At 43.3% G+C, this 71,809-nt stretch overlaps 1 protein-coding gene and 1 long non-coding RNA gene across 4 annotated transcripts in view; both read left to right on the top strand.

Moving 5' to 3' along the window:
* Window positions 1-10,140, top strand: part of LOC122542997 — a 21,257-nt gene extending 11,117 nt beyond the window's left edge. Inside the window, exons 2-3 of the long non-coding RNA XR_006309896.1 lie at window positions 865-986; window positions 10,016-10,140. This is a non-coding gene — a long non-coding RNA (uncharacterized LOC122542997). The remainder of the gene's footprint in view (window positions 1-864; window positions 987-10,015) is intronic.
* A 16,274-nt stretch (window positions 10,141-26,414) lies between these two features.
* LOC122542996 (transcription factor 7-like 2) lies at window positions 26,415-70,876 on the top strand. 3 transcript variants are annotated; one of them, XM_043681146.1, is made up of 12 exons: window positions 26,415-27,284; window positions 27,443-27,503; window positions 27,640-27,770; window positions 41,087-41,164; window positions 42,191-42,323; window positions 42,411-42,513; window positions 50,689-50,775; window positions 52,452-52,574; window positions 52,925-53,084; window positions 62,673-62,780; window positions 63,236-63,290; window positions 68,846-68,868. In XM_043681146.1, exons 1-12 carry the CDS (start codon window positions 26,877-26,879, stop codon window positions 68,851-68,853), a joined length of 1,455 nt encoding a protein of 484 aa, XP_043537081.1. In that variant the 5' UTR covers window positions 26,415-26,876; the 3' UTR covers window positions 68,854-68,868. The 3 variants fall into 3 exon arrangements, with proteins under 3 accessions (XP_043537081.1, XP_043537080.1, XP_043537078.1); XM_043681143.1 differs by lacking the exon at window positions 68,846-68,868 and adding an exon at window positions 69,099-70,876 and having other exon boundaries at window positions 26,419-27,284; XM_043681145.1 differs by lacking the exons at window positions 50,689-50,775; window positions 68,846-68,868 and adding an exon at window positions 69,099-70,876.
* Window positions 70,877-71,809: the final 933 nt, after the last annotated feature.

Raw genomic sequence — 71,809 nt, 5'->3', positions numbered from 1 at the left:
AAAGACTTCCTCATTATTCAATTTATTCTGAGACACATCAAAATCCAAGTCGTCTTGTAACTAACACCTGTTTTTCTGGTTCCCTTTCCCTGTCATAGTAATGTTTCAACATGTTCACATGACATACACAATAAGGTTTTTCCTATCGAGCATCTTTACCAGATAATTCATCTGACCTAACAGATAGGGACCACTGAACCTTGCTTTGAAGGGATCTCCTAACATTGGTAACAACACCAATACTTTATCCCCCATGGGCAGACATACAAATTTGATTTCTTATCTGCCTCTTGCTTCATTCGGTTCTGTGCCACCTTCCAATGTTGTCTTGTTAATTCACTGACTCTGGTTAATCTCTCTCTCAGCTCAGATAAATAATCCAACTGTGAGATCTCTGACTTTGGACCTATCAATTTTTTAAAAATTAATTTTTAAGGCCCTCTGAGTTTATGTCCGAATATCAATTCAAATGGAGTAAATTGAGTTGATTCATTTGGAGTGTCTCTAATAGTAAATTATATAAATGGGATACATTTATCCCAATCATTTGGGTAATCCTGGCAATAAGCCTGCAACAAAGTCTTCAGGGTCTGATGCCACCTTTCCAATGCTCAAAGGGATCAGGATAGTACCCACTTGCTTGAAAGAGTTCGATGCCTAAACTATCTATGAGCTCCTGAAATAATTTGGCAGTAAAATTGGACCCTTGGTTGAATCTCCCTGGGTAATTCATAACGGTTAAAGAAAGCAACAACCCCTCCACAACCTTTTTTGACTTGACAATTCATAATGGAATTGCCTCCAGAAACCTGGTAGACACATGCATTACGGTTAACAAATACTGGTTCCCACCTTTGGTTTTAGGGAGGGGACCTACAACAATCAATTATACCTGTGTGAAAGGTTCTGAAAATGCAGGAATTGGCATCAAGGGTGCTGGATTTATCACTGCCTGTGGCTTTCCTACCATCTGACAAACATGACAGGTATGGCAAAATTCAACCACCTTTTTATGTAATACAGGCTAATAAAAATGCATCTGTATCTTAACCTGACTATTCCTCAATTCTACATGTCCGTCTACAGGTAAGTGTTTGTCTGCCACCTGCAATAATTCTTGTCTGTATTCTACCGGCAATTTAAGATTTTATCCTTCAGGTAATAGCATTTTGGAATACCCTCTGATTCCTGTCTGAATAGATTTTATGATATATATCCTTTATCGTCTCATCTTTTTGTTGTAATTCCATTAATCTTTCAAAACTAAACACCTCTGCATGATACTCTACCTGTTTTGGTTTTTCCTTTACCAGCTCATCAAATAGCATCTGTTAACTGGACCTCAACTCTTTCATCTTTCTCTTTTGTTTTCCCTTCTTGTTTTAACTTTTGGCTGTGGAATCTTGTCACCACACAGTCTGGAAAACTTCAAGGGTGTGTTTTCTTTTAACTCCTCAGTTCCCTGATTTTCTTTTCGCTTTTCCACTACAATGGGCATCACACCCACTGTGATCCAGCTATATCATTTCCAAGAGTAAACCGGATTCATAGAATAGCCAATTTTTCCACTCCCACTGTGACTTCCCCAGTCTTAATTGGACTTTCTAGATTTAGCTTACACAGGGGAACACTACTCCTCTCTCCATTTATTCCACAGATTACCACTTCCTCAGGCAATATTTCAGGAGTGCAAATATATTAGAGACAGACTAGCACCCGTACCTCTCAATATTTAAATTTCATTACCTACGTCCCCCTGTACTACCTGAGTAAATCGTACCCACACAGGTGAAGTCTTTGAAAAGATCAGGCCCTATCTTACTATCCAGTCTAGAACTAAGCTGTGCACTCTCATGCAGTTCCTCGACTTTTCTTGCAATTTCCTTTACTATCTCAACTAATCCCATTGGTTTAGCCTCTTCTACCACATCCCTTTTCCTAGTGCCTTTCGTAAACCACCAGCACTGTGATTTTGTGTGTCCCACTCTATGACAGTGAAAACATTTGAGGTCTTTCACCTCTTTTCCACCCTCTTGGGTTCCTTTTTTCACCTGTAGTAGGTGTTCCCAGTGTGGTCTACTTCTTGCTTTTCCTTAATGATCTCCCTCTTTCCCAATTTTTATGCCTTACAGAAGGAAATTGCTGTCAGAATCTGGATTTTGATTGATGCACTTGTGTATTCATCTGCAAACTCTGCAGTTCTTCTCACTGTTTTAACTATCTGTTCCTCAACATAAAATCTTATCATTTCTGAACGTGAGTTTTTAAACTCCTCCAGAAGAATAATATCTCTCAGAGCCCATATGTCTTTTCTATCTTTAATGCAGTCATCCATCTATTGAAGTGGCTCTGTTTAATTTTTTCAAACACGATAAAAGTCTACCCTGCTTCTTATCTTAAATTTCTAAACTGTTGTTGATATGCTTCTGGTAGAAATTTGTAGGGACTCAAAATAGCCTGTTTTACTTCTTCATATTCTCCTTACACCTCCTCTGGCAGTGCTACAAATACCTGGTTAGCCCTACCTACCAACTTTCTTTGGATCAACATTACCCACACAGTCACTGGCCAGTTAATTTGTGTAGCCAGTTTCTCAAAGGAAATAAAAAAGGCTTCTACATTTTTAAACAAATTTTGGCAATGTTTGGACATATTTGTCTACATCCCTACCAGGCTGTTGGCCATGGTGAGTTTGCTCGTCATCACTTCTAGCCTGTACTTTTACTTCTGTCATTTGAAGTATTTTTGTTTCAAGTTCCAAATCCATCTTTTCCAACCCAAACATTCTTTCCCTTTCTTTATCTTCTGCTTGGGTGATTCTTTCCTAATCAGTTTCCTTTGCTTTTAACCATAATTCAAACTGTTTCTGTTCCTTTCTTTTTCTTCTTTTATGTTTTAAGTTCATTTTCTAACTCTGCTTGTCTAATTTGCAAATGTTTTAAAACTCCAACGCACTTGACTGTTTCTCTGATACACCTAAATGTTTGGCTAACTCTGTTACAATTTCAGCTTTCTTATTATCCTTAGTTAAACCCAATTGTAGCCCATTTGCTAATTCCAAAAGTGTGACCTTTTCCTGTATTTTGAAACTTCCTTGACAAATTTGGGAAGCATCTTTGACCCCCAGAACCTCTTCAGCAATGTTAAGAGCTATTTCCTCACTTTTGATTCAACCAACAACAAGCAACTGGAATTAAACAGATTTTCCACTTCTCACTTAAGTTTCATTTAAAGATCCAAGACTCTAGTGCCCAAATCTGTTTAAATCTGCTGGGACTTTTTGTACCCTAAATCTGATCAACTCCATCCAAATCACAGACCCAAGCCCCTAATTTGTTACAAAATAGAGGTTGGTCACCCCCCCGAGAACTAAAATTGAAACACCCAAGGATGAGCGCCTCGCCCTATAATCCATAAGAAGAGTGTGAAAGGTTGTATAACCTGCTTTTCAGTAACTTCTAGTGGTTAAATAAAACAAATCCCCGACACTCACTTTGAAATCAACAAGTGACAATTTATTTATCTCACCAGAACAGTGAACAAATTAACTAAAGTATTAACAAACTGAACAAATCCCTTTAAACTACTAACTATTCCTGAAAAAAAAACAATATTCTAATGGTATGCTGTTCCAATAAATACAAGTCCCACTTATAAATCAGAAGATAGAATTTAGTCCCTCGAAATTAAAGCCAGGTTATGTGTCTTCTTGAATATTTTGATCCTTCTTCGTCGTTCTTCTGTCAGGAATGCCTTCTTCTCTGAATATTCTGTCAAGAACGCTTTCTTTATTATTGGTACTGTTATATTTTGAATGGTGCTTTCTCTAAAATAAAAATAACTGTAAGAGCCAATTTCTCTCTCTTCTTTGGCCCTGAAGACATATCAATGACATATGTTTCATCCGATGTTGTCAAACCATCAGACTTAAAATTAATAGTTTATTGGTATCTAAGTGCCTGGTTCAAATTGTTTGGCTAAATTCAAAAGCCTGTTGACTTGGTAAAAAAATCTGCTGCTTGGCCTGTTCATTATACAATGTTATGAAGTTGAAACTGTGTAGAACATGGAACAGTGCAGCACAGTATGGGCCCATCGGCCCACGATTTTGTGCCAAGCATTTATCTTAATCTAAGATCAACCTAACATATACACCTCTCAATTTACTGCCATCCATGTGCTTATCCAGCAGTCACTTAAATGTCCTTAATGTCTCTGACTCTACGACCACCGCTGGCAGTGCATACCACACACCCACCACTTTCCGTGTAAAGAACATACCTCTGACATCTCCCCTATATCTCCCTCCAATCACCTTAAAACTATTACCTCTCATGACAGCTATTTCTGTCCTGGGGAAAAGTCTCTGGTTATCTACTCTCTCTGTGCCTCTCATTACCTTGTACACCTCCATCAAGTCACATCTCTTCCTTCCTCTCTCCAGTATGAAAAGCCCAAGCTCATTCAACCTCTCTTCATACAACAAGCCCTCCAATCCAGGCAGCATCCTGGTAAATCTACTCTGCACCCTCTCTAAAGCATCTACATTCTTCTTATAATGAGGTGACCAGAACTGGACACAATATTCCAAGTGTGATCTAACCAGGGTTTTATAGAGCTGCAGTGAAACCTCATGGCCCATAAACTCAATCCCTCTGTTAATGAAAACCAAAACACCATATGCCTTCTTAACAACCATAACAACTTGGGTGGCAACTTCGAGGGATTTATGTACGTTACCCCAAGATCCTACTGTTTCTCCACACTGCCAAGAATCCTGTCTTTAACTCTGTATTCAGCATTCAAATTCGACCTTCCAAAATGAAGCACTTCACATTTATCCAGGTTGAATTCCATCTGTCACTTCTCAACCCAACTCTGCATCCTGTTGATGTCATGTGGTAGCCTGCAACAGGCCTCGACACTATCTCCAACACCACCGACCTTTGTGTCATCGGCAAACTTACTAGCCCACCCTTCCACTTCTTCATTCAAGTCATTTATAAAATCTGCAAAGAGCAGAGGCCCAAGAACAGAACCCTGCGGGACACCACTGGTCACCAACTTCCAGGCGGAATACTTTCCATCCACCACCACTCGCTGAATTCTTTTGGCCAGCCAATTCCATATCCAGACAACCAAATTTCCCTGTATTCCATACCTTCTTACTTTCTGAATGAGCCTATCGTAGGGAACCTTATTGAATGCCTTACTGAAATCCATATACACCACATCCACTGCTTGACCTTTGTCAACTTGTCTTGTCACGTCCTCAAAGAATTCAATAAGGCTGTACTGTACCTTTAAGAGTGAGAGAATGCTGTTCTGAACTGAGAGTTTACAAGCACCTCTATATATGGCTAGATGGCAGTCCCAAAGTATATTGGAAAATTGAAAAGATGTAACATTTGGCTGTGAAATGGATAACTGAGTTTTGGTTGTTTTGACAACAGTTTGAACTAAACCAGTTTACATTAATCAGTTTGAATTATGACCAAGGAAACTAAAACCCATTCGAGTTTGGATTTATTGTTTAGCCAACATCGAGCCAATGAGATGATCCAATGTGGAGGGTGGAAATCGGACATTTTTAAAATTGGCCAGAGAACACCTACCATAGAGAGAGAGACTGCCAGAGAGTTAAATGCCTATCTCACGTCATGCTCTTAAAGAAATTTCAGAAAAACTCTTTCTGTCAAAAGATATCTTTTTCATGTAAAGCCTGTTCGCAATGAAAAGAAAGAAGACAACCCAGGGGTCATCAGCTGAAGTGTGAAGACACAGAAGAAGACAGAAACTGTGTGGTTTTAATAAGTGTCTTATAGGAACAGCATACTTTTTATAGAGTTAGAGTCAGATAGTAAGTAGCTAGGAGAAAAGGGGGCTTAGATTTGTGAAGTTTTTATTGAATGGTCACTTTTAGAGTTAGAAAATAAATTGATGTTATTTTCTTTAAATAGTGGAATTTGGGAGTTCTCTGTCACTAATATTTTAACAGATTGCAAGATGAGGTGAGCTTTTCTGGGTATTTGGTTTAATTAACAGAGGGGTTCGCTTCCATGTTGTAATAATGTACTTTCAAATCAAATGTCTCAGTTTGGGTGCTCTCTATGCACCTGCAAACACCCAAGCAAGACCTCCATTCCAAATCTCTAAGCACCAAAAAAAGTGCCATCTTTTAAAGGGACCATGCAAGGCTTCCCCCCTCCCCCCAAGCATTTTACAATTTGACTAACAAAATTCTAACTTTATACCTCCCAATGTGCAATTACTATACCCAACATCACAACAATGTTAAGTTCCCAGTTTTGATCTCCTTATAACACTGTTTCCATAATGGCTTTCAGATCATGAACGATTTACCTCGATTTGTGCTGTCTGCCTATTCCTGTGTCACCATCCCTCTCATTCGATGTCTCTGACAGTTTCAGTTTTGGTGTGGCTGTTCATCTCCGACTCTGATTGATTTTTCTCCATTCATTGTGTCAGAGATGACTTGCTTGCTTTTCCACAGCCACTTTGCCTTGTCAGGCTCAGACAAGTGCAATCTTGGTTTCAGCATGTGTTTATTTTCTGTTCATGTCTTTCACTGCTCAAACAACAACAAAAGCAACTTCTATTTGTGCAGAACCTTTAACATAATGAATTACTTCACAGGAACACTCTTAAACCAATCATGGCACTGAGACACTTAAAGACATTCTAGGGAATCTGACAGAAAGATTAAGTCTGTAAGATCGTAAGAATGAGGAACAGAGGTAGGTTATTCAACCCTTTGAGTCTGCTTCATGATTCAATGAAATCATGCTGATCCAATATTGTCACATCTACTTTGCTGTGGTTTCTCTCTAACTCTTGATCCCCTGACTGATCTAAATCTATCCATTTCAATCTCAAACAAGAAGAATAGGATGGTTATGGTCGCGGATTTTAACTTTCCAGACATAGACTGGGATTGCTATAGTGTTCATGGTTTAGATGGAAAGAAATTTGTTAAGTGTGTACAAGAGTATTTTCTGATTCAGTATGTGGATGTACCTACTAGAGAAGGTGAAAGAAAGGGCTGGTTGGTGTAGGGAATGCAGGATGACTGGAGAAACTGAGGTTTTGGTTAAGAAAAAGAAGGAAGCATATGTAAGGTACAGATGGATAGATCGAGTGAATCCTTAGAAGAGTATAAAGGCAGTAGGAGTATACTTAAGAAGGAAATCAGGAGGGCAAAAAGGAGACATGAGATGGCTTTGGAAAAAAAAAGGTTTTATAAATACATTAAGGACAAGATAAGGAGCTCCCTATGGCAACGGGTTCCAAAGACAATACCTCTGAGAGAAGAAATTCCTTCTCATTTTATCTTCAATGCCTCTTAATTCTGAGACTGTGCCCTCTGCTTCTACAATCTCCTATGAGAGGAAGCATCCTTTCAGCATTTACTCTATTAAGCATCTTAAGACGAAGATGTTGAAAGAGGTAAGTTTTAAGCACAGCTTTAAAGGAGGAAAATGAGGTGGAGGAGTTTATGGTGGGAATTTGAGCTTGGGGCCTTGGTGCCTGAAGGCATGATCCCCAGTAGTGGAACAGTTGAAATTGGGGAGCGCCCAAGAGGTCAGAAAGTCTGACTGTCAGTTTTCATCTTTTCAGCTGCTTGGGAATGGCTTCCAAAACCCAGCGGCCCTATGGGGGGAATACTCTGGATGTTTCTGCTTTTCGTACGAATGGAGAAATAGAAATATAACACTGTGGCCAGTTTGAGTCTTTACGGCTGACTCTTCAATGAATAGTTGTGTAATTCAGAAGAAACTGTGATAACAAATATCGTCCATGAATCTGTCTCCCAAGAGGGATTGGGCGGGATATGAACCGATGCCAGATCTGGCTCAAGCTCGGTGAATGTCAGTGTGCCCCAGCTGTGAGCTGCCTGCTGGCTATGGTATGAGCTCAGGCCTTTTATCAACACTTCAAAAACCTCTCATTAACATTTCAGCTCTGCAGTCACAAGGGTGTCAGGCAATAGGGCACCGTGGTTACATAGATGAGTACAGTTATTGTCACATTGCCCAATTCCTGAGCCAACTCACACTGGAACTTTCCAGCTGTTTGAAAAGATAGCATTTTCTCTTGAGAGGCACAAAAAGAACAAATCTTTCTCATTGCTGGTAAAACCTGAGCATGGTGATCAGTGAAAACAGGAGAGTGGACAGGCTGGCCATACTCCAAGATTTAATGACTGATCTGTGGTGTGCTGGTAAACCAGGAGAAATGACACTTACACTTTAACAACTATGCCTGTTTATCAAGCAGTCGGATTTACTTTAAATAGGCAAACCCCATAGATGGAAAACTCAAGGTGTTTGACTGTCCTCCAATTCAGTCCAAGAGTGAAATGTCTGATGACATCCTGATTGGTTCGTGACTAATGGTGGGAGGTTCTGTGATAAACTCCCAGGAATTTATCCAAACAGGCCTGGAGTCAGGTCAGAACCAGTATGAGACAAATGCAAGGTTTTGTTGTCTTTAAAATCCCTCTGTAATCTGAGTGCTAATGATCAAATTAGTGAAAGTCTCTTGTACCAATCTGACTTGGGTTTACAAAGGAACCAGATGATTTGGTGAGCTAGTGATAATTTAAATATAGAAGTCTTGCATTTCTTTCCATGAGGTATTTTAGAAGTCTGATAAATGGCGACTCGGCATGATAGCTCAGTCTTGCTTGGTGTGCATCGCACTTCATATATAAACTCCAAGAGGTTTCTCAGTTACTAGACAATCACGTGCAGACGGTTTTGTGAGTTGGTGAAGCTTGAAGTTTGGGTATTAGATCTTGGCTAGTGGCAGGCATCACTGTGGAGCATCCACACAGCTGAGAACAGCATGTTTCTCCAGCAATCTTCAGTCAATAAGTCACAGGGCTAACAGTGAGAAAGGCCTTTTATGACAGCTCATTCTTTCCACCTAGTTATTTTGCATGTTATTTTTGAGGTGGCTGTGTTGGAGAAGAGACTCATGTCCATCGCCTTGCGGAATGTACCTCTGCAGAGAAGGTCTGAAGAGAGAGGTAGTGGTTTTTGTCAAGTATAGTCTTTTTGTTTTTCTGGTTTTTAAATGGTGGACTGAAATGAAGAAAGAACTTTTGAATCCCATGATGGCTGGAGGAATGCTGCATGTTTTGAAAGGAAGTAACTGATGCATGCTGTAAATCGTGTGGCCACACACAGCTGCTCTGAGGGTCTCTGCATGGTGGTTGACATGCCGATGCCATTCACAGCATTGACTTGCAGAAGTCACTGCTATGCATGGACCTCAGAGTCCTGCACAGAAGAACAAAAAAAATTACAGAATGCTGGAACTAATGTGACCCTTATTGTTACTGATCGCAGCAGTAGTTGATTACAAGCTGGAGCTGAAGGTTTGTGCATAAATAGAGTTTTGGCTAGTTCTAAGTAGCTAATTGGTCTGTGGACCACTGACCAGTTATTGATGACAAAGTCCTTCCTGCCTACCACAAACTACATGATTGGTTCTTCGACAGCTCAGCACCTTTCCTCCAGCGCTTGTTTAAGCTGTGACCATTAATTAATAAATCAGACGAGTGTGAACTAGCCAATTCAACAAAGTGCAAACATCTGGAGAAGAATGACCAAGAAGCTATGTTTTGTGTGGGTGGGTATGTAAGCAGGAATTTTAATTAGTAGAGTTGCATGTTTGTTTGCAGCTACAGTCTATTTATTTGTTATAAATAGCAATTCTTGTTAAGGGCAGGAATCTGGTCCATGCTTTCCATCAAGCTGAATCTTTAACATTGGTACATTTGGAAATTCTGCATGCATTTGTAAAATCCTTAATGTTTGTCATGACTCTAGGAATAGTGGGATTGATTTCCAGTGCATTACCCCAGAGAAGCTTGACAAAACAATGTAAAAAGTTCAGAAAAAGGAATCTCTGTGAATTCTGTGTCATCACAACTGTCATGATTCAAGACGGTTTGTGAATTTATGCCATTGGTGTTTATCATGTCCAGGGCCTTCGGGTGGAATATGGCTGCCGGTGAATTTCAGTTGGGCTGAAAAGATTGGATGGAAAGTGGGAGTTCAAACAAAGTGGAAGCCAAGAAGGCAAGACTGTGAGATTGCCTGCACTGCCACATTTTGCAGGAAATAATGTTAGTAGTTGTATTGTTTTTTCTTGCATCAGCTATTAAAAGTGAAATTTACATTTCAGCTTGAATTATCCTTCACCTGTTAATTAATACTGTTGAGTTCTGTTGGTTTTACTTGGTTTGCTACAGTGAAATCTTACCTCACAATTCCTTTTTAACAAGTTACTAGTCTCCACGGGGACAGTAACAGGATGAGATGGGGATCTCCTGGCTGATGATATCTAATTGGGACACATTGCCAAATCCTATGGGACTGCCTGGGAGTGAAAGCATCTCCCTGACTAGTTGGACCATGGCATCATCATCACCTCCCTCTTTCCACTCTGCCCACCACCTTCCTTTCTCCATTGAAACACCCATCTCCACTGCCCACTCATCATCAATCAGGCAAAAAATAAATCTCTGGTCAATCGAAGCAGAAATATTCTGGTGCACTCCTGCCTGACTCCCTCAGATGATGAAAATGGATCTAAGAGAACTTTTAAGAGACAGTTGTCTTCTAGAGTATGTGACTTACCTTCATCACAGTCAAGCATTTATCCAGTTCAATGTGAAAGACAGAAATATCTGACCAACCGTCAGCATATCCTAGAGGCCTGCCACTCACTTTCACATTGAGTGGTTACAGTTTGGAACTCAGTGATTACAACAATGGTGGAAGCAAAGATGAGAAATTATTTCAAAAGTAACTTCAAGGCAGCAATGAGAGATTTATCCATTCAGAGTCATAAGTCTTTTGATCTCTTTCCCACAGATTGGTAGATGCAGGATCATTGAGTCAGAGACAGATTCTTGATGAACGTAGATGTAGTGATTGGAACAAGGTTGGCCAGGTTGGTCACGTTGAGTGTGAGTTGCCTGATGAGAGTTTTTAATCTGGTCCAGTTAGGGAGCCCTAGCAAACAGGAGTGTCAGAGGTTCTGTTCACTCTTGAGAGCTGGCTCTGAGGAGCTGGACCAGTGATGTGTACTATGCATGTGGAAAGAAAGGGTGACTTAGATCATAAGTTCATAAGACATAGGAGCAGAGATTAGGCCATTCAGCCCATTAGGTTTGCTCTGCCATTCAACCATGGCTGATAAGTTTCTCAACCCCATTCTCCCAATTTCCCCTGTAACCCTTGATCCCCTTGACAGTCAAGAACCTGTCTATCCCAGTCTTAAATATTTTCAATGATCTGGTCTCCACAGCCTTCTGTGGCAGTGAATTCCATAGATTCCCCACTCCATGGCTCAAGTAATTTCTCCTTATCTCCATTCTAAAAGATCTTCCCTTTACTCTAAGGTTATGCCCTTGGGTCCTCGTCTCTCCTACCAAACAGCTTCCCAACATCCACTCTGTCTAAGCCATTCACTATTCTGTAAGTTTCAATTAGATCTCCCCTCATCCTTCTGAACTCCATCGAGTATTGACCCAAAGTCCTCAAACATTCCTCATAGGTTAAGTTTTTCATTCCTGTGACCATTGGTGATGGGATACCAGCTTCTATAGAGTTATTTCAGTGGGAATCAAAGGTTACCAGAAGTAGGTTGGGTATGAAGTTGAGCCCACAATCATAGACTCATAGAGATGTACAGCACGGAAACAGCCCATTCGGTCTAACTCGTCTATGCCGACCAGATATCCTAAATTAATCTAGTCTCCAGCATCTGCAGTCCTCACTTTCTCCCTAAATTAATCTAGTCCCATTTGCCTGCACTTAGCCCATATCCCTCTAAACCCTTCCTATTAATATACCCATCCAGATGCCTTTTAACTGTTCGAATTGTACCAGCCTCCACCACTTCCTCTGGCAACTTATTCTATACATGCACCACCCTCTGCGTGACAAAGTTGCCCCTTAGGTCCCTTTTAAATTTTTCTCCCTTTCCCCAAAACCTATACCGTCCAGTTCTGGATTCCCCCACCCAGAGACTTTGTCTATTTATCCTATCCATGGCCCTCATGATTATATAAACCTGTATAAGGTCATGCCTCAGCCTCTGACGTTCCAGGGGAAACAGCCCTGGCCTATTCAGCCTCTCCCTGTAGCTCAAGTCCTCCAACCCTGGCAACATCCTTGTAAATCCTTTCGGAACTCTTTCAAGTTTCACAACATCTTTCCGATAGGAAGGAGACTAGAATTGCACACAATATTCCAAAAGTGGCCTAACCACTTGTACAGCTGTTGCATGTCATCCCAACTCCTATACTCAATGCTCTGTCCAATAAAGGAAAGCATACCAATTGCCTTCTTCACTACCCTATCTACTCACAACTCCACTTTCAAGGAACAATGAACCTGCACTCTAAGGTCCCTTTGTTCAGCAACACTCCCCGGGACCTTACCATTAAGTGTATAAGTCCTGCTCTGATTTGCCTTTTCAAAATGCAGCACCACATATTTATTTAAATTAAACTCCATCTGCCACTCCTCAGCCCATTGGACGATCTGATCAATATCCCATTGTACTCTGAGGTAACCTTTTTTGCTGTCCACTACACCTCCAATTCTGGTGCCATCTGCAAACTTACTAACTATACCTCCTATGTTCACATTCAAATCATTTATACAGATATGATAAACAGTGGACCCAGAATCAATCCTTGTGGCACTCCATTGCTCAAAGGCCAACAGTCTGAAAAGCAACCCTCCACCACCACCCTCTGTCTTCTAACTTTAAGCCAGTTTGATATCCAAAAGGCTAGTTCTCCCTGTATTCTATGAGATCTAACCTTGCTAACCAGTCTCCCATAGGGAACTTTGTCAAACACCTTACTGAATATAGATCACGTCTACCGCTCTGCTCTCTTCAATCCTTTTTGTTATTCCTTCAAAAAACTCAATCAAGTTTGTGAGGCATGATTTTGACTATCTCTACTCAGTCCTTACCTTTCCAGATACATGTACATCTGTCCCTCAGGATTCCCTCCAACAATTTGCCCACCACCGATGTCAGGCTCACCGGTCTATAGTTCCCTGGCTTTTCCTTACCATCTTTCTTAAATAGTGGCACCACGTTAGCCACTCTCCAGTCTTCCGGCACCTCACCTGTGACTATCGATGATTGAAATATCTCAGCATAGGGCCCAGCAATCACTTCCCTTGCTTCCTACGAGATCAATTATGAATGGAGAAGTAGGGCCTGAGGGGCTGAATGGTCTACTTATGCTTGTAATTCATACGTTTGGATGTTCACTGTGGGAACTAAAGCTGAAGGGATGCAGAGATAAAAAGGGTAGGAATACCAGATTGCTGTAAGGAGGGTTGATATGGACTGAAGGATCCGAAAGGCCGCCTTCTACTCTTTTTAATGATTCCATGACCCCTCCTTACAACTCACTTCTTTAACCAAGTTTTGCTCTTCTGTCCTTATATGGCTCAGTCTCCGATTTTGTTCAGAGATGCTCATGTGAAGCAATTTTAGCTATCTTGCTACATTATAGGTGCTATATAAACTCAAGTTGTTGAGTTTCCTATTTGCAGATTGTTGGCCTCTTGCCAAGACAGCAGAGACGAATGAGCAACACAAGGCAACAAATAAGAAGGGGCAAAGAGGCTGCCTCTGTTGGTACTGTCTGTTCATTTGGAAGGAAAAGAGGTTGGCCTCATGGTGACTCTTTATCCGATGGAATGTCCTTGCCAGCTGGTCATACATATTCAGATTGGAAGGTCACATAACTCTGACTTGAGCAGGCAACTCATCTGACTGGTAATGAGAAGCTTACTGCTGTGGCTACACCAAAGGAAATCATTTCTTTTCATCTCAACAGCACAAAAATCCAGATGCACAAAGCTTGTTCAAATAGGTGCGTGGCTGACATATTATTTGCTTGGTCCTGATGTTTCAGATTGAGAGATAATTTGGCCAAAACACAAAACACTGGTGGAAACATTGATATAACCCAAAGAAAATATTCACATTCTTAAATAGTTCTTTCAGTTTTCACTGAGAAAAATTCTGCAGTCTCCAATGCCCCCATCAATGATGATGTTGCTTGTCATGCAACTCTCACAAAGTTTCCCATCAACACCTAAATCTGAGGTTTCTCATCAAAATGATTTTCTGCCGACCGCAACTCTGCGATGAAAATGCTTCACTCTGGAATGGAGACATTCAGGTCAGAATTACCAATGATGCAACTTCAAAATTCCTCGTTTGTTTAATTAGCAGCATCTCAATACCCCAGCTACCATCCTGGAATTTGGACACAAGCCTTTTCATTATTCCACTTCTGTACCCCTAACCCTCATTGTGAAACTCTGATATATTTCACATCCCTCACTGTAACACTCTGATATCACTCACACCCCTCACTATAACTTTTTAAAATCCCAAACACCCCTCACTTTAACACTGATGAAATGCAAACCCCTCGCTGTAACACTATGATGATTCTACACCCCTCACTGTAACATTCTGGTGTACTCCACATCCTTTGATTTCTCTTCAAAGATGCTGCCAGACCTGCCAAGCTTTTCTAGCAACATCTGTTTTTGTTTCTTATTTGGGAATCTTCCAGTGTATAAGGAGTCTTTTGGCCTCTCACCTTTGCTAATTCTTTAAAAGAGCTGTCATAAATCATTGGACACTTTTTGTCTGTGACTTGTCACTGCTTCACCCTCAAATGCCTGTTTAATTATCTATGTAAGATTCTGGAAGGAGCTGAAATGCGCAGCAGGTCAGGCAGCATCCAAGGAGCAGGAGAATCGATGTTTCGGGCATGAGCCCTTCTTCAGGCACGTTCCCAAAATGTCGATTCTCCTGCTCCTTGGATCTGCAGTCCTCACTTTCTCCTAGAAGATTCTGGAAGGACTCAACTTCCACAACCTCTCCAATGCAAAACTTTCCAAATGCTGACAATGCCTTTCTCATCTACCCTCTGGAATCCTTGTCAATAATTTTACATTTCTGACTCGTGGCTTTTGACTCCTTCACCAGAGGGAAGATTTTTTACCTATCACTCCAGCAAAATGTCACGCCATCATAATACTTCTGTTGGGTCATTTCTGAACCTTCTCTGTTTCAAAAAGAATTCTCTAAACATTTCCACCCTCTCCTCAAAGTTGAAGACCTTTATTCCTGAGAACATCCTTCTGTTTATCATTCCCAAATTAGATCTTCACTTTTTTCTTGAAGTTTGGCATCCTGAATTGAATGCTGCTGCTGAGGTCAAACCACTGTTTTACAAAATTCTAGTTACATTTGTAAACCCAAAGCAACCTCTAAGCTTTTTGAATCATCCGATAAATTATTGTGCTACCTTGAAAGATTTGTGTACAAAAATGCTGAGTGTCTCTATTATTTAGAGCTTTCAAAACTGTCCCATAACCAGAGTCATCGCAGCACAGAAGGAGGCCATTCAACCCACTGAGTCCATGTTGGCTCCCTGCAGAACATTCCAATCCATTAGAACATACAAACACAAGAAATAGGAGCAGGAGTGGATTATCTGGCCCTTCGAGCCTGTTCTGCCATTCAATAAGATCATGGCTGATCTTTCCATGGCCTCAGCTCCATTAACCCATCCTCTCACTATAACCTTTAATTCTTTTACTGTTCACAATATTATCTATCTTAGCTTTAAAAACATACAATGAGGAAGTCTCTGGCATGAAATTATAAAGATTCACACCCTGTGGGTAAGGAAGTTCAATTCGGTCCTAAACCTGCTCCCCCGAAATTTGAGCTATGCCCTCTTGTCGTAGTTTCACCTGACAGTGGAAACATCCTCTCTATTTCTATCTTATCTATTCCCTTCATAATTTTATATGTTTTTATAAGATTGTCCCTTCTTCTAAATTCCAATATGTATAATCCTAGTCTACTCTTAATGTTCCCTCATAAGCCAACCCCTCAACTCTGGAATCAACTGAGTGAACCTTCTCTGCACCCCTTCTAGTGATAGTACATCCTTTCTCAAGTAAGGAGACCAAAACGGTGCACAGTACTCCAGGTGTGGCCTCATGACCAGCACCGTATCCAAATGCAACATCACCTCCCTGCTTTTAACTCAATCCCTTTAACAAGAAGGACAAAATTCCATTTGTCTTCTTCATTACCTATTGCACTTGCAGACCAACCTTCTGTGATTCATGTACAAGGATACCTAGGTCCCTCTGTTTAGCACCATGCTGCAATTTTTTACCATTCAAGTAATAGTCCTTTTTACTGTTATTCCTACCAAAATGGATGACTTCACATTTATTAACACCATACTCCATCTGCCAGACCTTTGCCCAACCACTTAAATTATCTATATCCCTCTGCAAAGTTTTCACAGTCCTCTGCAGACTTTGCTGTACCATTCATATTAATGTCATCCGCAAACTTTGACACACTACACGTGGTCCCCAACTCCAAATCATTGAGGTAACTTATGAACAATTGCAGTCCCAATACTGATCCCTGAGGCGCACCATTAGCCTCTGATCGCCAACCAGAAAAGCACTCATTTATCCCCATTCTTTGCTTCACGTTAGTTAACCAATCCTCTACCCATGCTAATACATTGACCATAATGCCATGCATCTTTATCTTCTGCAGCAGCCTTTTGTGTGGCACCTTGTTGAATGCTTTTTGGAGAATCTAGATACATCACATCTACTGGGTCCCTGTTGAACCTGGTGCTCCTAATGTCTTCATAGAATTGCAGTAGTTTAGTTAAGCATGACCTGCCTTTCATGAACCCATGCTGTGTCTGCCCAAGAGGAAAATTTCTATCCAGGTGTTTTGCTATTTCTTCCTTGATAATAGATTCAAGCATATCCTCCCGACAGAAGTTAAGCTAACTGATCAATAATTCCCCATCTTTTGTCTACTTGCTTTTTTAAACAGTGGTGTCACATTTGCTATTTTCCAATCTGCTGGAGCTGCCCACAAGTACATTTCCAATTTCATTGTTCCACTCCACCTTATTGCACTGCTAATTTATTTTCTTCAAGTGCCTGTCTGATTTGCTTTTTGAGGCATCCATTGTCTTCGATTCCAACTTCCATACCAACAATGAGTTTCCAGTTGTTTCATAAAGATTTCTTCCTTACATCCTCCCTGTATCACTTGCCAAAACCTGGAAGCTGTGATCCCAGGCATTGCCCCATCAGCAATTTTTGAAGGTTCTGACAAACTAGATAACATTAATAAACATTGCAGAGTGGGTGAGGATATGTTAAATTCATATTAATATTGATACATTTTTAACAGGATGTTAGTGTCCCTAGCTGGGCCAACATTAATCACCCATCCCCAGTTTCCTTTGAGAGGTAATGGTAAGCTGCCTTCTTGAACCATAGCTGTCTGTGTGCTGTCGATCATCAGTAAAAGTTAAAGTTGCTGTCATCCTACCAGACCTTCAAGCTACTGTTATTAGAGAGAGATGCCAGTTAGGGTTTAACTCGAGGGTCACCACGCCTCCAACAAGGGAAAGAGGTTGTGAATGAGAGTCCTTCATGGTAGCCTCAGCCAGTAATGGCACTGAACCAATTCTGTTGATGTGCACCCAATTCCAGCTCCTCGAGAACCATGTTAGGGGACTGGAGCTGAAGCTGGATGAACTTCGGATCAATCAGGAGGCGGAGGGGGTTAGTGAGATGAGTTACTGGGAGGTCGTTTCTCCACAGCCACATGAAGAAGGTAGATGGATTACTATCAGGGGTAGGAAAGGGAACCCGCAGACAGTGCAGGGATCTCCTGTGGTGATTCCCATCAACAACAAGTATACCGTTTTGGATACCGTTGGGGGTGGGGACGTAAGCAATGGGACACAGGTCTCTGGTGCAGAGTCTTCTGTCCCTGTTGCTCAGAGGGGAAGGGGAAAGAGGAGCAAAGTTTTACTCACTGTGGACTCCATAGTTAGGGGGACAGATACGAGGTTTTGTGGGGACGAGAGAGGCTCACAGTTGGTGCGTTGCCTCCCAGGTGCCAGAGTTCGTGATGTCTCTGATTGGGTTTTCGGGATCCAAGAAGGGGAGGGGGAGCAGCCCCAAGTCGTGGTCCACATAGACACCAATGACATAGGTAGGAAGAAAGGTGGGGATCTAAGGCAGAAATTCAGGGAGCTAGGGTGGAAGCTTAGAGCTTGTTATCTCTGGTTTGTTGCCCGTGCCAAGTGCTAGTGAAGCGAGGAACAGGGAGAGTGCAGAGTTGAACACATGGCTGTAGGGATGGTGCAGAAGGGAGGGTTTTGGATTCTTGGATAATTGGAGCTCTCTCTGGGGAAGGTGGGACCTCTGCAAACAGGATGGTGTTCACCTCAACCAGAGGGGTACCAATATCCTGGGGGGAAAATTTGCTAATGCTCTTCGGGAGGGTTTAGACTAATGCAGCAGAGGGATGGGAACCTGAATTATAGTTCCAGTGTACAGGAGGTTGAGGATAGTGAGGTCAGGGATAACTTTACAAGGTTGCGAGAGGGCACCGGCAATCAGGATGTTGGTTTGAAATGTGTGTACTTCAATGTCAGGAGCATCCAGAATAAGGTGGGTGAACTTGCAGCATAGGTTGGTACCTGGAATTTCAATGTTGTGGCCATTTCATGGGCATAGGTAGAGGAGGGACAGGAATGGTTGTTTTTAGATGTTTAGATGTTTCAGCAAGAACAGAGAAGATGATAAAAGAGGGGGAAGGGTGGCATTGTTGATCAAGGGTAGTATTATAGTAGCTGAGAGAACGTTTGAGAACTCATCCACTGAAGTAGTTTGGTCTGAGGTTAGAAACAGGAAAGGAGACGTCTCACTGTTGGGGGTTTTCTATAGGCCTCCAAATTGTTCCAGGGATGGAGAGGAAAGGATAGCAAAGATGATTCTTGAAAGGAGTGAGAGTAACAGGGTAGTTGTTATGGGGGACTTTAACTTCCCCAATATTGATTGGGAATACTATAGTTCAAGGAGTTTAGATGGGTCAGCATTTGTTCAATGTAGACAGGCCAACAAGGGGCGATGCCTTATTGGATTTGGTACTGGGTAATGAACCCGGCCAGGTGTTAGATTTGGAGGTAGGTGAGCATTTTAGCGATAGTGACCATAATTTGGTTATGTTTACAATAGCAATGGGCAGGGAAAGGTATATACCGCAGGGAAAGAGGTATAACTGGGGGAAAGGCAATTATAATGCGATTAGGCAAGATTTAGGATGCACAGGACAGGGAAGGAAACTGCAGGGGATGGACACACTTGAAATGTGGACCTTATTCAAGGAACAGCTACTGTGGGTCCTTGATATGTATATACCTATCAGGCAGGGAGGGAGTTGTCAAGAGAAGGAGCCATGGTTTACTAAAGAAGTTGAAGTTCTTGTCAAGAGGAAGAGGAAGGCTTATGTGAGGATGAAGCGTGAAAGCTCAGTTAGGGGGCTTGAGAGTTATAGGTTAGCCAGAAAAGATCTAAAGAGAGTGCTAAGAAGAACCAGGAGGGGACATGAGAAGTTATTGGTGGATAGGATCAAGGAAAACCCTCAGGTCTTCTATAGGTATGCCAGGAATAAAAGAATGACTAGGGTAAGATTATGGCCAATCAGAGATAGTAGTGGAAAGTTGTGTGTGGAATCTGAGGACGTAGGAGGAACACTTAATGAATACTCTTCATCAGTATTCACAATGGAAAAGGGCAGTGTTAGTGAGAATACAGAGATATAGGCTACAAGATTAGATGGGATTGAGGTTGACAAAGAGGAGGTTTTAGCAATTTTGGAAGATCCTAAAATAGAAAACACCTTGGGGCCAGATGGGATTTATCCTTGGATTCTCTGGGAAGCCAGGGAGGAGATTGCAGAGACTTTGGCGTCGATCTTTATGTCATCATTGTCGACAGGAGTAGTGCCAGAAGACTGGAGGATAGCAAATGTTGTTCCCTTGTTTAAGAAGGGGAGTCAAGACAATCCTGGTAATTGCAGGCCAGTGAGCCTTACTTCAGTTGTGGATAAGGTGTTGGAAAAGGTTATAAGAAATAGGACTTATAGTTATCTCAATAGGAATAAGTTGATTAGGGATAGTCAACATGGTTTTGTGAAGGGTAGGTCATGCCTCACAAACCTTATTGATTTCTTCAAGGTGACAAAACAGGTGGATAAAGATAAATTAGTCGATGTGTTGTAAATGGACTTCAGGAAGGCATTGATAAGGTTCCACACAGTAGGCTATTGCACAAAATATGGAATTTCGGGATTGAAGGTGATTTAGCGGTTTGGATCAGAAATTGGCTAGCTGAAAGAAGATAGAGAGTGGTGGTTGATGGGAAATATTCATCCTGGAGTTCAGTTACTAGTGGTGTGTTGCAAGGATCTGTTTTGGGGCCACTGCTGTTTGCCATTTTTATAAAAGATCTAGATGTGGGTGTAGAAGGATGCGTTACTAAATTTGCGGATGACACTAAGGTAGGCAGAGTTTTGAATAGTGCCGAAGGATGTTGCGGGTTACAGAGAGACATAGATAAGATGCAGAGCTGAGCTGTGAAGTGGCAAATGGAGTTTAATGTGGAAAGGTGTAAGGAAGAAGTAAGAAGGAATCTGGAGTACTGGCTAATGATAAAATTCTTGGCAGTGTAGATGAACAGAGAGATCTTGGTGCTATGGTGCATAAATCCCTGAAAGTTGCCACCCAGGTTGATCGGGTTGTTAAGAAGGCATATGATGTGTTGGGACTTATTGGTAGGGGGATTGAGGTTTGGAGTCACGAGGTCATGCTTCAGCTGTACAAGACACCAGTAAGGCCACACCTGGAGTATTGCGCGCAGTTCTGGTCACTGCATGATAAGAAGGATGTGAAAGCTTTGGAAAGGGTTCAGAGGAGATTTACATGAACATTGCCTGGTATGTTCCATATGAGGAAAGGCTGAGGGAACTAAGGCTGTTTTTGTTGGAGAGAAGAAGGTTGAGAGATGACTTAATCGAGACATATAAGATAATCAGAGGGTTAGGTAGGGTGGACGGTGAGACCCTTTTTCCTTGAATGGTGAAGGCTAATATGAGGGGCCATAGCTTTAAATTGATGGGTATTGGACATGGATATGGATAATAATGGAACAGTGTAGGTTAGATGGGCATCAGATTATGTTCACAGGCTGGCACAACATGGAGTGCCAAAGGGCCTGTACTGCACTATAACGTTCTACATTCTATGTGACAACATTGCAAACTAGCCATCCAACTAACTGAGTCAAGAGCGTGGTGCTGGAAAAGCACAGCAGATCAGGCAGCATCTGAGGAGTAGGAGAATCGATGTTTTGGGCACAAGCCCTGGGTGCTGCCCGACCAACTGTGCTTTTGACCCTGGATGTTTTATGCACACATTTTAGATGGAGTTCTGACTGTGTGTGCATGGATGTGTGTGTTAGTGTGAGCACAGCTCTGAGTAAACTCGTGGTCCAAATGTCGGCAAGATATGGCTCTGTTTCTGCAGTTAAATAGCTCAGTGAGCCCACTATCTTTGGAATACAATAAAAGGGCAATTTTCTACAGGCTGTTCCTGTGAGAGATGTGGTTACAAAGGGAAATAATGGGGTGAGTTTGGGCGGTGGAGAAACGTGTCACTTCTTGTCACTTCACTGATTGGATTCTGAATCAGAAGGTCCATGGGCACTCTGATCAGCTGGACTTCATGTCAGGCCTCCTAAATAGTCGAATAACCACTTCAAGGTCTCAATATACCACATCACTGATCACCTGTTTTCTGGACAGCAAGTAAAATGGCTTGTTTCCCAAATGGAAAGTCATGACCATCTTCACTAAACTAAAGGGAAAAAAGGGTTAGGTTATTGTGTGAGTCCAGAGAAGAGTGGCTGTATTTTACATTACATTGGAATCCCTACAGTGTGGAAACAGGCCCTTGGGCCCAACAAGTCCACGCCGACCCTCCAAAGAGCAACCCACCCAGACCCATTCTCCAACATTCATCCCTGACTAATGCACCTAACACTATGGGCAGTTTAGCATGACCAGTTCACCTGACCTGCACATCTTTGGACTGTGGGAGGAAACCAGAGCACCCGGAGGAAACCCATACAGACAACGGGAGAATGTGCAAACTCCACACAGACAGATGCCTGAGGCGGGAATTAAACCCAGGTCCCTGGCGCTGTGAGGCAGCCGTGCTAACCACTGAGCCACCGTGCAAACAGCAACTGGACAGAGTTCCTAATATTTTTTTTCTCTCCAAAGGGAAGGTGAGGAATAATCCTGGATGCTGAGAACCCAAACTTGGAGATTCCCCGGAAAAGAGGAATCGCTATTTCTCCAATGAGGCCAGCCTGGAGAGGGGTGCAATGGCAAGTCTGGCTCCACATTAACGAAGGTCTTACAAAGTGGTGAAAGTTTTCATTATTTTGCGCTCGCAGCAATTTTGTCTGTTGCGTGTCTAAAGCAAATAATAACTTGCAAATATGATGTGGAGGTGCCGGTGTTGGACTGAGGTGGACAAAATTAAAAATCACACTAGCCAAGTTTATTAGGAAATATAGTACTGGCTTTCAGAGCGGCGCTCCTTCGTCAGGTAACTAGTGGGGCAGGATCATAAGACACGGAATTTATAGCAGAAGATCACAGTGTCATGCAATTAAAACGATATATTGGACAAACCTAGATCGCTGTTTTGTTACCTGATGAAGCTTCTGAGAGCTTCTATTTCCGAATAAACCTGTTGGACTATAGCCTGGTATTGTGTGATTTTTAACTTGCCAATAAACAGAGTAATGCATCAGGGAAGGTATCGAGCGTTTAAGTGTCCCAGCCCCTGCCCACCCACCCCAGTCGGAAGCTTGATACTATTCCTTGCAGGTTTGGAAGCTCTGCTTCGTGTCTGTCCCTCCGTCTCGTCATCTCCATCGCAAGAAGCATATAATGTTGTTCTGGTGTCAGAAGTTAGGAATGATTGACAAATTGTCAGTCCCCGCGGATCTCATTAAATCCATGCGTCTCCGAGGGGAGTCAGGCTTCACATCTCTCGCAGTTAGTCTCACATTTCCAGCGCATTATCTCAATGACAAGAGATGGTCGGGTCTCGTGTGCTAATAGATTGGATTCAGCACTTTGCCTAGTAATAATCTCTTGTTAACCTTGCCAGATGCTTTCCCCCTTGACTGCTGATCTCCCCAGATTGTGCTGAGATGAGAGCTGGAATAACCAGTTTGTGGGAGCAAAACTGACCGAGACACGAACTGGATTATTCAGCAGCCGCATTTCTTTGGCTGCAGCAAACTGCGATAACCCCACGCATCGCACGTATCTTTTTCTCCATTCCTCAGCTCATTACCGCTACCTTTCTCAACTGAATGTCATATTCACTGCTTCAATGTACACTCCCCACCCCCTACCACGAAAGAAGAAAGTGCTTTCACTGCCTTTTACAATCGCAGGACCTGCTCTTCTTACAGTCGAGTCCGAGATATAATTTGCATCATTTCAGAAGACAGCTCCTTCATTTAACGTTTCCCAAAAGATGGCACTTATGACAGTACTGCATTCTCTCAATACTGAACCTCCGACAGTGCAACACACCTTCAGCATTGACCCTCTGGCAGTGTGGCATTCCCCGAGTACTGACCCTCTGCAGCAGCACTTCCTTAGTACAGACCCTCCCAACAGTTTGGTGCTCCCTCAGTACTGACCCTCCACAAGTGCAGAACTAACTCAGTATTGACCCTCTGACAGTACTGCATGCGTTGTTGGAGCTGCTGATTCACAGATGAGCCATGAATCCTTGGGTCTGTATCCCTTATCAGTTAGATGTAAAAGATCCCTCAGCCATTACTTAAACCAAAGTTTTACCAGCAATATTTCACCAACTAGGAGAAAGTGAGGATTGCAGATGACGGAGAGTCAGAGTCAGAAAGTGTGGTGTTGGAAAAGCATAGCAAGTCAGGCAGCATCCGAGGAGGAGAGTCAATATTTTGGGCATAAGCCCTTCATTAGGAATGACATCCTGACATTCTGCTCCTTGGATGCTGCCTGACCTTTGCTGTGATTTCCCAGCACCACACTTTTTGACTGGCAATATTTTACCTCCAACTGACTTCAGTGAATGAGAGAGAATGTCGAAGACCTTCTTCAGCTGAAAAACAACACTTCTGACTGACAACATGTCCTCAGCACCCCACTGGCAGATCAGTCTTCCTTTTCTATGTGTTTTGAGTGCTATAGTAAGCTTGAAGTTAGGACAGAGTCTAGATTAGAGTGGTGCTGGAAAAGCACAGCAGGTCAGGCAGCATCCTGATGAGAGGCTTTTACCCGAAACATCAATTTTCCTCGGATGCTGCCTGACCTGCTGTGCTTTTCCAGTACCACTCTAATCTAGACTCTGATCTCCAGCATCTGCAGTCCTCACTTTCACCTTGAAGTTAGGATATCTTCATCCTGAGGTAGAAATGCTAAACCACTGGCAGCACCAGAAACACAACCTCACTGCATCCAATTAAAAATCACGCAACCACCTGATGAAGGAGCGTCGCTCCGAAAGCTAGTGCTTCCAATTAAACCTGTTGGACTATAACCTGGTGTTGTATTTGTACACCCCAATCCAACACCGGCATCTCCAAATCATCACTGCATCCAGATTGTCTGCCTCCTTTGTGATTTTACATTAGCATCTACATGTCAAAACTATCTCATCAGCTGTAAATACTTGAGGATATTCTGTGGTTATGACAGACTATAGAAATGTAGATCTCTCTTCTTGCACTGGGTTTATGTTCTTGAGTGTTTTGGATCCTGAATGATCAGCTTATGGTACAATATCTCCAGGAATCAACTGCACTGGCAGGATGGGGAATTTTTTGTTAAAACCCTTGTTAAAGGATCTACTCACCTCATTGGTATTGATCTTCTGATCCTACCAAGCTCAACAAACTGGGTTGATGTTAGGAGAAATCAATGTGGAAAACAGAGCGGGCACCTGACAACTTCAGCTTGCTGCTTGCACCAAAAGATCCCCTTGGTTCATACAACCAAACTACATCTCAGGGCATAATTCATGGCCCTGAGCTATGTGCTTCCCTCATCCATGGACAATGGCACCCAGCATTTGCCAACCTCCTCACAACCATCATGGTACCTGCTCTCATCCACTTGCATTGTGCTTCAGAAGTACAGACCTGTAATCCCCTTACAATCTCCCCCTTATCTGCACCTACACTGAGACAGGAAGGAAAGCATAGGTAATGTGAGTGGAGGGAAAAACTAAGAAAGCAGTTCAAAGGGTCACCTGAGATGATTCTTTGTGCTGATCAGAAAACTGATTCTTAGATTTCCTTCTCCAGAGGCATTCATTGGTTTGCAGGAGACACAGAAGCTTTTCAGATCGATAATTGAAAATCACAGCTTCCAGCAAATGTGAAAAGAAAACAGATTTTCTACAGGCTTAAAGTGGCTTTTACCACAGAGAACCGAGAGAGCTGCTGAGTTCAGGGCATCTTCCAATCTTGTTTACAGCCCCAAGTTGCCCAGCTACCCAAGGACCAAGCAGATAGTTGTTGGCAGGCAAAGGGGCTGAAATGTTATCGAGGGAGTGGCAAGCCTGTAGATTCTGTGCCACTAAGCACTTGAGGTCAAAATTTCGAATGTTTTCAAGAAGGAGTTGGATATAGTTCTCAGGGCGAAATGTATCAAAGGGAATAGGGTAAAAGTGGGAACAGAGTACTAAGTCGGATGATCAGCAACGATTATATTTAATGGTGGAGAAGACTCGAAGGGCCGAATAGCCTATTCTAGCTCATATTTTTGATATTTCTGTGCTTCTGAGACATTGATAACTGGTTACTGGCCCAAGAACCAATTATTGATACAGTTGATTCCTTTCCTGCATTTGTACCTGTTTGAGTGTGTGTTAATTCCTGTCCTTTTGGAAGCAGTTTCCATGTTGCTTCCTGTCCTCTGTGTAGACTTTTGTCTGTGTAGATTTCTGTCCTTTTTGTGAGAAGTTGTTTGTTCTATTCCTCCCTGTCCTCTGAGTGTTGTCTTTTCAGCATATGTTGATTACAGTCAAAAGTGTGTAGTCATTTGTCTCTGTTGATTCCTGTACTGTGTGGTTATTAGTTTCAGTTGGTTCTTTCCTCGGTTTGTAATCATTTTAGCATGTATTGGTTGCTGTCTTGTGTATGTAATTATTTCCATTGGTTCCTGTCCTATTCATGTACTTATTTGTCTTTGTTGATACCTGTCCGGAGTCTGGACTTATTTTTCTCTGCATTGATTCATATCCTGTGCTGTGTATTTAATTGTGCTGATTCCTGTACTGTTGTGTGTAGTTATTTGTGTTGATTCCTGTACTGTTGTGTTTAGTTATTTGTGTCGATTCCTGTCCTGTTCTGTGTAGTTATTTGCGATGATTCCTGTCCTGTTGTGTGTAGTTATGTGTGTTGATTCCTGTCCTGTTGTGTGTAGTTATTTGCGACGATTCCTGTATTGGTGTTTCGTGTGTCCATGGTAGTGCTTATTTTCGGGTCATCCCGAATATGTTCCTTTCCACGCCTGCTTTGATCTCGTTTCGTGCCTGCAGTGAGTTGGGACTCTAAGGTTTTTCGTGGTGGTTTGAGGAATGAAATGCGTCCGGAGCTGTTACCTGAGGGACTGTCCGCGTCTCCCCTCAGCCCCGATCGCATTCTCTGTCCAGAGTGGAGCTTGAAACACGAGTCTGAAGCAGTTGCAAAAAGTGAGCCTGTGGGGATGCGAAGCAGTGTGGCTGACGAGTTGGTGTGGAAATGAGGATGAGGGGAATGCGTGGGATTGGGAAGGAAGGGTAGGAAAGGGGGTGGGGGTGGATGGCGAAAGGGAAGGGTCATTCCTGGGATCGAGTCCATTTCAAGGCGATGGTCCCGCCCTCGAAGGGGCTGCTGATTGGAGAAAGCTTTGGAAGTTTGGTGTCCATCAAAATGTCAATCAGAGGGTGGTCAGAGAGAGGGAAGGAGAGAGAAAGAGGGAAGGAGAGAGGGAGCAGGAGAGTGCGAGCCAGCGAGATGCCGCAGCTTCCAGGGGGCGATGATCTGGGGGCTAACGATGAGCTGATTTCCTTCAAGGACGAAGGCGAGCAGGAGGACAAGCGGCCGGGCAGTGTGTCCGCAGACAGGGACCTCGCCGATGTCAAGTCGTCTCTGGTCAACGAGAGCGAGCAGACGGCGCCAGGCGGCGGCGGGGGCAGCAGCAGCAGCAGCGGCTCTCCGGAGACCGAGGTGAGGTGGTGAGGAGCCGGGCTCGCTCCCCTTCCCCTTCCCCTTCCCTGGGCTGCTCAGGCACGGGAGGTGGGTGGGGACGGAGGGAAGGGGCCCCGGCCCGGGCACTTTCACAGCTCTTTCTTTCTTTCTTTCTGCCTGTGTTTTTTTTTGTGCAGACTGAGCGCAGACACTCGCCGAGTTTTGGGGAGAAAGCTCGGGATTACCAGCAGCACGGAGGTGAGTGAGGGAGGGAGAGCTTGGAGCCAGAGCTTTCTGCATTCACAGCTTTGCAACATTCTTGGCAACTCGCAAAGTTTCACCAACTTTTTCCCCCCTCCCCTTCTCTCTCTCGGCCATGTTCCCAAATTCCCAGGCAAAAGGCAAGATGGAGGGTTGTTCAAGGGAGCTGCTGCTGCTGCCGCCGCTGCTTATCCGTTCATCATGATCCCGGAGTTGGCTACTCCTTACCTCCCCAGCGGATCGCTCACCCCCGGGGCCCGCACGGTAAGACGATGCAAACTTGGTTTTTCTCGCTGCTGGCGGCGCTCAGTTTGTTTGCTGGGGGAGGGTACAGGAGCCTCTCCTTTTCCCATTGCTCTTCCCGTTTCCTTTTCCCCTCGTCATTCCTTCTTCCACATGCCCCCCCCCATTGGCCTCTCAGCCTTTTGTTCTGGGCTGGGGGGTGGGCAGGCACTTTTCCGGATTCTGTGTTTTTCTCCCTCTCTCTGTCGCCTCCCAACATTTTGCCAAGTTTGGCAGAACTTTATGCAGTTCGAAAGGAGCTCCCTCACGGGCAACTCTTCGCCGCCCAGTCTGTCTCTGTCTTTTTCCCCCTCCCCCAGCAGGGGCTGACTGCAGACACCGAGCTGGAGGTGCAGAGGAAACACCCAGGGCGAGAAGTCTTACAGTCTCTCCCTCTAACAGCCTCTCTAACGCTACACGGCTGTAGCTGCCAGTTCCTCTGGAAACCCACTAAGCGATTATCTGCTTGAAAAGCCCCTCATCCCCCAACCTGTGCTGAGTCATAGGATCCGCTCGGATTTTGGTTCTCTTCATTGTGACCCAGAGATTGAGTCAACAGAGCAGCGTCGATTTACAAGATGTGTGCATCCTATCTATCTCTGGGAGGTTTAGTTGGAGAAGAGTTGATGGTTGTTTTTGTGCTGAAGTTCGTGCCCTGGTCTACATTCGGCTGGAATAAGCTGACAGGACACTAAGAATCTTGAATTTGCTTGACGAACACCTTAAAAGACAAATGGTTCAAATAATTTGTCCCTTGAACAACTTCCGTTTCTGCTGCTCATCATCCTCAATGTGTCTGAAAGGAGCTTCAGTAAAACGTACCATTAGATCACTTCAGGATTCAGTTCTTTAACTGACACCATGCTGCAGTAGATTTTAATAAGCGTCCTAAAGGAGGAGGAGAGAAAGGCAGAGGGATTTAGAAAGGGAATCGCAGAGCTTGGGGTCAAGGCAGTTGAAGGCACTGCCCCCAATGGTGGAGAGGTTAAATTTGGTGTCTATGCAGGATGAGAAGTCTGCAGGGCTCAGGTTGTAAGTTTTCTCGCTGTTCTCAGTTTGTTCTCAGACTTGTTTTGTCACCATGCTAGGTAACATCATCAGTGAGCCTCCAGTAAGGCGCTGGCATTCTGTCCCGCTTTCTTTTGTGTGTCTTGGTCTCTGAAGGTGGGTCATATTGTAATCTGTGGGGCTATACTGGAGGAAGTTACAGAGATATGAGTCACTATGTCTGGTAACTCTTAGCTCTCTCTGTCCCTCATTTGGTTTCTCCCACTCCCATCATAACAGAGACAACTTGACATGAACTAAATCATAGAATCCCTACATAGAATCCCATTTGGCCCAACAAGTCCATAAGAAGTACAGTTAGTAAGTTTGCTGATTGCACCAAAATTGGAGGTGAAGTGGAGAGCGAAGACGGTTACCTCCGATTACAACAGGATCTTGATCAGATGGGCCAATGGGCTGAGAAGTAGCAGATGGAGTTTAATTCAGATAAATGCGAGGTGCTGCATTTTGGGAAAACAAATCTTCACAGGACTTATACACTTAATGGTAAGGTCCTAGGGAGTGTTGCTGAACAAAGAGACCTTGGAGTGCAGGTTCATAGCTCCTTGAAAGTGGAGTCGCAGGTAGATAGGATAGTGAAGAAGGCGTTTGGTATACTTTCTTTTATCGGTCAGAGTATTGAGTACAGGAGTTGCGACATCGTGTTGTGGCTGTACAGGACATTGGTTAGATCACTGTTGGAATATTGCATGCAGTTCTGGTCTCCTTCCTTTCGGAAAGATGTTGTGAAACTTGTAAATCTTTTCTGAACCCTTTCAAGGATGTTGCCAGGGTTGGAGGATTTGAGCAACAGGGAGAGGCTGAACAGGCTGGGGCTGTTTTCCCTGGAGCAGCGGAGGCTGAGGGGTGACCTTACAGAGGTTTACAAAATTATGAGGAGCATGGACAGGATAAATAGACAAAGTCTTTTTCCTGGGGTGGGGGGATCCAGAACTAGAGGGCATAGGTTTAGGGTGAGGGGGGAAAGATATAAAATAGACCTAAGGGGCAACCTTTTCACACAGAGGGTGGTGCGTGTCAGGAAGTAGCTGCCAGAGGAACTGTGGAGGCTGGTACATTTGCAACATTTAAGAGGCATCTGGATGGGTACATGAATAGGAAGGGTTTGGAGGGATATGGGCCAGGTGCTGGCAGGTGGGACTAGATTGGGTTGGGATATCTGATCATGGAGATATCTGAAGACAGTTCTTTTCAGACCACAAATCAAAGTAAATTAGTGAGCCGAGATGGTGGGGATTGGATGGATCAGCTGTGAATTAGGACATAGTGGGCAGAATTTGGGCTTATCTAAATTTTGTATTGCATGAAAGTTGATAAATCAGTCAAGACTGCATTTCGGAACTAAGGGAAGCAGTAGTGAGGGCATAGTTACCTTCGGAATATATTAGTAGGCGCTTAGAGTCGTAGAGGTACACAGCAAGGTAATAGATTCTTTGGCCCAACTCATCCACATCAACCAGATTTCCTCAACTGAACTAGTCCAAATTGCCTGTGTTTAGCCCATAACCCTCTAAATGTTTCCTGTCCATGTACCCGTCCAAAAATGAGGGGATTGTGCTGAAGGGAGCTGCAGAGATAAGTCAATTTCTGCTGCCCTTCACTTTCTCTTTGAAACCTCCTGTGGAATTTGCCTGTGCCTTTTGCCCAAGCCGCCCATTCTAAATCCTAACAACACCAAATAAAGGCGTTTCTCTTCATCTAAATCCTAGCTCTCTTGTTGATCAACTTTAAATTGTGACCCCTAGTTACCGACATTCTAACCGTCAGAAACAGAGAATCCTTCTTTACCCTGACAACATTTTGATTCCATTAAAAAGCCTGTCTCTGTGACTGTGATTGTCATATTGCCTGATTGTTGTAAATGCTCATCTGGCTCCTGATAGTCTTGGTCGAGGGAAATCGGTTGTCCTTCTCTGGTCTGACCTGTTGCTGACTGCAGACCCATGTGACTGACTTTGAACTGTCATCTGAGATGTTCCAGAAAGCCATTTCGTTCCAATCAAGGAGGTAGTTCACCACCACCACCTCCTGCAATTAGGAATGTTCAATGAAGGTGAGTCTTTCCAGTGATAACTACATGCAGTGAGTTCATGAAGAAAAGTGAGTGAGTTGATCAGAATGGATGATGTTTGCAGGGGATTGGGTGGAAGTGGCCACATGCTCATCCTGCAAATCAGGAATAACACTGCGTTTGTGAACCATTTAGCCCAAGATGTTTGCCAGGAAGAAGGATGGAGCCGGTGGCTTGGGAACAGAGTTTTTGATTGGTGTGTAAAACATTGCCTTCAGTCTTGCTGAAATTTCATTGGAGGAAATGCCTTCTCTTTCTGTATTGGATTTCCGGTGCGCATCTGAGGGCGGAAAGTTGACAGAAGTGTATGTGAGGGAAAGCTGGCTGTTGTCAAACATTGTTCATGTTGTGGATTTGTGATGTGACAACGTGATGATTGGGGAGTAATTTTATGAACCAAGACATTAGATTGGAGGGTTGTTAGAGAGGGATGATGCTGGCAGACCTCAAAGAAGTTGTCGGGGAGGGGGGGGGCAGGGGCACACCTAAGACTTGAGGAAAGGAAGCCATAAATAAAATGAACTAATACGGAGGCTAGGAAGGGATGATCAGCAGTTTGCTCAAAATGTGGATGAGAGGGAGAAAAGTTTCGAGGCTTTTGGAGTTTTAAATTTATATATGGGCCGTGAGAAAGCTGGCCAGGCCAGCTTTTATTGCTAATCCCAGACTGCTTTAGAGCAAGTGGTCTTGTAGAGCCACTGTTGGTAATATTAAGGAGGATGCTGCAGGATTTTAACCAAGCAACACTGAAGGAATGATGATGTATTTCCAATTCTGAATATTGACTGGCTTGGAGGGTAACTTTCAGGTAGTGGTGTTCACTTGTATCTGCTCCCAAGAGAGGATCTAAGGATATTGGTCGTCAGCACAGACTTACCAGTTAGATCTGTACTGTTTAAGGTTTTAGAAATAAAAACTGGGGGTCAAAACAGTCACAGCTTTGTAAAAGACACACCATAGTCAACAAATCTAACTGATTTTGTTTTGATGGAACCAACAGAGGACCTTGCGGAAGGAAATCCAGTGAATGTTGTCTGCGTGGATTTTAATAAGTGTTTCAGAGTGCCACATAAAAGGATGGTTAACAGAATAGGGAGTGGCCCTGGAGGTGAGATTTTCACTGAATTGATACAGTACAGAAGGAGATTGTTTTGCCCATCGTGTCTTTATAAACTCTGTCAATTTACCAACTTCATCTCGGCGGCACTGTGGCTCAGTGGTTAGCACTGCTGTCTCACAGTGCCACGGACCCAGGTTCGATTCTAGCCTTGGGCGACTGTGTGTGGAGTTTGCACATTCTCCCCGTGTCTGTGTGGGTTTCCTCCAGGTGCTCTGGTTTCCTTCCACAATCCAAAAATGTGCAGGTTAGGTGAATTGGCCATGCTAAATTGCTCATAGTGTTCAGGGATGTGCAGCAGTTAGTGGTAAATGTGGAGTGATAGTGGAATGGGTCTGGGTGGGTTGCTCTTCAGAGGGTTGGTGTGGACCTGCCAGCCAAGTGGCCTGTTTCCACACAGTAGGGATTCTATGATCTCCCCTGCCTGTTTTCCTTTTTCAGATAGTGATTAATTTCTCTCTTCAGTGCCCTAGTCAAACTTGCTTGCCCCACACTCTCAGGCAGTGCATTCCAGACCCTATCCACTCACTGTGTAATGGACTTCTCATGTCATCACTGCCTCTTATAGCAACCAGCTTAAACCTCTTTCACCTTGTTCTTGATCCTTCTATGACAACTATGGGAGCAGTTTTTCACTATCCATTCAGTCCACATCCCCATGACTTGGAATATCTCCCTTGAGGTCTCATTTCAGCCTTCACCTCTCCAAGGATGCCATGATGTGGAGGAGCCGGATTTGGACTGGGGTGGACGACATTTTTTAAAAAAAACACTCTCCAAGGATAACAGTCCCAAATCCTTCCATCTCCCAGAAATGAAGTTACTCTTCAACAGAACCATTCTCATGAAACTTTTCTATACTCTTGTGTTTCCTTAAAAGATGCAATGATGTTGAAATAACTGCACAGAGGCGATATCCTGTCACCGAGTCAGCCTTTTTTGAGACATATGCACTGTGCGTGGGCTGTGAACAGGCCAGCTCAAAGTCGGTCCCTAGAATTTTGTGCTACATCTGCCAGACAGCGCTCTCTGGCCCAGGTTAACAAAACCTGATCAGGAATCTCACAGTCAATGAGATCCATGTGGCAATGGTTCCAATCACTGTAGAGAGCTTTTGCAATTGCTGTGTTTAACCAATTGCTGTCACTTAGCCATAATGACTAAGGACCCGATGGTAGTGTCCTTATCTTTAAACCCAGAGGCCAACGTTCAAGATGTGTCATAATATTTCTCAACAGGTTGATGAGAAAATATCTTCCCTTGGTGAATAGCCTGTCCCCTGAAGTAGTGCAGTTCCCAGGCTGAAGTTACTCAGGTGATGACCCCATGCAGACAAATGGAGGATTTGATCCATGAACAGACATTGTTGTTCTTTGGGCTAAATATAGTTTAGTGAATAGATTATGGAGGCTGGACACTTCTCTTTCAAGAAGACAAAAGTGAGATGAGACTTGATAAAGGTGTACAAAATCCTGGGGGAATCTGGACTGAATAGATGGGGAAAATTTGATTCCACTGACAAAGAGGTAGAGAACCTAAAGGCACTGATTTAAGATGATTGACAAAGCAAGTGATGGTAAAGTGAAATTGCGTAAATGTAGTCGTGGTTAGGATTAGAAATGCACTGACTGAGAATGTGGTGGAGACAAATGCAACTGTGGCTTTCACAAGGGAGTTGGATAATTATCTGAAGAGACCAGAAAATCTGCAGCTCTGGGGGGAAAAAGGAGAATGTATGTTTTTACACAAAGCCTCCTTTTGTGCTGTCACCATTGTGTCTGTGTGTGTGGATAAGATAGACAAAGTTAAGCTGTTGTCCTGCGAGACAAGAACTGGAAGACACAAATTGAAGGTGCAGGACAAGAAGTGCACAGGTTTGAGGAAGGAATTTATAATACATTATGTGGTGCTTGGAATTTGCTGTCCATAGTGATGGTGCAAGTGGAGACTATTCGTGACTTCAAAAGGAATATGTACAGATATTTGAGGGAAATAAACTTGCAGGACATGGGGAGAGAGAGTGGATTGCTTGAACTGCTCCACATATGGACATGAGATGAATTACCTCCTGTGATGTTATGAGTGTGGTTGCCAATGCTTTTGTACTTGTGTTGGTCTCTGCTATTTTTTAGTTTACTCACAAGATGCAGATGTCACTGGCTAGGCCAGCATTTATTGCCCATCTCTAGTGCCCCTTTACAAGATAGTGATAAACTGTTACCTTGAACCATCGCAACCCTTGGAGAGTCAGTGGTGGAGGGAGAATGGGGGTGTTTGTCATCATGTCATCTTCTGAAGCAGATTCAGCAGCTGAGTGATCGGGGAGGTTGGTCATCAGTGGGACATATTCTAGGTCCATCACTGACCTGATGCAATTAGTCTCCAATGTCATTCAATAGTGAGGGCTCACGCTATCCTCCTGTGAGTCTGTCAAGTTGATGGGAAAGGACACATCCAGGATGGTGGTAGAGCCTAGTGAGATCAGAACAAGTTGACAGTACTCAGCAGATGTGCCAGCATCGATGGAGAGAGAAATGATCCATCACAACTGATGCCGTCACTCACTTTCTGTCTCCAGAGATGCCTTGCTGAGTATCTCCACATTTTGTGCTTCTATTTCAAACTAATGCTCATGAGGTTTGGGACTTCATGAGCATTAACTTGAGGTCCCAACTGGAAGGTATGTTCAGCAGAGTATGAATAATATTTGAGTATGTCTTGGTCCTCTGAAGTTGCCGAAAGCTAGCAGGGAGGATTTTGAGGGTTTGACATGGCATGCTGTGTCCCATTGTCCAAATATATTCTCATTGTTGCTTTTGTTTTGTCAAGAATTGAGGCTATTTCAGACAAGTTAGTTTCACCCTGTAATTCAAAATCTGATTGAGACTTCACCAGTAAAAATAACCGTATTTTCTTGTGGGATGAACATCATGAGCCGGTTGGACTTTGACAAAGTGTTAGGTTTATAGGCAGCTTTTCAAACATTTTGTTATTATTCTACATTGAATTCAATGATTTTAATTTCTGTGGCATTGTGGGATTTGAACTCCTGTCTTCATTGGAATAGTTTTGGTCTTTTTGAGTGAGAAACAGTCCAAAGTGGGGTCCATCCCAGCTATGTTACTGGAAAGAGTTTGGAGGAGGGGAGGGGAAAGTATTGAAAGATGTTTAGACCACTCAGTGTAAAGTGGGAAATGCCCCTCAGTTGCAGCTGCAGAAACTTGGCTAGTAATCCAGACTGGGATCACATTGTGATCCTGAGGAAGCATTGTTGTATCACAACTACAGAGGGAGCACTGCGCTGATGTAGAAGGTAGGAGCTCATGGTGTATGGGGTAACATGTTAGCATTGATAGAAAATTGGCTGGCTGACAGAAAACCGAGTCGATGTATAAATGAATGGTAGGGTACGATGATTGGATGCCCGCTGTGGTCTGCTCAAGTCTCAACTATTCACTGTTTATTTCAATAACTTAGACGAGGTGCTAAAAGTTATAACGGCTCAATTTGCAGATTAAACAAAAATAGGTAGGAAAGTATGTTGACAGGGTGACATAACTAGGTTGCAGACCAGTTATGGATAGATTGTTGTTTCCTCATTTAACCTGTCAAAGTGTAATATGGGAAAATATGAAGTTGTTTGCTATGTCTGGAATAATAATACTGAAGCAGAGTATTGTTTAAATAGGTAATGAGTGTAGCATTCCAAGGTGCAGAGATAATCTAGGTTTTCTAGTTCATGAGTCACAAACAGTGACTACACAGTTACAACATGTAATTGGGAAGAGGAATAGATTCTATTCGTTCTTAAAACATATTGAACATTAAAGGTGTTATTGTTACACCTGTGTAGGGCACTGGTGAGACCACATCTCGAATATTGTATTCGGTTTTGACCTCCTTATTTAAGGAATGATGTAAATGCGTTGGAGTTAGTTCCAACGAGGTTTATTAGATTGAAACCTGGAAATGAGTGGGTTATTGTATGTGGAAAAGTTGGACTGACTGGCTTGTGTTTTCATGACTTGAGACGAGTGAGGAGTGATTTGATGTCAGATCCTGAATGGTTGTGACAATTCCTGCCGACTTTCCTAGTCTTTTCCCTTGACTTAACATTCCCCTGTGCATTCCTAAAATCAGGCATGCTTTTTAACAATAGGCATTGGATGGGCTGTCTGTTTGCCAGTGTACAATGTAAGTGGAGGAAGTTATCTATCTCAGATTTAACATTAACAACTGATCCTGCATCCCATTGCTGTTTGAGGAAGAGAGTTGCAAACATCTATCTTCCTTGGGGTGTGGAAGTGCTCCCCCAGTGGGCGGCATGGTGGCACAGTGGTTAGCACTGTTGCCTCACAGCGCCAGAGACCCGGGTTCAATTCCCGCCTCAGGCGACTGACTGACTGACTGCGTGGAGTTTGCACGTTCTCCCCATGTCTGCGTGGATTTCCTCCGGGTGCTCCGGTTTCCTCCCACAGTCCAAAGATGTGCAGGGTCAGGTGAATTGGCCATACTAAATTGCCCGTAGTGTTCGGTAAGGGGTAAATGTAGGGGTATGGGTGGGTTCGCTTCGGCGGGTCGGTGTGGACTTGTTGGGCCGAAGGGCCTGTTTCCACACTGTAATGTAATCTGTAATCTGTAATATGTCTCCTGAATGTTTTGACCCTAGTTCTCAGACTAGTTGTAGAATTACCGAACCAGTGGAAATAATTTATCCTTATCTATCCTGTCTTTTCCTGTTAATATCTTGAAAACTGCAATCAGATTACCTCTTAACCTTGTAAATTTGAGAGAAAACAGGCCAAAGTTGTATATGTTCTCCTCACAAATTAATCCCTGAAGTCCTGGTATCACTCTTATTACCAATGCTGTATTCCCTGAAAAACCAATACATGTAGATCCTTCCTAAGGTGTGGTCCCAGATTTGCTCACCGTACACTAAGTGGGTCTGAGCCGGGTTTTGTATAACTGCGGCATAACTTCTGCATCTTTGTACTCCAGTCCTCTCGATGTAAAGGCCAGCATTGCATTTGCTTCTGCTGAGCAGTTGGGATTGGCAATGTGTAGGATTGGAGAGATGTGATAAACAGGCGGTTTACAGGAATATTTTATTACGATGGTGAGTGGGCAGAGAAGGTGTTGAACAATATGTGGATCCTGTCCTTGATCTCTGTCAAGACAATCACACCCTCAGGTTCATTTGTGTCTGTATTTCTGGCTATCATTTGGTTCGGTATTGAATGATGGATTGTATTGGGTGACTCTGATTGTTCAAGGTGTGCGGAGCCAGTTATAAGCGCCTCTGGTTTTGGGTCTCCCTTTATGCAGTGGATCTGGGGAAGGTTGATTACAGGATGATTGTTTAAATTCTGGGTTCCTTGTCTGCACAGCATAGTTATGCCACCTTTATAATGCAGTTAACTACATTAAGTGAGTGTTTCTTGGAATACCAAAGTAAATGCAAGACTCTGTGTGACGCCGTTGCATATCCTGTTGCTTTTTGACACTCACACAGTTCACACTCTGTCCCCTGTTAAACTGATGGTCTGCCTGACATTGCCTGGCCCACCATCAGTAGTTGCAAACTGGTTTGAGTCAGTGACGAGTTGCTCTGTTTGTTTTTATTACAAACATTTGAAGTATGTAGTGGTGAGTGGCTGCATCACAATCGCCTTTCTGTTTCCAGCCCAGAGTATGGAACTGAGCTGCCACCTTCTGGTGGTTTGTGTTCTGAGTTGCTTCTTGCCCCTCCCCCTCCTGTTCAACCCAATCATGCAACAGACCATAAACGCAGCCGTTGGGATTGCAGAATTAAGTAGTATTAAGTTGGATCGCAGTTTGGAGATGCCCTGTGACCTTTTGTTTTTTGAATGATCCTCCCCAATCTTGCTCCCACCCACTATGCTGAGTGATTCTCCCTTTAAATTATTTGTGCGATGTGCAGGCAATGGTTGTACAGCCTATCTCTCGTGCACCAAATATGCCCAATTAAAAATGGGAAATGGGTATAGGATCTAAAGGTGCCATAGTATTGTCCCTACCTCTGAGCGAGGGAGTCCAGGTTCAAGTCCCCCTTGCCCCAGAGGTGTGTCACAGTATATATGAACAGGCTGATTAAAGATGTCTTAGGAAGAGGATTGGTGGCAGCACTCATCAAGTCACAGGTTCATCATAGAATCATAAGCCAGTTGGCTCCACAAGTCCACACTGACCCCCCCCCCCCCCCCCCAAAGAGTATCCCACCCATTCCCTTACCACTCTACATTTCCCCTAACCAATGCACCGAGCCTACACATCCCCGAACACTATGGGCACTTTAGCATGGCCAATTCACCTAACCTGCACATCTTTGTACAGTGGGAGGAAACTGGAGCACCTGCCGGCAACCCACGCAGAGACGGGGAGAATGTGAAAACTCCACATTTGGAGTTTAATTTGGATAACTGTGAGGCATTGCATTTTGGTAAAATGTACAAGGGCAGACCTTATTCAGTCAATGGTAGGGCCCGAGGGAGTCCTAGGAGGTCATGACATAATTCTTTGAAAGTTGCCTCATAGGTAGACAGGATGGTTGAGAAGTCATTTAGCATGCTTGCCTTCATTGCTCAAACCTTCGAGGATAGGAGTTGGGATGTCATGTTGTGTTTGTACAGGATGTTGGTGAGGCACTTTTGGAATACTGTTGTGGTCATCCAGCTATAGGGAGGTTGAGGGGTGACCTTTTTGAGATTTATAAAATCATGAGGGACAAAGGTAAAGTGAATAGCAAATAATCTTTTCACAAGGGTGGGTGAATTCAAAACTAGGGGGCATATTTTTAAGTTGAGTGGAGAAAGTTTTAAAAGGGACTTGAGGGGCAATGTTTTCACAAAAAGGGTGGATCACATGTGGAATGAACTGCAGGAGGAAATGCTAGATGCATGTACGGTTCCAACATTCAAAAGACATTTGGATAGTGTTATGAAGGTGTAGAAGTGTACTGTACCTTCAAGAGAGTTAAAAGCTAGCAGAACATACCTGACAGCACCAAGTGTTCTGAACAAGGTACAATGTAACCTTTTGGTCTGGCAGCTCGTGTAGCTGGTTGCTTGGAGACAAAAACAAATTCGAATTAGGCCAAACAGTTTAAATTATACCCCCAAAAATACCAAACTCCAATCAAGTTTGAATTTAGCATATGGAGAATATTAAAAGCCAATGACACAATTCAATGCTTTGGGGTTATAAGACCAGGAAAATGTGAACAGTCGAGAGAGAACGGCCAAGCCACCGACACATGTAGACTGCCAGAAACACAGCTCTCTTAAAGGTACCTTTATCAAGCAGTGAACTGTGAAAGAGAAATCTCTAAGAAGAAGAAAAGAAGACGGAGGAAGATATAAAGAGAAGATTCGACTGCTGTCTGGTTTTGAAATTTGAACTTTTGGTAAATCTTAATTGGGGGTTTTAACGGACTAGTATCGTAGAAGAGGAAGGTAAAAGATAAGTTAGAGAAAGAATTGTAAATAGTTGTTAGTTAATTATTCTCTGTTAGACTTTTAAAAAAGAAAATAAAGTTGTTAATTTTAACTTTAAATAGTTCTCGGCTTCTCAAATTTTCACAGGTTACTGCACAGGATAAATCTTTTGTGTTGCTGGTTTAAATTAAGCAAGAGGGTTTACCTTTGTCATAATGAATAGGTACATGATTAGGAAAGGTTTAGAGGGATACGGGCTGAGTGCAGGCAAGTCGGACGTGTTCACTTTGGGAAACTTGGTCAGCGTGGACAAGTTGGACTGAAGAGGCTGTTTCCATGCTGTATGACTCTGCTTCTGTATTAATACTGTACCTTTTCTTTCGTGAACTCCAACTTGGCTCATGTGTCTCTTATGCCTTTGGAATTCGCATTTTTGACTTCAAGCATATTACCCCCATGAGCGGTCTATTTTCTTTCATCAAAAAACTCAACCAAGCATTTTAAAGGAGAGTTTCCTTGAAAAAGTTGCTGGATTTCCTTCATTCATTCACATTTGTCTACACGATCATTTCTCAAAGCTTTCTCACCAGTGAGGTTTTGTGAGCAGGCTTGTAACTGTTGTTTATATCCTCTCACCTGTTTGAGTCAGGGTGTAACAGTGGTGTTCTCCATGTCACTGACCTCATGCCTACATGAGAGCAGAATTGGAAGAGTATTGCCAGTGTCTGTGCAATTTCCATCCTTCCTCCCTCAATATTGTCATATTCTCTGGTTCTGGTGACTTGCCGAGTTGAAATGCGACCAGTCTAATTGACAGACTCCACCTGGTCAATACTTATCCTTCATCCAAATTGTACGTGACCGCAGTGACCACACTTGAATGGTACATCACTGGTTGTAGGGATGTGTACTGGTCATGAAAGTGCAAGTCTCTTTTTTTTTAACATGGAGAGGCGAATGATTCCCCTCTGTAATACAGGGTCGTCACTCAGTGAGGAGAAAAGGAAAAACATGCATTTATAAGGCATCTCAAATGACCTCCGAGCACCCCATATTGTTTCATGACCATCAAGTACATCTGAGCTGTAACAATTGCTGTAATGTGGGAAATTCAGGAGAAAATTCTGGAGCACATACTTCTCAAACGGCCGTAAGCTGATGACTGGCTAATCTGATTTAGTAATTGCTCATTGAAGAATTAATTTTATCTCAGGACATGAGGGAAATTCTCCTCTACTTCAGATGCTCGTGGGGAATCCTTTTATGTTTAAACAGAGGAAAGAGAAGGTCTTTATTTAAAATCTTGTCTGAAAATTGATATCTCTGACAGTATAGCACCCTTTCAATACTGTGCTGGGAGAGTCTGATGTATTCTGAGCTCAAGTATCTGAACTGGAATTGATACAGGGCTTTGGGGAGAAGACCAGGAAATAGGTTTAGTTTAGGATTTATGCAGGGCTGTGGAGATTAGTTTGGAATTGTTAAATGGTGATGCAGGGAGAGAGAGAAATATTTCCTGTCTGGTTAAGATTGACATCAATTTTGATCTATCGGCTATATTCTCATTCCATTCTGATATTTCCAGTATCTGCAGATGAAGTGGCCCCTGTTGGACGTCCAGACTGCCAGCTGCCTCAAAGACTCTCCAGCTCCCATCCACCTTGTGAGTAACATCAAATGTTCGGAGAGTTAGCTGGGCAGTGAGCCAAGGGCCAACCATCTTGAGTAGTGCAGTCTATTATTTCTCGGTGAAATGGAGTGCCACTGTAAAAGTATGGCAGGCGGACTGAATGGAGAGAAATTTTGAATTTATCTGTTTGGACTTGAGAAAGATGACTCTTAAAAAGTCAAAATGGTTGTAACTGAGGCAATGTTAATTGTTTAGAGGTCCAAGTACAGAAATCATCAAAATGTGAGGCGAATGTTGGTCTTCATCTCGAGTGTGTCGGAATATGAAGGGGAGGAAGTAAGTTTGATTATACAGAGCTCTTGTTAGTTGCCAAGTGGAGAAATTCTTAATTTCTGGCTGCACATCTCAGGAAAGCTGTGTTAGCCTTGGAAAGTGAGCACTGCAGGTTTATAAGCAAAGTACTGTAGCTAGAAGTGTTCCTTTGGTGAGGTTAAGCGGAACAGATTAGCTTTGTGATCCCTTTAGTATAGCCGTTCAAAGGAGAACTTAATAAAAATGTTTGGCATGATGCAAAACAGAAAAATTATGAACATGAGATTAAACAAAAATTTTTAAATTCGAGGCAGGCCATTGAGGGGTGATGTCAGGAAAAGTTTCTTCACAGGTGGACTGCAGGAATTCTGGAATCATCTTCTTGAAAATGCAGTAAACACGAGGGTTTTGTTGACTATTTCAGACTGAGCTCAATAGATTGTTGTTGAATCATTGCATACAGATTTACAAAAGAAAGACCGGTGCAAGGTGTGGAGTAACAGGTGAACCTTCCTGTCGCTCTCCTACCACTCCCCCTTGAACCACCTCAAAGTCCACTCCCATCTTTAAAAACTCTCACCCTTCAGCCTTGTTTACTCTTGGAATATTATTTATTTCAGGCTGGTTACTAAAAGTGTAGGGGATTCTGGAATGTGAGGAGATAAATGTCTTATCAGTGAACCGTGAGGATAGGGGAGTCCTGTGGAAACGTGCTGACTGCTTTGTGTGTTTTTTTATTTCCTGTAGGCCAACAGGTTGCCTTTGGTGCAGCATGCTCATCACATGCACCCTCTTACTCCCCTCATCACCTACAGCAATGAACATTTCTCACCCGGGAACCCAACCCCACATCTGTCCTCTGAACTCAACTCCAAGACTGGTGAGCAGTTACACTGACCTCATCTCAGCTGATCTGCAATTCTGACCACCATCATGACTCTTTCCTCTTTTCTTCCCATTGTTGCAGGACTCTCTCGGGTTCCATACCCCTCCGAACTGTCTCCGTACTACCCGCTGTCACCAGGCACCGTGGGGCCGATCGCTCACCCACTGGGCTGGGTCATGCCACCGTAAGATGTTCTTTCTCTTTCCTGCCTCCCTCCAGCAGCCCTGTTATCTTTGTCTTGCTCTGGGAATTGCAGCAATGGGTTGTGTAAATGATGGCCATGTCCCATCCTCCTATCTGTGGCACTGTGCCCACTCGGGCACATGTGATCTCCAAAGAAGAGTAGAAAACAGGAGCAGAAGTAGGCCATCCAGCTCTTTTAGCTTGCTTCACTATTCAGTCTGATTATGGCTCGATCCTCCAGGCAGTTAGAGTCTGACATTGACCGTAAAACCTCAGTAACTTTGCATTCAGCAGTGAGTCATGGTACAAATTGGTAGGCTGTCTGCTGTGGCAAGAAAGCAGCTCTGACAACATGCCTGTTAGGTGGGAGAAGGAGGTATCTTCATCAGGATCACTTCATGATACTCCAAACTGCTTTACAGCGAAACCAATAGCACTCTCTTTGAGTTGTAAAGTCATGGATTCAAGTCCAATTCTTGAAACCTGGTGATATTGTTTTGGTTGAGACAGGGACAAGACTGGCAGTTTTACTTTCCGGGACTTAAATAATTCAGATATGAGAAGAATGTAGAAGAGGTGGGGGAGTTGCTTTGGGAGAATATCACTGCTACTGAGGAAGGACACTTTGGAGGGCTCATTCAGCAAGGCGTTTTGAGTAGAGCTCCCGAATAGGTCGGGTGCAATCACTTTGGGATTGTACTACAGGCCTTGTAACAGCTAGCAGGTGATAGAGGGACAGGTGTGTGAACAGGTTATGGAAAAATATGAAAACATCATGGTCAGTGTAGTGGGTGATTTTAACTTTCACGACATTGACTGGGACTTGCTTAGAGCTTGGGGCCTGAATGGGGGTAGGTTTTTTAAGTGTGTTGGGGCAGTTCTTTGAAACAATATGTAATCTGGCCAACTTGGTAAGGGGCCGTACCTGGCATTGGGGAACGAGTCTGGCAAGGTGATCGAAGTTTCAGTGGAGGAGCACTTGGTGAACAGGGACCATAATTTTATAAGTTTTAAGTTACTTATGGCTGAGGTTAAGAGTAGTCTTCAGGTGAAAATAGTAAACTGGGACAAGGCTAACTACCATAAAATGAAACAGGGACATGGGGAAATTTGAAGAATTTGAGTCCTTGAAGAATACAAAGATAGCAGGAGAGAACTCAAACAAGAAGGGCGAAAAGGGGTCATGAGATGTCCTTGAGGTTTTCCTTAATGCTGTTTGCCAATGCGTTTTGAACATAAATAAGGAGCAAGAGGGTGACTAGGGGAAGGGCAAGTCCACTCAAGGGAATTTATGCAAGGAGTTGGAGGAAGTAGGTGAGGTTCTCCACAAGTGTTTTCATCAGTATACACAAAGGAGAAGAAAATAGTGGGTGGTGAGACCCGGGAGGGATATATTTATATTTTGGGGCATGTCAATATTAAAAATGGAGGCATTGTTTTAAAAAGCATTAATTCCCCAGGATCTGATGGAATCTATCCCAAAATGCTGAGAGATGCAGGTGAGGAATTGCTGGAGCCATTTGTGAAATGGTTGTTTCCTCTTCAGTCACAGGAGAGGTCCCAGAGGACTGCAGAATAGCCAATGATGTTCCTTTGTTTTGGAAATTACAGACTGGTGGGCTTTGTATCAGTGGTAGTGAAATTATTGGAGTAATCCTTTGTGACAGGATTTACTCACATTTAGAAAGACATGTACTTAGTGGCAGTAGGCAGCATGGCTTTTTGCGAGGAAGGTTGTGTCTCACAAACTTGATTGAGTTTTTTGAGGAAGTGACAAAGATGATTGATAAGGGCAGGGTGATAGATGTTGTTTATTTGAACTTTAGTAAGGCCTTTGACAAGGTCCTTTATGACAGGGTGATACAAAAGATGAAATCACATGGGATCCACAGTGAGCTGGTTAGATGGATAGAGAACTGGTTTTGTCACAGAAGGGTATTTCTCTGACTGGCGATCTTGTGACCAATGATGTTCCGCAGTGATCAGTGCTGGGACCTGTATTGTTGAAACATACATAAAGGATTTGGAGGAGAATGCAGATGGCCTGATTTGAAAGTCTGTGGACTGGGACTAGTGAAGAAGATGGAGATAGGCTGGAAACTTGGGCAGATGGAGTGTAATCTGGTCAAATGGGACATGATGCATTTTGGGATATCTAATGCAGGAGGGAAATATATAACAAATGGCAGAATCCTTCATCGCACCAACATACAGAGGGACCCAGATGCACATGTCCAAAGTTCCGTGATGTGACTATACAAGTGGATAAGATGTTCAAAAAGGCTTATAGCATGCTTGCCTTTATCGGTCAGGGGATAGAATATAAAAATTGGCAAGTAATATTGCACCTGTGTAGAACTTTGGAATATTGCATAAAGTTCTGGTCACCACCATACAAGAAGCATGTGGAGGCTTTGTAGAAGGTGAAGAAATCAGGTTGCCTGGTTTAAAGGTGTTCACTATGAGGAGGGACTTGGTTTGTTTTCACTTGAACATTGAAGGATGAGGGGTGATCAGATAGAAATTTGCAAAACTATTTGAGTTATGGATAACGCAGATGGTTGGACTCTCATAATTACTGAGGACTTGAGTCTAAGGTAAAGTAGGATAAGTGTTTAAAAAATGATGTGAGAGGCAAGTTTTGTTTTTACACAGAGCATGGTGAGTGCCTGCAATATACTTCCAGAGGAGGTGGAAGAGGCATTTCGATAGATACATGAAATGGCAGGGAATAAAGGGATATGGACTGCATAAAGGCAAAAGGTTTTTAATTGAGAAAGGCATCATGCATTGGCACAGACTTGGTGGACCGAAGGGCCTGTTCCTGTGCTGTATTGTTTTCTGAGAAGTGAGGAGGTGTTTGTAGATGTTCAACTGAGGTAGCCATCTGACCACTCAGATGGATGTGAAAGATTCAGTGGCCAATAGTGGACTGAGATTCAGGGTGTCTTGCGTTAGGGCTAAAGTCAAGAAAACAGATTAGTTTGATGTTGCCAAGTTGCTGTGTGTAAAATTGACTGTGAGCAAATTTACTTCAATATCATCAATATTAGACAGCATAGTACTGTATTCAGTGCAAAGCCCATTGAAAAATAATAGAGACACGAAGAAAGAAATTTGCACACATCTAACCCCATGCTGTCCCTGCATTGGGAGTGTTTGATGGATACAAGAGATCTTTACTGTCAGTTTAATGGAGTAGAGTGAGTTTGAGTCTGTATTAAGTCTGCAAGGGAGGTGATAACCTCATGGTGGTGTTACTGGACTGTTAATCCAGAGACCCAGGTAATGTTCTAGGGACCCTGGTTCGAATCCCACTGTGGCAGATCTTGGAATCTGAAGTCAATAAAAATCTGTTTTTAATAGTCTAATGATGACATTGAAACCATTGTCAGTTGTGGGAAAAACCTATCTGGTTCACTAATTCCCTTTAGGGAAGAATTTGCCGTCCTTTCCTGGTTTGGCCTACATGTGACTCCAGACCCACAGCGTTCTGATTGACTCTTAACTACCTTATGGGCAATTAGAGAAGGGCATTAAATGCTGGCCTAGACAATGATGCCCTCATTCTGTAAATGAATACCAAATAAAAATTAAGCTATACCTATCCTGGAAGCATTTGATGAGAACAGTGTGGAGGCAGCTGTCATGGCAGCTTTACTCTATCTAACCGTGTTCTGTCCTGTCCTTGGGAGTGTTGGATGGGGATACTGCCAAGGGAAATTTACTTTTTCTTTAAAAGAGTCAAGAGAGCTTCATCAGTATCTGGCTGAGTGCTATATCTGTTCTGGGAGTGTTGAAAGACAGTATGGAGTGATAGTTACAGTATAACTAACTACATGCTGTGTCTGACCTGGGATTATTTGATGGGGACGTTGTAGACTAAGCTTTACTCTATATTTAACTCGATGCACCCCCAGTCCTGGGATTGTTTGATGGGAACAGTATAGAAGTTTTACTCTGTATCAAATCCCTTGCTGTAACTGTCCTGGGAGTATTTGAAGGGACAGTGCAGAGGATGCTTTCCTTTCAATTAAGAAGAGTAGAGGTAGTATCCAACTCTGTGCTGACCCTGTGTGGGGAAATTTAATCTTTATCTAACCAGGTGCTGTACCTCTTCTGGGAGTGTTTGGTGGGGGCAGTGTGGATCACTTCATAGTGTGAGAATAAGAGTTGGTGCAAGGACACAATCAGAACGGCACGGTGGCTGAATGGTCAGCGCTGGGGACCCAGGTTTGATTCCAGCCTCTGGCGACTGTCTGTGTAGAGTTTGCACGTTCTCCCCGTGTCTGCGTGTGTTTCCTCCAGGCGCCTTGGTTTCTTCTCATTGGACCTGATTGGGTATACCCGAGAACTCTGTGGAAGCGAGAGAAGTGATTGCTGGGCCTCTTGCTGAGATATTTGTATCATCGATAGTCACAGGTGAGGTGCCAGAAGACTGGAGGTTAGCTAACGTGGTGCCACTGTTTAAGAAGGGCGGTAAGGACAAGCCAGGGATCTATAGATCTGTGAGCCTGATGTCGGTGATGGGCAAGTTGTTGGAGAGAATCCTGAGGAACAGGATGTACATGTATTTGGAAAGGCAGGACTGATTAGGGATAGTCAACATGGCTTTGTGCGTGGGAGATCATGTCTCACAAACTTGATTGAGTTTTTTGAAGAAGTAACAAAGAAGATTGATGACGGCAGAGCGGTGGACATGATCTATATGGACTTCAGTAAGGCATTTGACAAGGTTCCTCATGGGAGACTGATTAGCAAAGTTAGATCTCATGGAATACATGGAGAACTAGCCATCTGGATGCAGAACAGACTCAAAGGTAGAAGACAGAGGGTGGTGGTGGAGGATCATTTTTCAGACTGGAGGCCTGTGACCAGTGGAAGGCCACAAGGATCGGTGCTGGCTCCTCAACTTTGTTATTTACATAAATGATTTGGATGCGAGCATAAGAGGTACAGTTAGTAAGTTTGCAGGTGACCCCAAAATTGGAGGTGTAGTGGACAGCGAAGAGGATTACCTCAGATTACAACAGGATCTGGACTAGATGGGCCAATGGGCTGAGAAGTGGCAGATGGAGTTTAACATAGAACATAGAAAAGTACAGCACAGAACAGGCCCTTTGGCCCATGATGTTGTGCTGAGATTTAGTTCTAATGTAAAATATAGTAACTTAACCTACACACCTCTCAACTCACTGCTATCCATGTGCATGTCCAGCAGTTGCTTAAATGTCCTTAATGACTCTGCTTCCACCACCACAGCTGGCAACACATTCCATGCATTCACAACTCTGTGTAAAGAACCTACCTCTTATATTTTCCTCCTGATATCTTCAAACTATGACTTCTCGTACCAGTCAATCCTGCCCTGCGGACAAGTCTCTGGCTATTGGCTCTATCTATTCCTCTCATTATTTTGTACACCTCAATCAGGTCTCCTCTCTTCCTCCTTCTCTCCAGAGAGAAAGTCCGAGCTTATTCAACCTTTCTTCATAAGGCAAGCCAGGCAGCATCCTGGTAAACCTTCTTTGCACCCTCTCCAAAGGCTCTTTCCTACAGTAGGGTGACCAGAATTGGACATAATATTCCAAGTGTGGTCTCACCAGGGACTTGTAGAGCTGCAGCAAAACCTCATGGTTCTTAAATTCGACCCCCCTATTAATGAGAGCCAAAACACCATATGCTTTCTTAACAACCCTATCCACTTGGGTGGCAACTTTGAGGAATCTACGTACTTGCACACCCAGATCCCTCTGTTCCTCCACGCTGTCAAGAATCCTGTCTTTAATCCTATATTCAGCATTCGGGTTCGACCATCCAAAGTGCATCACTTCGCATTTATCCAGGTTGAACTTCATCTGCCATTTCTCAGCCCAGCTTTGCATCCTGTCTGTGTTGCACTGCAGCCTGCAGTAGCCCTCTATACTATCGGCGACACTTTCAACCTTAGTGTTATCTGCAAATTTACTAACCCACCCCTCAACCTCCTCATCCACGTCATTTATAAAAACTACAAAGAGCAGAGGCCCAAGAACAGAGCCCTGTGTGACCCCACTCAACACCCTTCTCCAGGCAGAATACTTTCCATCTACAACCACTCTCTGCCTTATGTCAGCCAGCCAATTCTGAATCCAGGTAGCCAAATCTCCCTGTATCCCATACTTCCTGACTTTCTGAATGAGCCTACCACGGGGAACCTTATCAAATGCCTTGCTGGAGTCCACATACACCACATCCACTGTTCGACCGTCGTCGACCTGTCTTGACACCTCCTCAAAGAACTCAATAAGATTTGTGAGGCATGACCTACCCCTCACAAAGCCATGCTGACTGCCTTTAATCACGCTAAATTCTATCCCTCAGAATTCTTTCCAAGACTTTCCTGACCACAGATGTAAGACTGACTTGCCTTTAATTGTCAGGGATTTCCCTATTACCCTCCTTGAAAAGAGAAACAACATTTGCCTCCTTCCAGTCCTCCGGTACGACTCCTGTGGAGAGTGAGGAGGCAAACATCCTTGCCAGCGGCTTAACAACCTCCTTTCTCGCTTCCCGGAGCTGCCTAGGATAAATCTGGTCTGGCCTTGGGGACTTATCAATCTTAATGTTTTCCAAAGTTTCTAGCACATCAACTTCATCATTCTTGATCTGGTCAAGACTGTATCCCAGCACCTCTAAGTTTTCATTTACAACAATTTCTTTGGTGAAAACCAAAGCAGATTGGTTTCCCCTATCTGCTCTGACTCCACACATAAGTTCCCTACGCTATCCCTGATCGGCCCTACCTTCTCCCTGATCATTATGTTATTCCTCACGTATGAGTAATTCAGATAAATGCGAGTTGCTGCATTTTGGGAAAGCAAGTCTTAACAGGACTTATACACTTAATGGTAAGGTCCGAGGGAGTGTTGGTGAACAAAGAGACCTTGGAGTGCAGGTTCATAGCTCTTTGAAAGTGGAGTCGCAGGTAGATAGGATAGTGAAGAAGGGGTTTGGTATGCTTTCCTTTATTGGTCAGAGTATTGAGTACAGGAGTTGGGAGGTCATGTTGCGGCTGGACAGGATATTGGTTAGGCCACTGTTGGAATATTGCGTGCAATTCTGGTCTCCTTCTATTGGAAAGATGTTGTGAAAGGGTTCAGAAAAGATTTACAAGGATGTTGCCAGGGTTGGAGGATCTGAGCTACAGGGAGAGGCTGAACAGGCTGGGGCTGTTTTCCCTGGAGCGTCGCAGGCTGAGGGGTAACCTTATAGAGGTTTACAGAATTATGATGGGCATGAATAGGGTAAATAGGCAAAGTCTTTTCCCTGGGATCAGGGAGTCCCGAACTAGAGGGCATAGGTTTAGGGTGAGGGGGGGAAGATATAAAAGAGACCTAAGGGGCAACTTTTTCACACAGATGGTGGTACATGTATGGAATGAGCTGCCAGAGGAAGTGGTGGAGGCTGGTACAATTGCAACATTTAAGGGGCACGTGGATGGGTATATGAATAGGAAGGGTTTGGAGGGATATGGGCCGGGTGCTGGTAGGTGGGATTAGATTGGGTTGGGATATCTGGTCGGCATGGACAGGTTGGACCGAAGGGTCTGTTTCCATGCTGTACATCTCAATGACTCTATGTGCAGGTTAGATGAACTGGCCATGCTGAATTGCCCATAGTATTCAGGGATGTTATAGGTTAAGTGCATTAGTCGGGGGTAAGCGTAGAGTTACAGGGGAGAGGAATGGGTCTGCGTGGGATACACTTTGGAGGGTCGATGTGGACTTGTTGGTCCAGGTGGCCTATTTCCACACTGTAGGGATTGTATGATTCTAGAATGTGGAACATCACAAAGTTTGCCCCAATTCAGTGATGATTTTAATTGAGCAGTGGGAGTGGCCTTTGGATCCGATGTGCTTGTTCTGCAAATGAAGCTCTCCGTTGCCTGGAATGTAGAGGTGGTGTTGGCTGCACCGGAACATATTTGAACATTGGGTAGTGGGTGATGTGACTGTGGCTGAGCAGTTGAGTGGATGGCAGGAACTGATCCCTGGCAGTTGGTGGAAAGAAGTGGGAAGTGACTATTGAATGGCTGGGGATTGGTGGTTTTCCTTTTGTGACATGTCACCTGTTTTTTTTATGTTGGGTTGGCGGATGTGATTCCAGGTTGTTCACTGAGCTTCTTGTGTCGCAGGCAAAGTCCACCGCTCTATCCGATTGCAGCAGGAAGCTTCCGGCCCTCCTACCATACTGCACTGACCGTCAATGCTTCAATGTCCAGGTCTGTGGAAGGTTCTGTATCCTCTATGTTCCCTGCTGCTTTGAGTGTCCCATCAGAACAGAACAGTGTCCACCTGACAGTGTAGCTCTTTACCACCTCCAACCAGCTGAGGTTATTACTGGACAAGTAATCCCAGACTAAAATGTAATGGATTATGTTTTGTTTTTGTTTTAATGAGGTGGCCTCTCAAACTAGGGGTGATCGTTTAAAAATAAGCGATCACTCATCTAAAAGAGAGATGTGGATACATTTTATATTTGCGGCCTCAGTGTTTTTGGATTCCTTTCCAAAAGTACGCAGAATCTTTCAATATTTTTAAGGCAGAGGTAGACCAAGAGGATGAGAAGTTGCCGGGATATGCAGGAATGTAGAGTTAAGTTTAAAATCAGATCAGCCATAATCTTGTTGAAGGTTGGAGCAGGCTCAAGAGGATGAGTGGCCTACTCCTGTTCCAAATTTATGTCTTTCAGTGAAATATTAGCATACAATGCTGCAGATTCTGTTTTAACAAGAAAACAGAAGTTTCCTTTTCAAAAGGAACAAAGATGAAGTTGATTAAGCCAATTGTTCACTGAGAACACAAGCTTTAAAGGTGTTGGAACACATGACACTCATTGAAATACAATTCCACTAATCCCAACAGTACTCGTACCAGAGTGAATTCCCTTCTCTCTCACTCCTGTAGGGTTTATTTTAATGGTGGTTTCAATTTCGGATGAATTTGATAGTCTCTTCCTTACGATGACTCGATACAACTGAGCTTTGTCTTTCTTAACTTCAAATAAATCCTTCAGGGTTATAACCAAATACTTCTGGTCTGGACCTTTCAAACTAAAACCCTTACACTGAGGTAACCTAGTTCGAAATGATCTCCATTCTTCAGGAGTTTTGTCTTGGACATTAGGCTTTAGTCAATTCTGGAAACCAATTCTTCAAACTGTGGGTGCTTCACCAAAGCAGAGTACAATTCCAAATACTTCTGATCTTCCTGTCTTCCTTGGTCCCTTTCCGCACCTTTCCCACTCATTTAACATATCTGTATCCCTGTCTAGACTCCTTGTGTCTTCACTCAAATTGCTTCACTACCTATTTTGATATTGTTGACAGATCTGCCAACAGTTTGCCTCTTCATCCATCTGATTCATTTTGGCTGTGAATTGTCAAGAGTCCATCACTGCCCACTGTGGCACTCTGTAGTTACAGTTTTAGTCACCGAAAATCAATGATTTATCCCAACTCTGTTTCCATGCAGGCATACTACCCCCAACAGCATAATCTTTCAACTCTGGGAAATCACCTTTCATGTAACACCTTCTTAAACATCTTAAGACAACTGGAGTGCACTACATCTGGTTTTCTTTATCCAGCCTGCTTACGTTCAGCACTGTAATAAATTTGACAGATGTGATTTTGCTCTCACGGTGACTGGGTGGTGTGGGTTTGGAGGGGAGGATCAGACATGGTGACACAGCTGAGAAAAGCAAGAAAAAAATGATTTTCATACTCTCCTGGTTCTGTTAATTGTCTGTTGCATTCATGCCTTGCTACTGACCAAGCAGTAATTGAAAGTCTAGTTGAATGAGCTGCATGTACTGACCAATGGAGGGTGCTGTTCTGGTCACCTGCCACGGTCCTTTGTCCATGGATCTTCTTGACTGTTGCTTCTTCTTTGGAAGGTTTTCCCCACACATGGCTCCACCACCACATTCCTCTCACGCAACCGGAATTCCTCATCCAGCTATAACAACAGGGATCAAACAGGAGCAGCTTCACAGTCAGCCCAGTCCCAGCGAAACCCCGTAAGTTCCTTTCTAATGGTTGTTCCTTCCAAGGTTAAGCAGTAAAATGAAAAATGTGCATCTGGTTTAGCTGTTGGTCTTAATTTGGGGGCTTGACAATGGGAGGAGGTGTGATATCAAGGCCAGATATGAGCGAGGTTTCGATCTTCACTGCCTGAAGGCTGCCTGAGATATTGGACTGTGTATTGCTTGCACCTGGAAAGGAGCTTGCTCCATTGGATTTGTGTTCTTTGGGCTTAGTCTTGCTCTTACAGGAGTTGGGAAGCACAGGTGGAGCTTGGGAGGGGGCTTTTGTGATAAATCTGAATCTCTATTCTTGGCTTGTTCTTCCCAAACGTGACTCATTTCAGGAAGCCCCTGATGGTGAAGAAGGAAGATGAGAAGAGGAAGCCTCACATCAAGAAGCCCCTGAACGCCTTCATGTTGTACATGAAGGAGATGCGGGCCAAAGTCGTGGCCGAGTGCACACTAAAGGAAAGTGCTGCCATTAACCAGATCCTTGGACGCAAGGCAAGTGAGGGGCTGACTGTGGATTGGATGTTGTCAGTCTCACTGCATGGTCACTTCCATGTCATTTGAAGATAGAATCATGGAATTTTAGAGTACAGAAGGAGACCATTCAGCCCAGAGTGTCTGAATCCACTCCTGAAAAAGCTACCCAGGTAGTCCCCATTCTCCAGCCCTCTGAATTCATCTCTTTTGAAATTAACTCCAATAGTCTCCCTGATGGTGCATTCCAACTTGTCACAACTTGAATAAAGTGAGTTTGTCCTCCTCTAACTCCCAGTCTCTTGCTGATGATCTTGAAATTGTGACACAAAATTACTGATATGCTAGCTGGTCATAGTCATTATTTACCCTATCAAAATTGTTCACAATTTTGAATATCTCAGTAAGGTCTCCTCTTATTCTCCTTGGAGCAGAAAAGATTAAGCCCAATGTCTCTAATCTTTCAATGTATCTAAAATCCCTCATTTATTCATGGTATCATTCTATTCAATCTCCTTTGCACTCTCTCCAGGGCTTTAACATCTTTCCTTTGCTAAGGTGCCCAGAATTGAACACAATACTCTAAATGTGGGCTGACCAATGGTTTCTTTTTAAAGAGGTGCAGCATCACTTCCTTGCTTTTATACACTATGCCTCTATTTATTAACCCAAGGATTGAATAAACCTTCTTGATAACTGTTTCAACTTGCCTGGCCACCTTTACAGAATTATGCATGTGGATTCCCTGTGTTCCTGTACTCCCCTCAGAGATGTACCATTAGCCTGTGTTGTCTCTTCATGTTTCTTTTACCAAAATGCATGACTTCACATTTCTCTGCATTGAAATTCATCTGCCAGGTGTCAGACCATTTGGCCAACTTGTCAATGTTCCTCAGAAGCCGCTCAGTGTCATCCTCACAATTCACTATTCTCCTTAAATTGGTATCATTTGTAAATTTAGAGATTTTGCCTTCAGCACCCATCTCCAGATCATTTCTATAAATCATTAAAAGCAAGGGTCCCAAAGCCAATCCCTGGGGAACACCACTTTCAACCTGTCTCCAAACTGGAAAATATCCATCTATACCGATGGTATCTTTTAGCCAACTTCTAAACCATGTTGCCAAGGACCCATTCATTGCAAACATTCCTAATTTGCTAACCAATCTGCCATATGCTACTATTTCAAATGCTTTCTGAAAGTCAAATATACAACATTTATGGCACTACTCTCATCCATTTCCTGTCACACCTTGTCAAAGTACACAAACAAATTTGTCAAACGTGACCGACCCTTGACAAAGCCATGTTGACTTCGAGTACTAACTAGTTTCTCTTTAACTGAATATTACTTTGTCAGTATTATGGCGCCTGTCAGTTTTTCCATTATTGACAGCATTAGTTTCCTGGGTTAGCCTTTGTCTGTTTCTAAGGCAACAGTTTTACCTTTGCAATCCTCCAGTCCCTCAGGGCCCATCCTGTGTTCAGAGAGGCCTTGAAAGTTGATGATACAGTAGTTCTTCTATACCGCGATGGTTGTGTTCTTGTGTAACCTTGCATTGTAGAAAAATTGCATTTTAGAAACAGCGCTTAAAAGTTTGGGCAATGTAATTGTGATATGGCCAACATGTTTAAAAGTTAATGCTTTAGGAACAGTGTCCCCAATTCAGCAATTGGGTTATAGCGAATTCGCAATAACGAAACATGTGTTATGCTAAAATGACCTGTAGCCAGAATTGTGGATGGAGAGGACCGTGGCTGTGAGAGATGCTCTTAGTTTTGTAGTTTTTTTTAGGGCTCAGCTGGATTTACTCACTTCCTTGGGGTAATAGTTGCTGTGTTTACAAGCTTTGCATTGTTTATGAAACTTTTTTTTATAAAAATCAAAAACAAAGCTACTTTAAAGAGTGGGAGAGCGACTGTGTGGCAAGGTCGGAGACTGAACAATTACATATGCCTCAGTGATCGCCTTTTTACCAAGCAGCCAACTAGAGTAGTTTCACAGATGTCAGATTGAGAAATTGAACAAGCTATCTGGAGATGAGATTTCACTGAAATAACAAACAAGCAATGCAGTTTCATAATTGACTAAGAGGTCTGATCTCCAGCTTCACGTGCGGCTGTGGAGGTATCAGTGATTTAAAAAGAAAATCACTGCCTGAAATGACAGGATAAGAGGACAACTTTTGGTTTCTTTGAGTCTGATCAGCTAGGCATTTGATTGTAAGGTTCATAAACTTCTAAATTTTAATCTATTTTTAATTACAAAGATAGGTGAGGACCTGGAATCAATCATCCTCATTGAAGAGGTAGTGTTGGGCAAGCAAATGGAGCTAAGTCTCCTAGCCCTGATGGAATGCATCTTGGGTACTAAAAGAGATAGAGAAATAACAAGAGCCCTGGCGGTCATTTTCCAAAGTTTGCTGAACTCTGGGATTGGAAACAGCAAATGTGACGCTACTGTTTAAAAAGGGAAGTAGACAAAAGTTGGTGAATTATAGACTGGTTAGTTTAACCTCGATAGTGGGGAAGATGCTTGAGTCTATTATCAAGGAAGAAATAACAGTGAAGCTGGAGACACTGAAGATACAGTCAGATACATGGTTGACAGCTAGGAATGATAGAGGGGTAACCAGGTAGTGCAGGAGTCTCCTATGGCTATCCCCATCTCACGCAGGTATGCAATTTTGGATATTGTAGGAGGGAATGGTTTCTCAGAGGAGCATAACACTGACCGTCATGTTTTTGGTACCATGACTGGCTTGACTGTACGTCAGGTTCCAAATGATCGATTGTAACAGGGAAATCTTCAGTCTGAGGCACAGACCGACATTTCTGCGGCTGTCAGCAAGACATCAAGATGGCGTGTTGCCTCCCTGGTACCAGAGTCAAGGATGTCTTGGAGAGAGTGCAGAATAATCTGAAACGGGAGAGTTACCAGCAGGGAGATATTGAGCATGTTGGTACTACTGACATAGGGAGGGAAAGGAATGAGATTCTGCACAGAGAATATAGGAAAGGAGGCAGAACATTTAAAAAGTCAATCCTTGCGTGTCGTAATATCTGGATTACCATGAGTGCAACTTGCTAGTGCCAGTAGACTGGATAAATGAGTGGCTAAGGAGCTGATGCTTGGGGCAAGAATTCACATGTTTGGACCTTTGGGATCTCTACATGGGTAGAAATTACTTGTAAAAGAGTGACAGGTTACACCTGTATTGGAACGGGACCCAATATTTTTGCGGGGAGATTTGTTATTGTTACTCGGGAGGCTTTAAACTCTTAAATTGGGGGTGTGGGAACCAAAGCGATGGTGAGAAAAGGCTGAGGCTGGTACAACAGATAAAGGGAGCAACTCAAATAGTCAAGGTAGACAAGGGCTTGGCAGAGAATGAGTTAAGACTGATAAATTAAACTACATTTACTTCAATACAAGAGGCCTGGCAGCTAAGGTAGATGAACTTTCGGCATGGCTGGGAACATGGGACTGGGATATAATAGCTATTATGGAAATGAGGCACAGAGCCGTACAGGACTGGCAGCAAAACGTTTTGGGGTTTCGATGCAATAGGAAGGATAGAAAAGGAGGTAAGAGCGGAAGGGGAGTGGTGTTTAATTTGATTTGGTTTATTGTTGTCACATTTACCAAGATATCGTGAAAAGTGTTGATTTGTATGCTATCCAAGCAGATTGTAGCATACCAAGTGCGTCAAGGTAGCAGAACAGAGTGCAGAATACAGTATTACAGCCACAGACAAGATGCAGAGCGAGAAATCAACATTAACATTCGAGAGGTCTGTTCAAAAGTCAGATTGCAGAGGCGAAATAGCTGTTCTTGAATCTGTCCATATGTGGATTCACACTTGTATATCTTCTGCCCAAACAGAGAAGGTGTCAATACATTGGAAGAGGTTATTTTCGGGTAGAGGGATGATTGGGAAGTGGGAGGCCTTTTAAAAATTAGATAACGAGCATTCAGAGACAGAATGTTTTGGTCAGTGTGAAGGGTAAGGCTGGTACATGTAGGGAATGCTAGATGACAAGAGAAATTTAGGCTCAGCTCAAGAAAAAGAAGGAGGCATATGTCAAGTGTAGAGTGGAGTGTGTGGTGCTGAAAAAACACAAAGTCAGGCAGCATCCAAGGAGCAGGCGAATCAGCGTTTCGAGCATAAGCTGTTCATCAGGAAGGAGGCTTGTGAGTCAAGGGGGCTGAGAGATAAATGGGAGTGGGTTGGGACTGGGGAGTGTAGTGGAGGGAGGTAGCTGAGAAGGCGATAGGTAGATGGCGGTGGGGGTGATAGTGATAGATCGGTGGGCAAGGTGGAGCAGATAGGTGGGAAGGAAGATGGACAGGTCAAGAGGCCAGTGCTGAGTTGGAAGGTGTGATCTGGTATAAGGTGGGGGGAGGGGAAATAAAGAAACTGGTAAAATCCACATTGATCACAAGTGGTTGGAGGGCCCCAAGGTGGAAGATGTGGTGTTCTTCCTCCAGGCGTCAGGTGGTGAGGCTTTGGCGATGCAGGAGGCCGAGGACCTGCATGTCCTTGGGGGAGTGGGAGGGGGAGTTAGTGTTTGGCCATGGGACAGTGGGGTTGTTTCATGCGTGTGTCCTGGAGATGTTCTCTGAAGCATTCTGCAAGTAGGTGTTCTGTCTCCCCAATGTAGAGTCCTCACTTTCTCCTAAGATTTCACCAGTTTTATCATTCCCCTCTCCCCACCTTATCCCGGATCCATCCTTCCAATTTGACACCGCCTTCTTGACCTGTCCTACCTGTCGTCATCTTCCTTACTACCTATCCACTCCATCCTCCTCTCTGACCTATCACCTTTAACCCCACCTCCATCTCCCTATCACCTTCTCAGCTACCTTCCCCCAGCCCTACCCCCTTCCATTTATCTCTCAGCCCCCTTGGCTCATCAGCCTCTTTACTGATGAAGGGCTTATGCTCAAAACATCGATTCTCCTGCTCCTCGGTTGCTGCCTGACCTGCTGTGCTTTTCCAGCACCGCATTCTCCGTCTCTGTTCTCCAACATCCACAGTCCTCACTTCCTCCCATTTGTCAAGTGTAGACAGCTGATCGAGCGAATCCAGAGAGGTGTATAAGAACAGTAGAAGTATACTTAAGAGGGACAGTTAGAAGGGCAAAAAGAATTAGGTTCGTTGTCAAAAGAACAGGAATACAGTGAAAAGTGTACAATGTCACCAAGACACAGTGACATCTTCAGTACAAATCTTAAGTACAAAAAAACGGAGAAAATAAAAAAGATATGCATAGTATAAGTAAGGAAAGTAAGAGATAAAGCTAAAAAGGTAGAATTTACATTCTTTCTATAACGGCTTCCATGTGGTTTAACCAGGCTCACCAGTGCCCAATCAGTAGCCATCTTGGCTTTGGGCCCATTGGTTGCTGTACCCATGCTGCCCGGGACTGCTGGCTGCCCCTGCTTCGCTAGGCAGCTAGGCACCCTGCCCTTGCTCCTTGGCACTTGCCCACCATGTGTCGTTATTCTAGAAGCTGTGAGGAATAGCCAGGGAACTATAGACTGAGCCTTAGGGTCCGTGGTTGCTCAGTTGTTGGAAGGGAGTCAGAGGATGGAGTTTACATGCATTTGGAAAGGCGAGGACTGATCAGGGATAGTCAACATTGTTTTGTGCCTGGGAAATAGTGTCCCACTAACCTGATTGAGTTATTTTCAAGAGGTGACAAAGAAGATTAATAAAAGCAGAACAGTAGACTTTGCCTATCTGGACTTCAGCAAAGCATTTGACAAGGTTCCGCATGGTAGACTGGTTAATAAGGTTACATGACATGGGATCCTGAGGGAGCTGATCAATTGGACACAAAATTAGTTTGAAGGTTGGAGACAGAGAATGATGGGAGAGGCTTGCATTTTGGACAGGAGGCCTGTGATCACTGGTGTGCCACGAGGATCGGTGCTGGGTCCATTGATATACATCATTTACTTAATGCTTTGAATGTGAATAGAAGAGGCATGTTTTGCAATTGACACCAATATAGGTAGCGTGGTATACAGTAAAGAAAATTATCTCCGAGTACAATGGGACCTTGGTGAGATGTTCTTTTGAGTACAGGAGTTGGGACATCATGTCATGGCTGTATAGGACATTGGTTAGGCCACTTTTAGAATGCTGTGCACAGTGTTGGTCCCATCCTCCTATACGAAGGATGTTAACCTGAGAGTGTGCAGAAAGGAATTATATAAGGATGTTGCTGGGACTGGAAGGTTTGAGTTACAGAGAGAGGCTGAATGCTGTTTTCCCTGGAATGTCAGTGGCTGAGGGGGGAATGTCAAGGTCTTTTTCCTGGGGTGGGCAAGTCCCAAATCTGGGGTGACACAGGTTTAGGGTGAGAGGGGAAAGATTTAAAAAGAACCTGAGGTGTAACTTGTTCACACAGTGATGGTGTGTGTATGGAATGAATTGCCAGAGGAAGTGGTGGAGGCAGGTGCAATTATAACATTTAAAAGGGTATCTGGATGGGTATATGAACAGGTAGGGTTCAGAGGGATATGAGCCAAATGCTGGCAAATACAACTTGATCAGATTGGGATGTCTATTTGGTGCAGATAAGTTCAACCAAAGGGTCTGTTTCCATGTTATATGACTGTATGGATCCACTATTTGCTCCCTTACCTGTCTTTCAGTAATCTATAATGCAATCCATCGGTGCCTGGCGACACGGTGGCTCAGTGGTTAGCACTGCAGCCTCACAGCACCAGGAATCCCAGGTTCGATTCCAGCCTCGGGTGACTGTCTGTGTGGAGTTTGCACACACTCCCTGAGTCTGTGTGGGTTTCCTCCGGGTGCTCCGGTTTCCTCCCACAGTCCAAAGATGTGCAGGTCGGGGTGGATTGGCCATGCTAAACTGCCCGTAGTGTTAGGTGCGTTAGTCAGAGGGAAATGGGTCTGGGGGTGTTACTCTTCAGAGGGTCGGTGTGGACTGGTTGGGCCAAAGGGCCTGTTTCCACACTGTAGGGAATCTAATCTCTACCTGGAGTCCTGGTAGCCTCTTTAGCAACTCTTGTTTATTTATCACTGTACTGCTTAGTTGCTCAGCACCCACATTTTCAACCAGGCCATTGTCACCCTTTTCTGATAAAAACAGAAGCAAAGTACTCATTTGCGACATCTGCTGTACCTTTTGTTTCATTGATCAACTTACCCCGTTTGTTCCTTCTGGGCCCACGTCTATCCTTCATTAACCTTTTACTATTAATATGTTTGAAAATATTTTATGACTTGTTTTAGCACAGCCTGCCATCCTTTTCACATGCTTCCTCTTAAGCATTCCTTCTTTCAGCCTTAGCCTCTGTCCTGCATTTCAGATACTCTTCCTGATTTCTGTTGTGATTATTATTCTGGAATGTATTATATGCCTCCTTGCTCTTGCTCCTTTTCTCATCAGTATCCTTTGTTGTCCAGGGTACCCTTGCTTTGAATACACTATTTATTTCTCTTAGGGATGTACCTAGCTTGGACCCTATTCATCCAGGGTACCCTTGCTTTGAATGCACTATTTATTTCTCTTAGGGATGTACCTAGCTTGGACCCTATTCATCTTTCTTTTGAAATTCTCCTGGTTTTCATCATTGTTTCATCCACCAAAATTTGTTTCCAATCAACCTTCTCTAGTTCAATGTTTGGACCCCTAAAATCTGTCTTTGTCCAGTCTGGATCTTAATCGTTGACTGATTTTCATTCTTTCCTAACCTAATATTTAATCTTATTATATCCTTATGACTATTTCTTAAAAGCTCTCCCATTCTGATGTTCTCCAATTAACATGCCTCATTTCCTTGGACCAGATCCAGAACATCTTTCTCCCTAGTGTTACAATACAGGGTAAACCCTCCTACTAATTTTAAACCATGCACACAGAAAAGCTCACTTCGCGCCATCATCTGTTAAATTTCGAGAGGCAAAGAACTGTCCCAGATTTCACTATTTAAAGAAAAAAAAATTTTATTCTTTAAGTCCAAAACAGAACATTAAGGAAGAACTATTTACAACTCCTTTCTCTGAAACCTAATTGTACATCCCACTCGACAATACTGATCCAATAAATTTCCTCTTAAATTTACGGCAAATCAGTTCCAAAAACCAGTTGCTGCCTTCGGATGTCAAACTTTCTCTGTAGGTTTCTCTAGGTTGGCTTTGGTGTTCTGCTGCACAAATTTCTTGTGGACAGTTACCTTTCAGAGAGCTGTTCTCCTAGCTGTTATGTTGGTGCTTCGCAGCTTTTTGCTGTTCTCCCTCTGACTGTTCAAAACGTCTGATTTTATACCCCAAAATATCGGATCATTTCTTTGGTTTGATGTCATCCAAAACAGTAAAATTCAAATTTGATTGGATTTTGGAATCTGGGGCATAATTTAAATTGATTGGCCAAATTTGAATTTGTTTTGTACCATGGTAATGCAGCTCCATCTGTTTGTGTCAACCAAATGTTACACTTTTAAATCTTTCAGCACAATCTGTGCCAGCCAGAAATTTCAGCTCCCTTAAAGGTACAGTGCACGTCTACAACTTCATTACGCTAGTAGGACTGGAAATGTACTGTTCCAGAAAGTTCTCCTGCACGCGTTTCAGGAATTTCTCCCCCTCTGTGCCACACATTTTTATTTTCACAGTCTGTCATCGGTTAATTGAAATTACCAACTATCGCAACACTACATGTCATGCACATTTCCATAATCTACCCACAAATGCTGTCTCCTACTGTTTCCCCTCCTTTATTTGAAAGTCTGTGACACGCTCAGAAAAATCACTGCTTCCGTCCTGTTTCTCACCTCCAACCAAATAGATGCTAATGCAGGAACTGCATCACGTTCAGGAACATAGATACTGTCTTTAACCAAGATTGCGAAACCTCCTCCCTTTTTAAACAACCAGAGTTTTACTTAAAAGCCATATGATCCAGGATGTTAAGTATCCAGACCTATTCTGGTTTGAGCCAAGTTTCTGTCAATGGTACTATGTTTTATTCCCCTCAAGTAATCTTTACTTCCAGGTTCTCAGTTTTATTCATGAGACTCCATGCATTTACATACACAGAATTTAATCTTGCACTTATCTCTTTCTTGCCGATTGGAAGGTGACCATTTCCTTGTTCACTTTCAACATTCAAGTCTTCCCTCATTTATTTTTCCCTGTTCCACAAAATCTCTCGTTGGCTTTCTCTGATACTTGCAAAATTAGGTCCTTGAGTCAATCCATCTCCTGCCTTACAAGATTAAATCCACCCCCACTGCCCTAGTTACTCTGTCAGCCAGATGTTCTGCATATCACTTGCTTTTGTTATTTGATAATTGTTCTTGTGAAATGTTTTGTGACATTTGACTATATTCAAGGTGATATTTGAATACAAGTTGGTTTGATTGTATTGGGTTTCACTTGGGTCAGGATGCTGAACAAAGCTGCTTCTTGAAGTCCCATCTGTTCACTGCCTTTCTTAGTTTCTGGCTTGGTTGAGATAGGAATGGTGGGAGTAGGTTTTCATTTGTTGGTGAGGAGGAATGAATTGTTCGGTCCCAGGATCTCCTCCTCTGCTTTCCTGCAGGTAAACTCTCATTGTGTCTCCTGACAGTGGCATGCTTTGACAAGAGAGGAGCAGTCAAAATATTATGAACTTGCAAGGAAGGAACGGCAACTCCATTCCCAGCTCTACCCTGGGTGGTCAGCGCGAGACAATTATGTGAGTATCTACGCTGAGTTGTGCGAATGCAACCTGTGAGATGGGAAGAGATGAGATTTCTGTTAGAGGAGTGTGACAGTAACTGAGAGCCCTCACTCCATCCAGTGCCAGCTGGACAGAACTAGGGAAAAGACAAGAAAGGTGAAAGTGAGGACTGCAGATGCTGGAGATTAGAGTGGTGCTGGAAAAGCAAAGCACAGACCTGCTGTGTTTTTCCAGCACCAAAAGACAAGAAAGGCCTGCTGCCTCATCATCTACTCGCTCTGACAGTGTGATTTCTCTCTCATGTCACTGTTATCACTGGCTCATGTGGATGATCACAGGGCACTGCACTGCCTTTGGGTTCATATCATGGGCATGTACCTTGGTCTCAGTTTTTGCCATGCCCTGCCCACCACAGGCTGTCATCGATTGGGTGTAAATGACTGACTCATTCCCAAGTCTCTGTTTGACAGGGGAAGAGGAAGAAGAGGAAACGAGACAAGCAGCAGCCAGAGAGAGACAATCGAGGTGAGTTCTTAGCTCATTGTGTGTTAGTGTGTGTGCACAATTGCAGGTTGATTGTTCAGTACTGTTATTTGTGTGTGCTTCTGAGGATCTACTGGCTGTTTGAGCAGCAAGGAGCCCACCATCATCTCTTTTGTCTGTCCTTCTCTGATTTGGGTCATTGTATGTTTGCTGCCTCAACAAATAAGGGTGAATAGTGTGATTGTGTGCACAGAGTATTTGGGGATGATTCCATGGTTTCCGCCACGAGTTCCATGAAGCAAAGTCTGAACCAGTTGATTGGAAAAAAGAACTCGCTTCTTTATTTGGAAGCTTCAATGCCTCACCATGTCCCAGGGCTGTAATCACTGTAGAATGTAAAAAGCCTGGGAGACCAACTGTGCACAGAAATAAACCGCAAAGGGCATGTGATACAGTACTCTGTTTGACTAATGTTGGTTGACGGTGAAGACCTGGTTTGGACACTGCTGGGAATTTGCTTCCACTTATAATTGTGACCATGAGATCTTTCACATCCACATGACAAGGGAGCTGGGGACTGTGCAATGCTCCCTCAGCACTAATGCTCTGACGGTACAGCACTCTGTCAATGCTGTTCCTCCAACACTGTGGTGGTCCCTCAGTCCTGACTCTGACAGTGCAAAGCTGCCTCTGTACTGACTCCCCAGCATGCACTGCACTGTTGGTCTAGTTAGTGAACTTCAAATGGAGGAGAGGTTTGTTTTGCTTTGGTTTTCTGTTGACATGTTTTGTACTTCATGAATAAGCAGACAGTGTAACTATGATGTGAACATATACAATATTGTTTAGTTTTAATGCTTGCGTTTAGAAGCACTAACTCTCTCCTATGCCCCCCCCCCCCATGCCTCTCTCTGTCTCCTCCCTACCTTATGTCTCTCTAACTCCTCTTGCCCCTTCCCTCTTACCCCACCTTATGCATTCAGTTTGTGATGCCCCTTGGTAGTCTGTGCAGGTAACGTCTTTTCTCTCAATCCATTCTTATTCTTCACTTATCAGTCCAAACATGTGGTGCCTGGTTTGACTGCTCTTGGTGTTTATTGGCTCTTTTTGGGCTTCCATGCAAGTGACAGGGGCTCAGGAACTGAGCACATTTGAACCCAGCTCACCTGTGCTAGTGAGGCTCATTACCTGGAAAACCAGGAATAGGAAGAGGCCATTCAGACTGTTCAGCCATTCAGTGAGATCATTGTCTGATCTACAATATATATGTGTGCCTCTTTACCCCATACTATTAACACCTTCACTCAATACACATTCAAGCATCTAAAATGCTTTGGCATCACTTCATGTTTGTGAAGAACATTGCAGATTACTCTTGAAATGAAGAGTTGTCTGGTCACACTGCTTAAAGGTTTGGTTTTTACCTTTTAGACTCCTTTCTTCCACTTACCCTTGCTGCACCCCTTAATTTTTTGGAAAACTTGGATTAATTTGGCCTCAGCCAACTAAATAAATATTCCAAGGTGCACAATATTTTGGAGAGGCGGACAGTATGGGAAAGGGAGTATCCCTGATGGTAAACGATGATATAAAGCACATTAAGGTATGGGTGGAAATTAGGAATCACAAAAGTCAGTGAACACTGCTGCCTGCTGAAATGTTTGGAGCTTGTAATACGAGCCATGTGGGAGACTTCAATCTTTATATGGACAGAGTGAATCAAATTGGCAAGAGTGCTCAACAACGTGTCAGTAGTATGTTTTTGTAACAGTTTCTTGGAGCAATATATTTGGAACTGACCTGATACAAAGCTATATGCGATCAAGTATTCCGTCATGAAGCATGGTGAATTAGTCATATGAAAGCAAAAACTCCTCTGGGAGTCATTGATCATAATACCATTTAAGTTCACAATAAGTTTGAGAGTGACATACACTCAACATAAAAAGCAAGCTTAAACTTGAACACGTTAAATTCTATACGTATAAGAGAAGAACTGCCTTTGGTTATTTAGGTAAATAGATGAAAAGGCTGAACAAGAACAGTGGTCCCATTTAAAGAAATTATTGGAATGCTCAACACATGGAGATTGCATTGAAAAGTGGAAACTCAGCAAAAATCTTTGGCTCACTCAGAAGCTTAAGCATTGTGTTCAATTTAAAGAAGAAGACTTTAATATTACAAAAAAATGTAGTTAGCTGGAGGATTGAGTGTGTTTCAGAAACCATCAATGGCCTATCAAAAATGAAACCAGGAATAGGTTAAATATGAGAGTAAACTAGGTGACAGTTTGTGAGTACTTTAAAGTTTTATGAAAAGGAAGAGTACTTAAAGCAGAGATTGGAGAAGTAACTGTGGAAATGAAGAATTGGTGAAGATATTGTGGGCACTATAGTAGCTCAGTGGTTAGCATTGCTATTTAACAGCGCTAGGGACCTTTGTTTGATTCCACTCTCGGGAAATATGTGTGTGTGTGTGGAGTTTGTACATTCTTCCGTGTCTGTGTGGGTTTCTCCCAGGTGCTCTGGTTTCCTTCCACAGTCACAAAGATGTACAGGTTAAGTGGATTGCCCATCGTATCCAGGGATGTGCAGTCGAGGTGAGTTAGCTATGGGAAATGCAGATTTACAGGAAAAGGTTTGGGTGGGATGCTCTTTGGAGGGTTGTGTGGCCTCAGTGAGCCTGCTTCCACACTAAGGAATTTACGATTGCACAAGCATATTGTATCTGTCTTTAAGATAGAATATGCAAGTTTCATTGGAGAAATGGGCACTAATCTGGAGGGAAAGAAAGTGGGGAATGCCTGAGAGTTCATGTCAACTGAGAAACAAAATTGCAGAAAGTTGAGACTAAAATTTGACCAATGTTGCTGTAGGATTGTAAAAGACAAAACCAGAGATTGTGGATCCACTGGCTCCTTTCTTAGATTCAGGAACAGTCCCATTAGATTGGAAAATAGCAAATATTACATGGCTTTTCAGGAAAGGAGACAGTGTCAAAACATGGAGTTGATCAGTTAGCTGAATATGGGACCTGTTTCCCTTCCATTGATTGTTAGGAAAATCCTGGCATCTATTGTTGAGGAAGTCATCTCAAAAAACTTATAAAAAACCTATTATGATTGAAACATCAATGTGATTTTATTCTGGGGAAAAAGCTGCTTAATAAATTTCTTGTAATGTATTGAGCATTTATCTAGTAAAGTAGATGAAGGGGATCAATTGATATAGTTAACCTGGATTTCCAAGACCCATTTAATAAAGTGCTGCGTGAAATGTGAATAGGCACAATGAGGGCTCGTGGAGCTGGGGTACCTCAATGTTATTATTAGAGGTTTGAATAATGAACAGGAATCAGAGAGTGGGTGTAAATAGGTCATTTTCAAGTTGGCAGGCAGTGAATAGTTGAATGCTGCAAGGGTCAGTTCTGGGACCTCAGCTATTTACAGTTTACTCTGTGTCTCAGCCAGAGATTTTACTGTAATGTTCTGTGAACTTTAGAAAAATGCAAGGTGATCTCGTTGAAACACAAGATCTTAAAGAGGCTTGGACCAAGTAGACTGAGAGATTTTGTTTCTGCTGGATTAGGGAATGATGAGTATGGGGCATAGTCTTGGGATTAGGAGGGGTATCATTTAGGTCGGGATGAGGAGAAATCTTTCCACATGGTTGTGAATCTCTGGAATTCTCTGCCCCAGAGAGTTAATTCACTCTCCATCTTTGAATACATTTAAGATTAGACAGGTTTTTGGTCTCAGGGAATCAAGGGATAAAGTGGAGTTGTAGCCTGAGATCAACCATGATCGTTGAGTGTTGAAACAGGCTTGATGGGCCAAATGTTTTACCCCGCTCCTATTTCATATTAATCCAGACAGCACAACATGAGTTTATGCAATCTTGTCCTCAAATTTAATTCTTGCATTCCAAATGTCATTTGAGTAAATCTATACTGCGCTCCCTCCATTGCTAATTCATCCTTGTGAAGGCCTGTGACCCAGACACTGCCATTGCTCCAGCTGTGTTTAGCCAAGACATTGTACAGTTCAAGCATGACTTCTAGCCTGTTGTATTCCATTTCTGTTCAAATAAAGGCCAGTGTTCCATCACCTTTCTGGTTATATTCTGTATTTGCCCATAATGTTTGCATGACCTTCTTACGTGGTCTGCATTTGGCTGCTCTGAAATCTGTCTGCCAGTTTTGTCTGTTCACTTATTGCATCAATTTCACTTATTTCCAGTGACAAAACTGAGATTAACACTAATCATTGTGTCATCTGTCGCTTTGGCTTTTCAACTAAATTATTGATAAACAGTGAATAGTTGAGGCTGTAAGACGAATGATTGTGAGGCAGCCCTGGTCACTTGCTGTCATCTGGCAAACTCCCCTTTGTCCCCAAACTCTATCTCCTGTTTTGCAGCTACTCTCTGAACCAGGTCAATCCTTGACCTTCAATTCCATAAATTTCAATTGTAACTAATTGTCACGGAAAGTCCATTGCATTCATACACATTCCCCTGTCCACTCCTTCAGTCGCTTAGTCAAAATATTCGACAGAAATGAACCTTCCTTTTACAAATCCATGCTCGCGCTCTCTGATCAGCTGAACAATTTTAGTCTGTCAGATTCCCCCCATCTTGAGCAACTCAGTTTCTTGCTGACAAATAGTTGTCGAACTGGTCAACATTCCCTGGTTTTCCTTAGTTACAATCATTAAATAGCACAGAGACATACAGTTTTCCCATCTAAGTTTCCAAAGTAGTGAAGAATGTCGTTACCTTTTGCTACCTTGAGATAAGGCACAGAGGATGGTCATTTGGCCGATGGAATCCTTGGCAACTTTCCACCTAGTTCAGTCAGTCCTGTTCCCCTGCAGGTTTTGCTTGCTCAAGTACCCAATTTAACATCAACTCCACTATCACCACCACTGGCAGAGTCCTGGTCAGAACCAATGGCCACATTTTTAATTAAAAAGGTTTCTTCCTTGTGTTCCGCAGCATCTCTTCCCTCATCCTCAAAATTCTGTTCCCCAGTCCTTGCAATGTGAGCAAATGGGACCACTTTTTCTTTTTCCCGTCTAAACCTGTCATAATCTTTTCACCTCCATACAATCTCCCTCGACCTCACCCAGCCTTGTTATCTTTTAGTTTAAATGCTGAATTGCAAGTCATTTGATTCTGGAGTTGTGTTGTTCTTTTGTGAAATCCTCTCTCCAATATTCTAATTCTGGTGAACTCCTGTCCCTGGCTTGATATTTGTTTCTTTGGGATATCGAACAGACTGACCTGATGCAAAATAATTGGTCAACATATTACTACTACTTTGTTGTTATTGGGAGGATCAGTGTTCAAATTTCTCCTGATTGCACTATTTTTCAAATTTTATTTTCCTGTATTGAGTTTGGCATTAAAAAAAATCCTTTTTCTCAACTCATATGTTTGTTTTCCAACTTTTACAGTTCTTTACCGAAAGTAAGGATCTGTGCTGTTTTTGAATTTTTAAAAAGTTTTTGTGTTCCCTCTGACCTATTTAGAGTTGTTCTGTCTTTTTTGGCAACTAAATCTCTTGAGCCATGTGATGATAAAATGTGTTTGCCATAGGAGTTTAAACCCCAATCAGTCCTGCCCCCCACAACTTGTTGCTCTTGAACTCCACCTACTCCTGGTGACTGTGCTGCTGGGATTCGATTGTCCTCCTTTTCTACCTCCACAGCTTGCTGTTTAGGAAGAGGTAGGATCATTGTTGGTATGGAATGGGTGACTGTGTGTGTGAAAGGTTGATACTGTGTATGCTTCACGTTGCTGTGACATTCTCACTTTCGTCTCTTGTTCTGATGCCTTATCTTCCTTCTAGATCTGTCCCTGCCAGTGTCTCGCCGGAAACTGAAGTGTGTACAGTACCTGCGGGCAGATGGGAGTTGTGGCCCACCTGTATCTGCCACCGGCAGTGTCTTGGACTCACCGCCTTCGCCATCCACTCTGCAGCTGCAGCCAGATCCTCCGGTCTCTGAGCAGGCACAGCCCCTCTCGCTCAGCACCAAGCTGACTGCCCTGTCCGCCTCCACCCCAGCTGCCACCATTACAGAAAGTAGCTCCTCACCTGCCAGTGCACGACACCTCTCCTACACCGCCATCCCCACTTTCCTGTTAACTCCTCCTTCTTCAGTGGAGGCAGCTTCGCATTCCCAACATGCTGTACCCGCTGTGCAGACACAGCCATTGTCTCTGGTGACCAAATCAACGGAGTGATTGTATTTATAGCCTGTGTTTCAGAACTGCAACCTTCCACAGAGACTGTCAGATGTTCTTTGGTCAATATTTGACCCAATTTTAAATGGAAACCTGTAAATATGTTTTTTCGTTAATGCAGCTGGAGGGAGGAGCTGAGTCAAGGGAGGCATTTCCAAGACGACAGATAATCTCTTTATCCCTCTGTCCAAGTTTGAACCACCTTCATTCCATTTGATGTGTTCATTACAGTCGGCACAGGTACAGTGTGAACTCTCACTGCTCTGAGAGTGAGAGTCAGGTTTAATCAGGGTGGGAACAGGACAGTGTACTGAGTGCTTGCAATTTTTTTTGTGCTGTGGCGGATATTAGCCTATTTAAAGACAAGGGGCAATATTGGCCAGGGGCTAGGCGGGAGGGAAGGAAGACCATGTGAGCTAGGCTAAAGCAGGAGAGCATTTTATTGAAGTCAGGACAGGGTATCCTAAGAGGGGGGCAGATGTGGGGGGTGGGGTGGTGTGTGTTGGGAGATTATGGAATGTAGTTGGCGAACAGCTTGAGTTCCTGTGCAAGGCTAGTCAGGATTGAAGCAGATGCCAAACTAGTTTCACCTGAATCTCTCTGTTGTGGGGAGGGGCATCAGTGGGATAGATGAGACTGTGCGAGCAAGCGAGACAATCATGCCACCAGTGCCCCCTCGTTCCCTGCCTCTGCCTGGAGGCGAATTCACCTGGTGACCTAATATCCTGGTTCTTGGCCAGGATCAGAGACTTAAGGAGCAGTTCCCTGTGAGGCAGAGGTGAGTTGCTCCTACCAAAGGGAGAATGGCACAACTGAAATTTAATTCTGTGGAAGATGATTCGATTTTGTGCCACAGCTAGCATTTCAGTTCTCTTGCCTTTTAAAAGGAAGCGTTTGATGAGAAAGTGGGGTTTTAAGGAGGCCATTGGGTTTACTGGCAAGAGTCAGTGCTCTGTGTGCTGGCTGAAAGGAAGTCCCACCTACACAATGTCATGCGAAGGGTGCAGTGTTCTGGAGTCAAATAGCCCAGTTGTCTACTAACAGACTGAAGAATGAGGAGTAGATCCAGTTCCAAGTTGTGGTGAAAGCAGACAGCCATCACCTGCCTTACTGGGTACCACATTGACATGAATGGTCACCCCAATTGAAGGCCATGTTGTCTTTTAAATAGCTCAGGGGTGAGAAGGACTTTGTGGAAGAGGTTGCAACAATCCTGAACCTCAGACAAGAGGCTTGAACAGTTCTTTAGCTGCATTGTTCAGCTTCTTGTCAGTTGTCAGCCAAACCCCTCTTTTCCATTTTCAACATCCGTCTTTTTTTTTCAGTTACCTTGTCTTTTTTAAAAAATGTAAAAAGGTTCTTACATAAATCTTGTACATGAAAGTCTTTTTGTATTTAGGGTTTTTTTAACAGGACTACAGTTGGTGGCTTTCTGTTGTGAGAAACAGAACCTTCTAGAATGTTTTACATTTTGAAATGTGTGAATAAACTGAACGAATACATGTACATTTTGGGGGGGTGAGTGGAAGAAAAATGAAGATTCTCCAAATAAAATTGTTTCCTTTTTGAATCAAATTGTCGGGTGATCCTGAGATCTCCAGGATGACTAAATAAACAAGGGTAAGTAAATTTTGGGCATTTGGCAGGGGGTAGGAGTTAAAGTTAGAGTGAGAGAGTGTTGACTGGGCAGGATGTTAGTGGAGCTGGCATTTCAGGGATCAAGGGGAGGGCTTCTAACGAGGGAAAGACTTGACATCAATGGGTAAAATATCAACTGCTTTTGCTTCAAAATCAGGGTGAGGGGTAAAAGCTGCAGTCTTTACTGAAGCTCAAACCAAATAACTCATGAGTGAAAGACTGATGGGTTTACACGGTCGTTCCCAAATGAGTTATTGGGCATGTGAAGAGTGTGTTGGGGGAGTGATATCTCCGGGGAAAGATGTATGTGCAGTCAGCCACTGGGTAGCGAGGTATTAATATGAATGAAACCATGTACATCAACCTTTGGTGAAGGAGTCAACAAATTGTACAGGTCTCTGATGGGCTAACAAGCGGGCCCTGCTTACATAGAGACACAGCAAAGTTCAGAAATGAAACTTTGGGGTGTGGTTGTCTGGTGTGAAATGTGGACAGGAAGAAAACCTTCTTCGCTGCCCACTACACCTCCAATTTTGGTGTCATCTGCAAACTTAATAACTATATCTCCTGTTCATATCCAAATCATTTATGTAAATGACAAAAAGTAGATGACCCAGCACCGATCCTTGTGGCATCCACTGGTCACAGGCCTCCAGTCTGAAAAACAACCCTCCACCA

This window comes from Chiloscyllium plagiosum, chromosome 42 (assembly GCF_004010195.1).
Source record: "Chiloscyllium plagiosum isolate BGI_BamShark_2017 chromosome 42, ASM401019v2, whole genome shotgun sequence".
Lineage (NCBI taxonomy): Eukaryota > Metazoa > Chordata > Chondrichthyes > Orectolobiformes > Hemiscylliidae > Chiloscyllium > Chiloscyllium plagiosum.
Note: the sequence above shows the minus strand (reverse complement) of the source record. Positions and strands in the feature narration are given on the sequence as shown.

What these genes read in the sequence shown, in the direction of transcription:
- LOC122542996 (XM_043681143.1), top strand. Translation starts at nt 26,877, where the DNA reads ATGGCGAAAGGGAAGGGTCATTCCTGGGATCGAGTCCATTTCAAGGCG. An exon ending in TCACCCCCGGGGCCCGCACG is followed by an intron (nt 27,771 to 41,086) that starts GTAAGACGATGC and finishes TGATATTTCCAG; the next exon opens with TATCTGCAGATGAAGTGGCC. An exon ending in GGTCAGCGCGAGACAATTAT is followed by an intron (nt 62,781 to 63,235) that starts GTGAGTATCTAC and finishes TCTGTTTGACAG; the next exon opens with GGGAAGAGGAAGAAGAGGAA.